We start from the raw sequence: 72,089 nt of genomic DNA, 5'->3' as shown, positions 1-72,089 counted from the left end.
GGCCGCAAATGAAGCTGATTGAATTGGCAGTAATATGGGTGGCGAATAAAGGTAAAATTTGCGTTTCGCGCACCGCTTTTAGTTGGCCAACACTTGTAGCTAACTCAGGGTCTGGCGACGATGTACAATATTTTAGAGGAGTCAGTCACAACACAGTGGGCGAAGTATAACAAACTTGAGAGAAAATATAATAATAAAAAATCCAGCAATCGTTGGCTGGAGTAGATTTTCTAACTTATTTTTTTGTTGATCGGACAAATGGTCTGTACGGGGGCTAATATGATTAAGTGAGTCACATTTAATACGCACATCTCGAATATTAAACAGGTGTGCCATTTTATAGTGTGTAATTTTAACGTTACCTCCAACTGTAACGGCTTGAAATGGTTTCTCGGTTGGAGCGGGGTTGCTAACTAAACTAGGTTTAATATAGTTTCTATTAGATCCTGTATCAATAAGTATTCTCAGAACTTTTGCTCTTACTTTCACCTCAAAATAAGGTAAGGAGGAGCTATTTACTCTAAAAAATGGAGGTCGGCGTATGGTTCTTGTCCTACATCGGTCCCGTAACAGTACTCGTATTGTTCTTGGTATTCGTCTAACGTTTGTCCGTATTCTTTTGAGTCTGCTTGGCTGTACGCTAATTGTTCATATTTTTTTGTTCATTATCTGCGTTCTGGTCATTGCTACTAGGTGTAGTAGTGTCGTCATTCTGTTCGTTACTTTCTATATTGAAAGTACGTTGTCGTTTGTCACCCTGTGGAAAAGGGGGAATGGGGTTTCCTGGTCGTTTACCCATTTCCATGTTCGATGGTCTGTTCATATAGTTCAATTGTCTTGTGCGGGTGCTTGGATCCACGTCCATAGGCATACCTCAGGACGAGGTAGCGGCTTTGGTGCCGTGGGGCGATTCGGTATGAAAGTTGGGTTTGGTGTGAACGGCTGTCTTGCGTATAATTGTTGTGCGTATAGTTGTTGTACGTACGGTTGTTGTATTGCTGCTTGGTTGTTAAAGAATGTCATGTTGTGCATTGGTCTGCATGTTCTGAGTTGCTCGAGGAATTGAATTATTCAAGTATTGGGTTCTGGGCATTGGTATCGGTTTTTGTCTAATTAAGTTATTAGAATTTGCCATTAACGGTCACGGAAAATTGGAAAATTTAAAATGTATTAATTTAAAATTTAAAATGTATTAATTGTATGTATTGTATACAGGTTAGTACAAATAGATATCGTAAATGTTTGTTTGTTTTTAAATACACTTTTTCTTCGTGAAAGTGATTCAACAAAATTCCGAAATATTTTAGTTAAAAACAAATTTTTTATGTGTAAAAACCTGGTTTCTTCCTTCTACTTTGGAGGGTCCTCGTGGGAATCGCAAAGTTGGAAATTGTTATACTACAGTATTTTGTAGTCAGTTGGTTGTTTATAATTTTACGGTGTGTTATATATTCACTTTGGTTGATCACTTCACTTTCATTTTCTTATAACTGTATTTTGTGTAATTTGTGTTCTTAATTTTACTTGGAATTTTTGGTTAATTTGTATTGTTAATATTTTCTTTTTAAATTTTCGTTTTTCCTAAGACTATCTTACGAATAAGTTATTGTTGCCATCCTTCCCGATCGTCTGGATTTTGTCCTGTTTGCTCTCTCTACTAAGGATCCAGGTGCGATAATTCTTTCGGAAGGTTCCGTGGGGGCCTTGCGGGCCTTGCACGGCGTTGGTCCTTGTAGGCGATGAGTTGCCAATCTCATCCAGAAGCTGATGAATGAAGGCAATCAGCAGGGCATAACTTTGCCCGTCATAAAGTTTCCCACACTGAATGGCATAATGGTGATGGATGTGGATGACGATAAGGAATGGGACACGGAGGAAGAGAATCAAACTATAAACCAATATAGTTTTGAAACCAGAACACCGCCGAAAAGAAGGCATACACTCAAGTAAACCACTTGTGAAGTGGCTGCTTCGGAAAATTATATTTTCACACAGAAGAACTGAAGACGACGACAACGCAATGCACACACGTTTGGAATACTAGGAGGAGCAAGTTACACGGAGGTGGGTTCACCAGAATTATAGGTTTTTTCCCCCAAAAGCAAGAAAACTTTCATACACACACACACACAAGTCACCAAAAAGAGCAGTGCGGCCAAAAAGACGATAAAGAGGCTACCTACCAGAGAGAGAGAAAGAGAGACACAGATCAGGATCACAGGATGAGCAGGATAAGCAGCATGAGCAGGATAAGCAGGAGCTGGATGCCAGGAGGTGGAGAATGGCCAAACATCAAGAAAAATTCTAAATTTAGAGTCACCAAATTAATAGAAAATATTTTTTTTTGTAAATAGCAAAATAAACGGTCCATAGGACCAATAAAAATAAGTCACGCAATAAGCTTTATAGATTGCCAAAAATGAATTCTACTATACTATATGGTACTTAAGCGCGGTTATCAGCTATTTGGAAAATCAGCATTATACTCGACTCTAAGCCCACACACATACACAGACACACGCACACGCACACACATGGAACTCTTTGCATTGGTGTTGGGGTTCGGCGATAAGAAAATCGAGCCATTAAGTCGCGAGCCATTTTAGTGCTGCTGCTGTTCATCTCCTGGTGTCAGCTGGGCGTCGCCGGGGGTGGCACGCTGATACTCCCTCGCTGCTGTCTATTTCTGGGCTGCTGATGATGTTGATGGCTGCTCACAAGTCCCCAGGCAGTGAGGACTCCAGACTCCTTCACAGTCCGGGGGGCAGGACTTTTTAGCCTTCGTTAGTGCTGGTGCTGGTGCTGGACATGCCTTTGGTTTTGGAACTTCATTAATTATTGTTATATTTTTAGTATTTTCTGAGTAAGTTTTCTCGAGTTTTTGGGTCTTCAATTCTTCCTGATATTGAAGCAAGTGGTCTAGCTCTGCATGTAGCCTTAGAGCTTTCGACCAAACCGGTGGCGTTTGCTGACCGTATATTAGCCACCTTACGTGGGCTATACGTTTGTTCAGCTTGGTATTTAGACCGCCACGGTGTTTTCCCATAACTCAATACAACTCTACTCACTCAGATATTTCCTTAGTTTTGGCAATTGTAAGTTCCATGTAATGATTCCTCGGTCTTCTTCCTCAGCCTTCCAGTCCAGTTTTCCTCCAATATGTGTTTTTTATTTCGTTAATTTGTCCATCGTTGGACGACTGTCACGGTCGCCATGTAATGGGTCGTTCATTGATAACACAAGTCTTTTGGTTTTGATTGCAGCCGTCAGGCTGAATTAGGTTTTTATTTGATTTTTATTAAATTTTTGTTTGGCGGAAATGGTTCTGCCAGTTCAACGTCTTTACAGTGTCTGCGTTGTGAGTTTTGAATATATTTCGTCTTAGGCTAAGCCGCGTAGCTGCGCTGCCGGATACGCCAGCGGCGGAGCGGCTTTCTTATGTATTTATATCTTATATATCTAGGCTTATCGAGAGAGCGATCTATGTACTTATGTATTATGCATTTGGTCGGCGTGGGAATGCTGACCATGCACTTATACTTTGTAGCCTTCAAGTGTACGATCATGTTACATCCGCCTTGGGCCTTATTGGTTGCATAAACATAAACATAAACATAGAAACAAAGTGCTGCTATATGTTAGTATGCCAATGGCACCGGAGTTGTTCACTTAATACTTGAAACGTATCAGCGGAATTTAATTTTTTTAGGAAAGCGCTAACTAATTATAAGGTATTTGCGGTATTTATTTTTAATCTTCGAAGAGCGTAAACTGGATGTAAATGTGGTTTCACTCAACCTTGACAATTGATGTATGCGTGTTGAGGTGTGTACTCATCTTAAAATCTGAGAAAAGATAAAGATTTTTTAGAAAATTCGAATAATAATTGTGGACAATATTTTTTTTATATTAGTTTATGTTTAATGCTCGTTTATGTTTCATTTGTGACGAGTGAATTTAGTGAACAGTTGAACTGGGCGCGGTGGTCCGTATTCTTCCTTTTTGGCCTTGGCCTACTAATGGTACGGTTGCCACACAATCCTCTGGGCTGCTTTCTCGGGTGCCTCCACACCACTCAGCCTATCCAGCAGATTACCACACACTTTAATCAGAGGTTACTTGGTTAATATTTCATTTACTTTCATTTCATTTATTATACTCTGTACTGCGATATCGGTAACTCCTCCCCCCCTGGAATGAAGTGACGGCCACATCGAAGGAATGGCCGAAACGTAATTTAACGGAATTTCCACAGGGGTGATAATGGTGCTTCTTCTTTCAACATCAGGGTCAATATTGTGCATATGGTATTCTCGTTTGACCGCGCGTTCACACTTCCGAGATCCTTCTGTTAACACTCCGACACTCGGCCTCTTTCCGCACGCGATCTCTCAGATGATTTTTGGATACTTGGTACGCCGTTTAAACAAATCATAAAATCGGGAGAAACCAAATTTTTGTGGTATCAAATATCGCATAAATCACACTGGTTGCAAAATGAAAGGAATATAGTGATCGAAGTCACCGTGTAAGGTGACTTCACCCATCCAGTGAACTTGTACATCAAGCAGCCCGAGACTTTGCAATCGTATTCTGAAACTTCAGTTTCAGATGAGCTCATAACGTTCATAACATTCATAACGTTAGCGTACATATGTTGTGTTGAATCGGCTCCGAAAATGGTAAGTCGAATCGCCCATAACGACTTCATTATAGTCTCCCGTCAATTGCTGATCAATCGAGCCGACACGGATAAGGACAAACGGAGTGCCAAGGTGCTCATTATCTACTGCACTGGAAAGCAGCACATCGTCACCTTCAAGCTGCCCATCCATGCGTTTACAGTGCAAAAGCTGTTTCTCAAGATGAACCTTCATATGGAGGATAACATCACGATTGATTGCATGGAGAATGCCGGTGGTATTATCCATTTGGTGGTCTCTGTGGGATTCGCAATCGGTGATACCATTGCCGATAAGATTGCCAAGGCGGAGGAGTTCTACAAGAAAGTGCATCAGTCCAGGGCGTCCGCTGATGCCGCTCCTCGCAACGCGGTGCCCGTTGAAGAGCCACCATCTCTTCCGGTTGTCAAGCCATCGGGGGTCTCGGTGGGCTTCGCCATCGGTGATACCATTGCCGATACGATTTCCCATGCGGAGGAGTTCAACAAGAAGGTGCATCAGTCAAAGGCGTCCGCTGGTGCCGCTCTTCCCAACGCGGTGCCCGTTGAAGTGCCACCATCTCGTGCGGTTGTCAAGCCATCGGAGACTTCGGTGGCCAACAATGGTTGCCAGCCATCTGCAACCAAAGGCAAGAAGCACAAGAAAAGACATCGCGCTCCGGGAGACACCAATGCTGACAAAGCGATATCGTCGGCGAATCAAGACGCCAATACTCCCAAGACCAAGAAACAGAAGAAGTGTCATTCTGCAGAGGACAGCAATGGTTATCAAGTTGCTGGTGCTCAAGACAACCCAGGTTCATCTGGCAATAAACAGGGAAATCAAACCCCTACGGGTAACACCTCATATTCTCCAAAGAAGAGTAGTACTGCCCAAGTGATATCGTCGGTGGATCAAGACGACAAAACTCCCAAGACCAAGAAACAGAAGAAGTGTCATTCTGCAGAGGACAGCAATGGTTATCAAGTTGCTGGTGCTCAAGACAACCCAGGTTCATCTGGCAATAAACAGGGAAATCAAACCCCCACGGGTAACACCTCAAATTCTCCAAAGAAGAGCAATGGTCTTCAGGGCGTGCAACCAGCTGGAGACGCTCTCGCAAGCTCCCAGTCAATCCAGTTGAAGGACCAAGTCGCACATGCCACTGTTAGCAAGAAATCGGAAGAGACAGCTGGTGGATCTCAATCGCGGGTGCAACCGAATGTTGCATCCATACCGGCGCCAGCCGAGAAAGCAACTAGTGACACTATACCCACACCTGCAGAACGCGCAGAGAAGAGTCGCCTGCGCCGGAACAGCAACTGGATAATAAGCAGGGACTTTGACGATGAAGTCATTGTGCTGTTGAGCAGCGAGGATGAGGAGACCACCGCCGCCGCCAATGGCCAAACAGAGGGAAGACTCTCCGTCGACGAGAATCCAACGCTTTTCACATATCCGCCCACCGGAACCGGTGGCCTGAGCATCACCATTAAGGACTATATGTGTCTCAAGGAAGGCTCATTTCTGAACGACATAATCATTGATTTTTATCTGCGCTGGCTAAAGAATAACATCGTACCAGAGGGTCAGCGCGATAGGACGCACATCTTTAGCACATTTTTCCACATGAGATTGACCACAGAGACGAGTCCCAACAACACGAAGGAGCCGGTGGCCAAGAGGCGTCACGAAAGGGTAAAGAAGTGGACACGAACCGTGAATATATTCGAGAAGGATTTCATCATAATACCATTCAACGAGAAGTCCCATTGGATACTGGCCATCATATGTTTTCCAAACCTGAAGACCTCCGTGGTTAACCATGATGTACAGACACCCGGCGAAGACATTCCAATCAAACAGCCATTGATTCTCATCTTCGATTCGTTGGAGGGCAACTCACGCGATCGAGATATTGCCATATTGCATGATTACCTCAACTTCGAGTACAAGGCAAAGTATCCGAAAGAGCGGGCGCGCATCTTCAACGGGGATAATATGCCAGGTCTCATTGTGGAGGTGCCGCAGCAGGAGAATCTCACCGATTGCGGTCTCTATCTGCTGCAGTATGCGGAGCAATTCTTCACAAAACCCATCGTTAACTATAAGCTGTCCATTAGGGAGCTGATCGATTGGTTTGACCTGCTCACAGTAACCAAGAAGCGCGAGGATATCGCCAATCTCATCCAGAAGCTGATGAATGAAGGCAATCAGCAGGGCATAACTTTGCCCGTCATAAAGTTTCCCACACTGAATGGCATAATGGTGATGGATGTGGATGACGATAAGGAATGGGACACGGAGGAAGAGAATCAAACTATAAACCAATATAGTTTTGAAACCAGAACACCGCCGAAAAGAAGGCATACACTCCAGTAAACCACTTGTGAAGTGGCTGCTTCGGAAAATTATATTTTCACACAGAAGAACTGAAGACGACGACAACGCAATGCACACACGTTTGGAATACTAGGAGGAGCAAGTTACACGGAGGTGGGTTCACCAGAATTATAGGTTTTTTCCCCCAAAAGCAAGAAAACTTTCATACACACACACACACACACAAGTCACCAAAAAGAGCAGTGCGGCCAAAAAGACGATAAAGAGGCTACCTACCAGAGAGAGAGAAAGAGAGACACAGATCAGGATCACAGGATGAGCAGGATAAGCAGCATGAGCAGGATAAGCAGCATGAGCAGGATAAGCAGGAGCTGGATGCCAGGAGGTGGAGAATGGCCAAACATCAAGAAAAATTCTAAATTTAGAGTCACCAAATTAATAGAAAATATTTTTTTTTGTAAATAGCAAAATAAACGGTCCATAGGACCAATAAAAATAAGTCACGCAATAATCATAGCTTTATAGATTGCCAAAAATGAGTTCTACTATACTATATGGTACTTAAGCGCGGTTATCAGCTATTTGAAAAACTGTAGGGTATTACCAAATCAGCATTATCCTCGACTCTAAGCCCACACACATACACAGACACACGCACACACATGGATCTCATGGATTCTATAGACGCTCAGTTGCTTTGGAGCGATTCTTTGATGCAGACGAACGTCGGAGTTTGCGGATTGTAATAAAAGAGCAAGCACAGAGAGAGAGAGAGACAGTTAATGAGACAGAGAGATCGCGTGCGGAAGGAGGCCGAGCGTCGGAGTGTTAACAGAAGGATCTCGGAATTGTGAACGCGCGGTCAAACGAGAAGAAAAGGAGCAGTGCAAGCATCGGGCGGCAAGAAGCCCGAAGGACTCAGAAGGACGAATCACCACAAGCAAGTGGAGATCCTGGGAGTGGAGGAGAAGGATCTGACGTGTCGTAAGGATCATTGGAGTCAGTGGCCAGCGAAGGTGGTCCCAGGCCGAGCGTTGCCTCGCCCAAGGACGATACACCCTGCACCATAACATCCTAAGTCCGTTCCGGCCGGCAGAAGGACCTTCAGAAGGAAAGGCAAGAACCCGACGTGTCCATAAGGGTCAGTGGAGTCAGTGGTCGGTATAGGTGGTCCCAGGACGAGCGTTGCCTCGCCCCAGGACGCTACACCCTACCCCATAACATCCTAAACCCAGACCGACCGGCGGGTGGTCTTCCAGAGGAGACGACTGCGACGAAGCGGGTTCCAGAAGGACAGTGGAGTCAGTGGTCGGTACAGGTGGTCCCAGGACGAGCGTTGCCTCGCCCCAGGACGATACACCGTGCCCCATAATATCCTAGTCCCGGCCGGGCCGACTCGTCGTCCACGTCAAGGAGCCAGCAGTACCACGGAGGCAAGGCGTTGCAAGAGAAGCGCCGAAGAAGATCTCCGAAAAAAGTCAATCTCAGTTTTTGGCGTCCAGAATGGAACTGATTGTGCTTCTACTTTCCAGACTTAAGCTAAGCTAAATGTTTACAAAAGAATTCTAGTGTTCGTTGGCAACATGTATATATCGAAGTGCTGGTGCGGCGGTTCTTGTTTCTTAATCGAGAATTGTCGCAATCACATCCTGTCAAAGTGCTGTGTCTGCATTTGCAACATAGTAGCAGTTTCGAATCAGCTCATAAGGGCAATGACTGTTTTGGCGGCTTGGCGGGTGGTACCGAATCGTGTATACTCTGTACTGCGATATCGGTAACTCCTCCCCCCCTGGAATGAAGTGACGACCACATCGAAGGAATGGCCGAAACGTAATTTAACGGAATTTCCACAGGGGTGATAATGGTGCTTCTTCTTTTCAACATTAGGGTCAATATTGTGCATATGGTCAGGAATACGAATAATATATAAATTGTGAAGAGGTGACTTGTAGCCGAAGTCTTCATGGTGATGATGTCATCTTGGCTTGATAAGGCTTGTATATAGAGTTTGTGCAGGTTTATGTCTTCGAAAGTGTTTTTTATATTCATCTGCTCGAATGATCTTGTTTTATTATGAATTCGTTGATAGATTTTATCTCGTTTTCTGACAATATTAATTTGGGTATAAGATTTAACTTAGTTATTAAGATGCTTTCGGCTATGTTACTTATGTGGTTGTTTAAGACATCTATATTGAAATTAATTCTAGTGATATATTGGAGACAAATATATATATGCAGGTGGGAGCTTTGTATTACACATACACTAGGGCTAAGCCCTAAGGGCTTGACTGTATATGTACACATTGTAACGAAGTGCTACAATGTGCTTTTAAGTTATGATTATACAGTACAGTAATTAACCGATATGTGTGCATACTACAATACTACTTGTATTGTGCTTCACGGGACATATTGGGTTAACAGGGCATAATAGTTTATGCTCCATTTTACAATGTGTCTTAAAATTTTTCTTATATATATATATATTTATATTTATTGTTAATTAGTAAATATTTTAGTGCTGCTGATGTTCATCTCCTGGTGTCAGCTGGGCGTCGCCGGGGGTGGCACGCTGATACTCCCTCGCTGCTGTCTATTTCTGGGCTGCTGATGATGTTGATGGCTGCTCACAAGTCCCCAGGCAGTGAGGACTCCAGACTCCTTCGCAGTCCGGGGGGCAGGACTTTTTAGCCTTCGTTAGTGCTGGTGCTGGTGCTGGACATGCCTTTGGTTTTGGAACTTCATTAATTATTGTTACATTTTTAGTATTTTCTGAGTAAGTTTTCTCGAGTTTTTGGGTCTTCAATTCTTCCTGATATTGAAGCAAGTGGTCTAGCTCTGCATGTAGCCTTAGAGCTTTCGACCAAACCGGTGGCGTTTGCTGACCGTTTATTAGCCACCTTACGTGGGCTATACGTTTGTTCAGCTTGGTATTTAGACCGCCACGGTGTTTTCCCATAACTCAATACAACTCTACTCACTCAGATATTTCCTTAGTTTTGGCAATTGTAAGTTCCATGTAATGATTCCTCGGTCTTCTTCCTCAGCCTTCCAGTCCAGTTTTCCTCCAATATGTGTTTTTTATTTCGTTAATTTGTCCATCGTTGGACGACTGTCACGGTCGCCATGTAATGGGTCGTTCATTGATAACACAAGTCTTTTGGTTTTGATTGCAGCCGTCAGGCTGAATTAGGTTTTTATTTGATTTTTATTAAATTTTTGTTTGGCGGAAATGGTTCTGCCAGTTCAACGTCTTTACAGTGTCTGCGTTGTGAGTTTTGAATATATTTCGTCTTAGGCTAAGCCGCGTAGCTGCGCTGCCAGATACGCCAGCGGCGGAGCGGCTTTCTTATGTATATCTTATATATCTAGGCTTATCGAGAGAGCGATCTATGTACTTATGTATTATGCATTTGGTCGGCGTGGGAATGCTGACCATGCACTTATACTTTGTAGCCTTCAAGTGTACGATCATGTTACATCCGCCTTGGGCCTTATTGGTTGCATAAACATAAACATAAACATAGAAACAAAGTGCTGCTATATGTTAGTATGCCAATGGCACCGGAGTTGTTCACTTAATACTTGAAACGTATCAGCGGAATTTAATTTTTTTAGGAAAGCGCTAACTAATTATAAGGTATTTGCGGTATTTATTTTTAATCTTCGAAGAGCGTAAACTGGATGTAAATGTGGTTTCACTCAACCTTGACAATTGATGTATGCGTGTTGAGGTGTGTACTCATCTTAAAATCTGAGAAAAGATAAAGATTTTTTAGAAAATTCGAATAATAATTGTGGACAAAATTTTTTTTTATATTAGTTTATGTTTAATGCTCGTTTATGTTTCATTTGTGACGAGTGAATTTAGTGAACAGTTGAACTGGGCGCGGTGGTCCGTATTCTTCCTTTTTGGCCTTGGCCTACTAATGGTACGGTTGCCACACAATCCTCTGGGCTGCTTTCTCGGGTGCCTCCACACCACTCAGCCTATCCAGCAGATTACCACACACTTTAATCAGAGGTTACTTGGTTAATATTTCATTTACTTTCATTTCATTTATTATACTCTGTACTGCGATATCGGTAACTCCTCCCCCCCTGGAATGAAGTGACGGCCACATCGAAGGAATGGCCGAAACGTAATTTAACGGAATTTCCACAGGGGTGATAATGGTGCTTCTTCTTTCAAAATCAGGGTCAATATTGTGCATATGGTATTCTCGTTTGACCGCGCGTTCACACTTCCGAGATCCTTCTGTTAACACTCCGACACTCGGCCTCCTTCCGCACGCGATCTCTCAGATGATTTTTGGATACTTGGTACGCCGTTTAAACAAATCATAAAATCGGGAGAAACCAAATTTTTGTGGTATCAAATATCGCATAAATCACACTGGTTGCAAAATGAAAGGAATATAGTGATCGAAGTCACCGTGTAAGGTGACTTCACCCATCCAGTGAACTTGTACATCAAGCAGCCCGAGACTTTGCAATCGTATTCTGAAACTTCAGTTTCAGATGAGCCCATAACGTTCATAACATTCATAACGTTAGCGTACATATGTTGTGTTGAATCGGCTCCGAAAATGGTAAGTCGAATCGCCCATAACGACTTCATTATAGTCTCCCGTCAATTGCTGGTCAATCGAGCCGACACGGATAAGGACAAACGGAGTGCCAAGGTGCTCATTATCTACAGCACTGGAAAGCAGCACATCGTCACCTTCAAGCTGCCCATCCATGCGTTTACAGTGCAAAAGCTGTTTCTCAAGATGAACCTTCATATGGAGGATAACATCACGATTGAATGCATGGAGAATGCCGGTGGTATTATCCATTTTGTGGTCTCTGTGGGATTCGCCATCGGTGATACCATTGCCGATAAGATTGCCAAGGCGGAGGAGTTCTACAAGAAGGTGCATAAGTCCAGGGCGTCCGCTGATGCCGCTCCTCGCAACGCGGTGCCCGTTGAAGAGCCACCATCTCTTCCGGTTGTCAAGCCATCGGTGGTCTCGGTGGGCTTCGCCATCGGTGATACCATTGCCGATACGATTGCCCATGCGGAGAAGTTCAACAAGAAGGTGCATCAGTCAAAGGCGTCCGCTGGTGCCGCTCTTCCCAACGCGGTGCCCGTTGAAGTGCCACCATCTCGTGCGGTTGTCAAGCCATCGGAGACTTCGGTGGCCAACAATGGTTGCCAGCCATCTGCAACCAAAGGCAAGAAGCACAAGAAAAGACATCGCGCTCCGGGAGACACCAATGCTGACAAAGCGATATCGTCGGCGAATCAAGACGCCAATACTCCCAAGACCAAGAAACAGAAGAAGTGTCATTCTGCAGAGGACAGCAATGGTTATCAAGTTGCTGGTGCTCAAGACAACCCAGGTTCATCTGGCAATAAACAGGGAAATCAAACCCCCACGGGTAACACCTCAAATTCTCCAAAGAAGAGCAATGGTCTTCAGGGCGTGCAACCAGCTGGAGACGCTGTCGCAAGCTCCCAGTCAATCCAGTCGAAGGACCAAGTCGCACATGCCACTGTTAGCAAGAAATCGGAAGAGACAGCTGGTGGATCTCAATCGCGGGTGCAACCGAATGTTGCATCCATACCGGCGCCAGCCGAGAAAGCAACTAGTGACACTATACCCACACCTGCAGAACGCGCAGAGAAGAGTCGCCTGCGCCGGAACATTACCTGGATAATAAGCAGGGACTTTGACGATGAAGTCATTGTGCTGTTGAGCAGCGAGGATGAGGAGACCACCGCCGCCGCCAATGGCCAAACAGAGGGAAGACTCTCCGTCGACGAGAATCCAACGCTTTTCACATATCCGCCCACCGGAACCGGTGGCCTGAGCATCACCATTAAGAACTATATGTGTCTCAAGGAAGGCTCATTTCTGAACGACATAATCATTGATTTTTATCTGCGCTGGCTAAAAAATAACATCATACCAGAGGGTCAGCGCGATAGGACGCACATCTTTAGCACATTTTTCCACATGAGATTGACCACAGAGACGAGTCCCAACAACACGAAGGAGCCGGTGGCCAAGAGGCGTCACGAAAGGGTAAAGAAGTGGACACGAACCGTGAATATATTCGAGAAGGATTTCATCATAATACCATTCAACGAGAAGTCCCATTGGATACTGGCCATCATATGTTTTCCAAACCTGAAGACCTCCGTGGTTAACCATGATGTACAGACACCCGGCGAAGACATTCCAATCAAGCAGCCATTGATTCTCATCTTCGATTCGTTGGAGGGCAACTCACGTGATCGAGATATTGCCATATTGCATGATTACCTCAACTTCGAGTACAAGGCAAAGTATCCGAAAGAGCGGGCGCGCATCTTCAACGGGGATAATATGCCAGGTCTCATTGTGGAGGTGCCGCAGCAGGAGAATCTCACCGATTGCGGCCTCTATCTGCTGCAGTATGCGGAGCAATTCTTCACAAAACCCATCGTTAACTATAAGCTGCCCATTAGGGAGCTAATCGATTGGTTTGACCTGCTCACAGTAACCAAGAAGCGCGAGGATATCGCCAATCTCATCCAGAAGCTGATGAATGAAGGCAATCAGCAGGGCATAACTTTGCCCGTCATAAAGTTTCCCACACTGAATGGCATAATGGTGATGGATGTGGATGACGATAAGGAATGGGACACGGAGGAAGAGAATCAAACTATAAACCAATATAGTTTTGAAACCAGAACACCGCCGAAAAGAAGGCATACACTCAAGTAAACCACTTGTGAAGTGGCTGCTTCGGAAAATTATATTTTCACACAGAAGAACTGAAGACGACGACAACGCAATGCACACACGTTTGGAATACTAGGAGGAGCAAGTTACACGGAGGTGGGTTCACCAGAATTATAGGTTTTTTCCCCCAAAAGCAAGAAAACTTTCATACACACACACACACACAAGTCACCAAAAAGAGCAGTGCGGCCAAAAAGACGATAAAGAGGCAACCTACCAGAGAGAGAGAAAGAGAGACACAGATCAGGATCACAGGATGAGCAGGATAAGCAGCATGAGCAGGATAAGCAGGAGCTGGATGCCAGGAGGTGGAGAATGGCCAAACATCAAGAAAAATTCTAAATTTAGAGTCACCAAATTAATAGAAAATATTTTTTTTTTGTAAATAGCAAAATAAACGGTCCATAGGACCAATAAAAATAAGTCACGCAATAAGCATAGCTTTATAGATTGCCAAAAATGAATTCTACTATACTATATGGTACTTAAGCGCGGTTATCAGCTATTTGGAAAATCAGCATTATACTCGACTCTAAGCCCACACACATACACAGACACACGCACACGCACACACATGGATCTCTTTGCATTGGTGTTGGGGTTCGGCGATAAGAAAATCGAGCCATTAAGTCGCGAGCCATTTTAGTGCTGCTGCTGTTCATCTCCTGGTGTCAGCTGGGCGTCGCCGGGGGTGGCACGCTGATACTCCCTCGCTGCTGTCTATTTCTGGGCTGCTGATGATGTTGATGGCTGCTCACAAGTCCCCAGGCAGTGAGGACTCCAGACTCCTTCACAGTCCGGGGGGCAGGACTTTTTAGCCTTCGTTAGTGCTGGTGCTGGTGCTGGACATGCCTTTGGTTTTGGAACTTCATTAATTATTGTTATATTTTTAGTATTTTCTGAGTAAGTTTTCTCGAGTTTTTGGGTCTTCAATTCTTCCTGATATTGAAGCAAGTGGTCTAGCTCTGCATGTAGCCTTAGAGCTTTCGACCAAACCGGTGGCGTTTGCTGACCGTATATTAGCCACCTTACGTGGGCTATACGTTTGTTCAGCTTGGTATTTAGACCGCCACGGTGTTTTCCCATAACTCAATACAACTCTACTCACTCAGATATTTCCTTAGTTTTGGCAATTGTAAGTTCCATGTAATGATTCCTCGGTCTTCTTCCTTAGCCTTCCAGTCCAGTTTTCCTCCAATATGTGTTTTTTATTTCGTTAATTTGTCCATCGTTGGACGACTGTCACGGTCGCCATGTAATGGGTCGTTCATTGATAACACAAGTCTTTTGGTTTTGATTGCAGCCGTCAGGCTGAATTAGGTTTTTATTTGATTTTTATTAAATTTTTGTTTGGCGGAAATGGTTCTGCCAGTTCAACGTCTTTACAGTGTCTGCGTTGTGAGTTTTGAATATATTTCGTCTTAGGCTAAGCCGCGTAGCTGCGCTGCCGGATACGACATGTTGTATATCTTATATATCTAGGCTTATCGAGAGAGCGATCTATGTACTTATGTATTATGCATTTGGTCGGCGTGGGAATGCTGACCATGCACTTATACTTTGTAGCCTTCAAGTGTACGATCATGTTACATCCGCCTTGGGCCTTATTGGTTGCATAAACATAAACATAAACATAGAAACAAAGTGCTGCTATATGTTAGTATGCTATTATACTTAAATGTTCTTAATATTACATAGGCGAATACTACACCAATGGCACCGGAGTTGTTCACTTAATACTTGAAACGTATCAGCGGAATTTAATTTTTTTAGGAAAGCTCAAACTAATTATAAGGTATTTGCGGTATTTATTTTTAATCTTCGAAGAGCGTAAACTGGATGTAAATGTGGTTTCACTCAACCTTGACAATTGATGTATGCGTGTTGAGGTGTGTACTCATCTTAAAATCTGAGAAAAGATAAAGATTTTTTAGAAAATTCGAATAATAATTGTGGACAAAATTTTTTTTTTATATTAGTTTATGTTTAATGCTCGTTTATGTTTCATTTGTGACGAGTGAATTTAGTGAACAGTTGAACTGGGCGCGGTGGTCCGTATTCTTCCTTTTTGGCCTTGGCCTACTAATGGTACGGTTGCCACACAATCCTCTGGGCTGCTTTCTCGGGTGCCTCCACACCACTCAGCCTATCCAGCAGATTACCACACACTTTAATCAGAGGTTACTTGGTTAATATTTCATTTACTTTCATTTCATTTATTATACTCTGTACTGCGATATCGGTAACTCCTCCCCCCTGGAATGAAGTGACGGCCACATCGAAGGAATGGCCGAAACGTAATTTAACGGAATTTCCACAGGGGTGATAATGGTGCTTCTTCTTTCAACATCAGGGTCAATATTGTGCATATGGTATTCTCGTTTGACCGCGCGTTCACACTTCCGAGATCCTTCTGTTAACACTCCGACACTCGGCCTCCTTCCGCACGCGATCTCTCAGATGATTTTTGGATACTTGGTACGCCGTTTAAACAAATCATAAAATCGGGAGAAACCAAATTTTTGTGGTATCAAATATCGCATAAATCACACTGGTTGCAAAATGAAAGGAATATAGTGATCGAAGTCACCGTGTAAGGTGACTTCACCCATCCAGTGAACTTGTACATCAAGCAGCCCGAGACTTTGCAATCGTATTCTAAAACTTCAGTTTCAGATGAGCCCATAACGTTCATAACATTCATAACGTTAGCGTACATATGTTGTGTTGAATCGGCTCCGAAAATGGTAAGTCGAATCGCCCATAACGACTTCATTATAGTCTCCCGTCAATTGCTGATCAATCGAGCCGACACGGATAAGGACAAACGGAGTGCCAAGGTGCTCATTATCTACAGCACTGGAAAGCAGCACATCGTCACCTTCAAGCTGCCCATCCATGCGTTTACAGTGCAAAAGCTGTTTCTCAAGATGAACCTTCATATGGAGGATAACATCACGATTGAATGCATGGAGAATGCCGGTGGTATTATCCATTTGGTGGTCTCTGTGGGATTCGCCATCGGTGATACCATTGCCAATAAGATTGGCAAGGCGGAGAAGTTCTACAAGAAGGTGCATCAGTCCAGGGCGTCCGCTGATGCCGCTCCTCGCAACGCGGTGCCCGTTGAAGAGCCACCATCTCTTCCGGTTGTCAAGCCATCGGTGGTCTCGGTGGGCTTCGCCATCGGTGATACCATTGCCGATACGATTGCCCATGCGGAGAAGTTCAACAAGAAGGTGCATCAGTCAAAGGCGTCCGCTGGTGCCGCTCTTCCCAACGCGGTGCCCGTTGAAGTGCCACCATCTCGTGCGGTTGTCAAGCCATCGGAGACTTCGGTGGCCAACAATGGTTGCCAGCCATCTGCAATCAAAGGCAAGAAGCACAAGAAAAGACATCGCGCTCCGGGAGACACCAATGCTGACAAAGCGATATCGTCGGCGAATCAAGACGCCAATACTCCCAAGACCAAGAAACAGAAGAAGTGTCATTCTGCAGAGGACAGCAATGGTTATCAAGTTGCTGGTGCTCAAGACAACCCAGGTTCATCTGGCAATAAACAGGGAAATCAAACCCCCACGGGTAACACCTCAAATTCTCCAAAGAAGAGCAATGGTCTTCAGGGCGTGCAACCAGCTGGAGACGCTGTCGCAAGCTCCCAGTCAATCCAGTCGAAGGACCAAGTCGCACATGCCACTGTTAGCAAGAAATCGGAAGAGACAGCTGGTGGATCTCAATCGCGGGTGCAACCGAATGTTGCATCCATACCGGCGCCAGCCGAGAAAGCAACTAGTGACACTATACCCACACCTGCAGAACGCGCAGAGAAGAGTCGCCTGCGCCGGAACATTAACTGGATAATAAGCAGGGACTTTGACGATGAAGTCATTGTGCTGTTGAGCAGCGAGGATGAGGAGACCACCGCCGCCGCCAATGGCCAAACAGAGGGAAGACTCTCCGTCGACGAGAATCCAACGCTTTTCACATATCCGCCCACCGGAACCGGTGGCCTGAGCATCACCATTAAGGACTATATGTGTCTCAAGGAAGGCTCATTTCTGAACGACATAATCATTGATTTTTATCTGCGCTGGCTAAAGAATAACATCATACCAGAGGGTCAGCGCGATAGGACGCACATCTTTAGCACATTTTTCCACATGAGATTGACCACAGAGACGAGTCCCAACAACACGAAGGAGCCGGTGGCCAAGAGGCGTCACGAAAGGGTAAAGAAGTGGACACGAACCGTGAATATATTCGAGAAGGATTTCATCATAATACCATTCAACGAGAAGTCCCATTGGATACTGGCCATCATATGTTTTCCAAACCTGAAGACCTCCGTGGTTAACCATGATGTACAGACACCCGGCGAAGACATTCCAATCAAACAGCCATTGATTCTCATCTTCTATTCGTTGGAGGGCAACTCACGCGATCGAGATATTGCCATATTGCATGATTACCTCAACTTCGAGTACAAGGCAAAGTATCCGAAAGAGCGGGCGCGCATCTTCAACGGGGATAATATGCCAGGTCTCATTGTGGAGGTGCCGCAGCAGGAGAATCTCACCGATTGCGGCCTCTATCTGCTGCAGTATGCGGAGCAATTCTTCACAAAACCCATCGTTAACTATAAGCTGCCCATTAGGGAGCTGATCGATTGGTTTGACCTGCTCACAGTAACCAAGAAGCGCGAGGATATCGCCAATCTCATCCAGAAGCTGATGAATGAAGGCAATCAGCAGGGCATAACTTTGCCCGTCATAAAGTTTCCCACACTGAATGGCATAATGGTGATGGATGTGGATGACGATAAGGAATGGGACACGGAGGAAGAGAATCAAACTATAAACCAATATAGTTTTGAAACCAGAACACCGCCGAAAAGAAGGCATACACTCAAGTAAACCACTTGTGAAGTGGCTGCTTCGGAAAATTATATTTTCACACAGAAGAACTGAAGACGACGACAACGCAATGCACACACGTTTGGAATACTAGGAGGAGCAAGTTACACGGAGGTGGGTTCACCAGAATTATAGGTTTTTTCCCCCAAAAGCAAGAAAACTTTCATACACACACACACACACAAGTCACCAAAAAGAGCAGTGCGGCCAAAAAGACGATAAAGAGGCTACCTACCAGAGAGAGAGAAAGAGAGACACAGATCAGGATCACAGGATGAGCAGGATAAGCAGCATGAGCAGGATAAGCAGCATGAGCAGGATAAGCAGGAGCTGGATGCCAGGAGGTGGAGAATGGCCAAACATCAAGAAAAATTCTAAATTTAGAGTCACCAAATTAATAGAAAATATTTTTTTTTGTAAATAGCAAAATAAACGGTCCATAGGACCAATAAAAATAAGTCACGCAATAAGCATAGCTTTATAGATTGCCAAAAATGAATTCTACTATACTATATGGTACTTAAGCGCGGTTATCAGCTATTTGGAAAATCAGCATTATACTCGACTCTAAGCCCACACACATACACAGACACACGCACACGCACACACATGGAACTCTTTGCATTGGTGTTGGGGTTCGGCGATAAGAAAATCGAGCCATTAAGTCGCGCCGGCGATTCTATAGACGCTCAGTTGCTTTGGAGCGATTCTTTGATGCATACGAACGTCGGAGTTTGCGGATTGTAATAAAAGAGCAAGCACAGAGAGAGAGAGAGAGACAGTTAATGAGACAGAGAGGTCGCGTGCGGAAGGAGGCCGAGCGTCGGAGTGTTAACAGAAGGATCTCGGAATTGTGAACGCGCGGTCAAACGAGAAGAAAAGGAGCAGTGCAAGCATCGGGCGGCAAGAAGCCCGAAGGACTCAGAAGGACGAATCACCACAAGCAAGTGGAGATCCTGGGAGTGGAGGAGAAGGATCTGACGTGTCGTAAGGATCATTGGAGTCAGTGGCCAGCGAAGGTGGTCCCAGGACGAGCGTTGCCTCGCCCAAGGACGATACACCCTGCACCATAACATCCTAAACCCAGACCGACCGGCGGGTGGTCTTCCAGAGGAGACGACTGCGACGAAGCGGGTTCCAGAAGGACAGTGGAGTCAGTGGTCGGTACAGGTGGTCCCAGGACGAGCGTTGCCTCGCCCCAGGACGATACACCGTGCCCCATAATATCCTAGTCCCGGCCGGGCCGACTCGTCGTCCACGTCAAGGAGCCAGCAGTACCACGGAGGCAAGGCGTTGCAAGAGAAGCGCCGAAGAAGATCTCCGAAAAAAGTCAATCTCAGTTTTTGGCGTCCAGAATGGAACTGATTGTGCTTCTACTTTCCAGACTTAAGCTAAGCTAAATGTTTACAAAAGAATTCTAGTGTTCGTTGGCAACATGTATATATCGAAGTGCTGGTGCGGCGGTTCTTGTTTCTTAATCGAGAATTGTCGCAATCACATCCTGTCAAAGTGCTGTGTCTGCATTTGCAACATAGTAGCAGTTTCGAATCAGCTCATAAGGGCAATGACTGTTTTGGCAGCTTGGCGGGTGGTACCGAATCGTGTATACTCTGTACTGCGATATCGGTAACTCCTCCCCCCCTGGAATGAAGTGACGACCACATCGAAGGAATGGCCGAAACGTAATTTAACGGAATTTCCACAGGGGTGATAATGGTGCTTCTTCTTTTCAACATTAGGGTCAATATTGTGCATATGGTCAGGAATACGAATAATATATAAATTGTGAAGAGGTGACTTGTAGCCGAAGTCTTCATGGTGATGATGTCATCTTGGCCTGATAAGGCTTGTATATAGAGTTTGTGCAGGTTTATGTCTTCGAAAGTGTTTTTTATATTCATCTGCTCGAATGATCTTGTTTTATTATGAATTCGTTGATAGATTTTATCTCGTTTTCTGACAATTTTAATTTGGGTATAAGATTTAACTTAGTTATTAAGATGCTTTCGGCTATGTTACTTATGTGGTTGTTTAAGACATCTATATTGAAATTAATTCTAGTGATATATTGGAGACAAATATATATATGCAGGTGGGAGCTTTGTATTACACATACACTAGGGCTTGACTGTATATGTACACATTGTAACGAAGTGCTACAATGTGCTTTTAAGTTATGATTATACAGTACAGTAATTAACCGATATGTGTGCATACTACAATACTACTTGTATTGTGCTTCACGGGACATATTGGGTTAACAGGGCATAGTAGTTTATGCTCCATTTTACAATGTGTCTTAAAATTTTTCTTATATATATATATATTTATATTTATTGTTAATTAGTAAATATTTTAGTGCTGCTGATGTTCATCTCCTGGTGTCAGCTGGGCGTCGCCGGGGGTGGCACGCTGATACTCCCTCGCTGCTGTCTATTTCTGGGCTGCTGATGATGTTGATGGCTGCTCACAAGTCCCCAGGCAGTGAGGACTCCAGACTCCTTCACAGTCCGGGGGGCAGGACTTTTTAGCCTTCGTTAGTGCTGGTGCTGGTGCTGGACATGCCTTTGGTTTTGGAACTTCATTAATTATTGTTATATTTTTAGTATTTTCTGAGTAAGTTTTCTCGAGTTTTTGGGTCTTCAATTCTTCCTGATATTGAAGCAAGTGGTCTAGCTCTGCATGTAGCCTTAGAGCTTTCGACCAAACCGGTGGCGTTTGCTGACCGTATATTAGCCACCTTACGTGGGCTATACGTTTGTTCAGCTTGGTATTTAGACCGCCACGGTGTTTTCCCATAACTCAATACAACTCTACTCACTCAGATATTTCCTTAGTTTTGGCAATTGTAAGTTCCATGTAATGATTCCTCGGTCTTCTTCCTCAGCCTTCCATTCCAGTTTTCCTCCAATATGTGTTTTTTATTTCGTTAATTTGTCCATCGTTGGACGACTGTCACGGTCGCCATGTAATGGGTCGTTCATTGATAACACAAGTCTTTTGGTTTTGATTGCAGCCGTCAGGCTGAATTAGGTTTTTATTTGATTTTTATTAAATTTTTGTTTGGCGGAAATGGCGTTGGCGTTGTGAGTTTTGAATATATTTCGTCTTAGGCTAAGCCGCGTAGCTGCGCTGCCGGATACGCCAGCGGCGGAGCGGCTTTCTTATGTATGTATATCTTATATATCTAGGCTTATCGAGAGAGCGATCTATGTACTTATGTATTATGCATTTGGTCGGCGTGGGAATGCTGACCATGCACTTATACTTTGTAGCCTTCAAGTGTACGATCATGTTACATCCGCCTTGGGCCTTATTGGTTGCATAAACATAAACATAAACATAGAAAAAAAGTGCTGCTATATGTTAGTATGCCAATGGCACCGGAGTTGTTCACTTAATACTTGAAACGTATCAGCGGAATTTAATTTTTTTAGGAAAGCGCTAACTAATTATAAGGTATTTGCGGTATTTATTTTTAATCTTCGAAGAGCGTAAACTGGATGTAAATGTGGTTTCACTCAACCTTGACAATTGATGTATGCGTGTTGAGGTGTGTACTCATCTGAAAATCTGAGAAAAGATAAAGATTTTTTAGAAAATTCGAATAATAATTGTGGACAATATTTTTTTTATATTAGTTTATGTTTAATGCTCGTTTATGTTTCATTTGTGACGAGTGAATTTAGTGAACAGTTGAACTGGGCGCGGTGGTCCGTATTCTTCCTTTTTGGCCTTGGCCTACTAATGGTACGGTTGCCACACAATCCTCTGGGCTGCTTTCTCGGGTGCCTCCACACCACTCAGCCTATCCAGCAGATTACCACACACTTTAATCAGAGGTTACTTGGTTAATATTTCATTTACTTTCATTTCATTTATTATACTCTGTACTGCGATATCGGTAACTCCTCCCCCCTGGAATGAAGTGACGGCCACATCGAAGGAATGGCCGAAACGTAATTTAACGGAATTTCCACAGGGGTGATAATGGTGCTTCTTCTTTCAACATCAGGGTCAATATTGTGCATATGGTATTCTCGTTTGACCGCGCGTTCACACTTCCGAGATCCTTCTGTTAACACTCCGACACTCGGCCTCCTTCCGCACGCGATCTCTCAGATGATTTTTGGATACTTGGTACGCCGTTTAAACAAATCATAAAATCGGGAGAAACCAAATTTTTGTGGTATCAAATATCGCAGAAAAATATTTCCCGCAGTTTGGTTAAAGCTGAATGTCTGCCGGATCTGTCATCTGATCACTCGCCTGTACTAATTCACCTCCGCCTGTACGCAGAAAACGTGAAACCACCATTCAGATTGACTTCTCACAAAACCAACTGGCTCAGGTATAAAAAATATATAAGTTCACATATTGAGCTAAGCCCAAAACTCAATACTGAATCTGATATAGAGAGCTGCACGTGTGCATTGCAATCCATCCTTACTGCAGCAGCTCTTACTGCAACACCCAAAGTAACAAATAATACAATTAATTCAAAAAAGACCAACGTACAAATCGAGCAACTCGTCCACGTAAAACGACGCTTACGCAGAGAATGGCAATCTTCCAGATCCCCGACTGCAAAACAAAAGCTAAAAGTAGCCACACGGAAACTGGCCAACGCTCTGAAACAAGAAGAGGGCGACGATCAGCGCCGATACATAGAGCAACTCACACCGACAGGCACAAAACAAAAGTCACTGTGGCGAGCCCACTCAACTCTTCGCCCACCGACTGAAACCGTTTTGCCGATAAGGAATTCCTCAGGTGGCTGGGCCCGTAGTGATGAAGACAGAGCCACCACATTTGCCGCTCACCTACAAAATATGTTCACGCCAAACCAGGCTACTAGTACATTCGCGCTGCCGTCCTATCCCGTAAACCGCCACCAGCAACACACCCCAATTGTGTTTCGTCCTAAAGAAGTAACTAAAATAATCAAAGACAATCTCAGCCCGAAAAAATCCCCCGGCTGCGACCTTATAACACCGGAAATGATCATCCAGCTGCCACATTCTGCAGTTCGCTACATAACCAAGCTCTTTAATGCCATCACCAAACTTGGTTACTTTCCACAACGATGGAAGAGGTCGATTATCATAATGATTCCAAAGCCTGGTAAGAACCACACAGTCGCTTCATCTTACAGACCAATAAGTCTACTCTCATGTATTTCGAAACTATTCGAAAAATGCCTGCTGATCCGTCTTAATCAACATCTGATATACCACAATATAATCCCAGCCCACCAATTTGGATTTCGCGAAAGCCATGGAACCATTGAACAGGTGAATCGTATTACAACGGAAATAAGAACTGCATTTGAATATCGCGAATACTGTACAGCAGTATTTTTAGACGTATCCCAAGCATTCGACAGAGTCTGGCTCGACGGCCTAATGTTTAAAATCAAAACATCCCTACCCGAAAGCACACACAAACTTCTAAAGTCTTACCTCTATGACAGAAAGTTTGCAGTACGGTGCAACACTGCCACTTCCACTGATCATACAATTGAGGCTGGAGTCCCCCAAGGCAGCGTTCTTGGACCAACCTTATACCTCATCTATACAGCCGACATCCCTACAAATAGTCGCTTAACGGTATCCACATTTGCCGACGATACAGCTATCCTTAACCGTTCAAGGTCCCCTATCCAAGCTACAGCACAAATGGCACTGTACCTCATCGACATTGAGAAGTGGCTCTCTGACTGGCGAATAAAAGTAAACGAGCAAAAATGCAAGCACGTGACGTTTACTCTAAACAGACAAGACTGTCCTCCGCTCTTGTTGAACAACATACCACTCCCGAAAGCAGATGAGGTAGCGTACCTAGGAGTATTATTATTTTTATTTTTAGTTCTTATACAAAAAGATTCAATAAATAAAAAAAAAATTCATAAAAAAAAAAAAAAAAAATCGCATAAATCACACTGGTTGCAAAATGAAAGGAATATAGTGATCGAAGTCACCGTGTAAGGTGACTTCACCCATCCAGTGAACTTGCACATCAAGCAGCCCGAGACTTTGCAATCGTATTCTGAAACTTCAGTTTCAGATGAGCCCATAACGTTCATAACATTCATAACGTTAGCGTACATATGTTGTGTTGAATCGGCTCCGAAAATGGTAAGTCGAATCGCCCATAACGACTTCATTATAGTCTCCCGTCAATTGCTGATCAATCGAGCCGACACGGATAAGGACAAACGGAGTGCCAAGGTGCTCATTATCTACAGCACTGGAAAGCAGCACATCGTCACCTTCAAGCTGCCCATCCATGCGTTTACAGTGCAAAAGCTGTTTCTCAAGATGAACCTTCATATGGAGGATAACATCACGATTGATTGCATGGAGAATGCCGGTGGTATTATCCATTTGGTGGTCTCTGTGGGATTCGCCATCGGTGATACAATTGCCGATAAGATTGCCAAGGCGGAGGAGTTCTACAAGAAGGTGCATCAGTCCAGGGCGTCCGCTGATGCCGCTCCTCGCAACGCGGTGCCCGTTGAAGAGCCACCATCTCTTCCGGTTGTCAAGCCATCGGGGGTCTCGGTGGGCTTCGCCATCGGTGATACCATTGCCGATACGATTGCCCATGCGGAGGAGTTCAACAAGAAGGTGCATCAGTCAAAGGCGTCCGCTGGTGCCGCTCTTCCCAACGCGGTGCCCGTTGAAGTGCCACCATCTCGTGCGGTTGTCAAGCCATCGGAGACTTCGGTGGCCAACAATGGTTGCCAGCCATCTGCAACCAAAGGCAAGAAGCACAAGAAAAGACATCGCGCTCCGGGAGACACCAATGCTGACAAAGCGATATCGTCGGCGAATCAAGACGCCAATACTCCCAAGACCAAGAAACAGAAGAAGTGTCATTCTGCAGAGGACAGCAATGGTTATCAAGTTGCTGGTGCTCAAGACAACCCAGGTTCATCTGGCAATAAACAGGGAAGTCAAACCCCTACGGGTAACACCTCAAATTCTCCAAAGAAGAGTAGTACTGCCCAAGTGATATCGTCGGTGGATCAAGACGACAATACTCCCAAGACCAAGAAACAGAAGAAGTGTCATTCTGCAGAGGACAGCAATGGTTATCAAGTTGCTGGTGCTCAAGACAACCCAGGTTCATCTGGCAATAAACAGGGAAATCAAACCCCCACGGGTAACACCTCAAATTCTCCAAAGAAGAGCAATGGTCTCCAGGGCGTGCAACCAGCTGGAGACGCTGTCGCAAGCTCCCAGTCAATCCAGTCGAAGGACCAAGTCGCACATGCCACTGTTAGCAAGAAATCGGAAGAGACAGCTGGTGGATCTCAATCGCGGGTGCAACCGAATGTTGCATCCATACCGGCGCCAGCCGAGAAAGCAACTAGTGACACTATACCCACACCTGCAGAACGCGCAGAGAAGAGTCGCCTGCGCCGGAACATCAACTGGATAATAAGCAGGGACTTTGACGATGAAGTCATTGTGCTGTTGAGCAGCGAGGATGAGGAGACCACCGCCGCCGCCAATGGCCAAACAGAGGGAAGACTCTCCGTCGACGAGAATCCAACGCTTTTCACATATCCGCCCACCGGAACCGGTGGCCTGAGCATCACCATTAAGGACTATATGTGTCTCAAGGAAGGCTCATTTCTGAACGACATAATCATTGATTTTTATCTGCGCTGGCTAAAGAATAACATCATACCAGAGGGTCAGCGCGATAGGACTCTTTAGCACATTTTTCCACATGAGATTGACCACAGAGACGAGTCCCAACAACACGAAGGAGCCGGTGGCCAAGAGGCGTCACGAAAGGGTAAAGAAGTGGACACGAACCGTGAATATATTCGAGAAGGATTTCATCATAATACCATTCAACGAGAAGTCCCATTGGATACTGGCCATTATATGTTTTCCAAACCTGAAGACCTCCGTGGTTAACCATGATGTACAGACACCCGGCGAAGACATTCCAATCAAACAGCCATTGATTCTCATCTTCGATTCGTTGGAGGGCAACTCACGCGATCGAGATATTGCCATATTGCATGATTACCTCAACTTCGAGTACAAGGCAAAGTATCCGAAAGAGCGGGCGCGCATCTTCAACGGGGATAATATGCCAGGTCTCATTGTGGAGGTGCCGCAGCAGGAGAATCTCACCGATTGCGGCCTCTATCTGCTGCAGTATGCGGAGCAATTCTTCACAAAACCCATCGTTAACTATAAGCTGCCCATTAGGGAGCTGATCGATTGGTTTGACCTGCTCACAGTAACCAAGAAGCGCGAGGATATCGCCAATCTCATCCAGAAGCTGATGAATGAAGGCAATCAGCAGGGCATAACTTTGCCCGTCATAAAGTTTCCCACACTGAATGGCATAATGGTGATGGATGTGGATGACGATAAGGAATGGGACACGGAGGAAGAGAATCAAACTATAAACCAATATAGTTTTGAAACCAGAACACCGCCGAAAAGAAGGCATACACTCCAGTAAACCACTTGTGAAGTGGCTGCTTCGGAAAATTATATTTTCACACAGAAGAACTGAAGACGACGACAACGCAATGCACACACGTTTGGAATACTAGGAGGAGCAAGTTACACGGAGGTGTGTTCACCAGAATTATAGGTTTTTTCCACCAAAAGCAAGAAAACTTTCATACACACACACACACACAAGTCACCAAAAAGAGCAGTGCGGCCAAAAAGACGATAAAGAGGCTACCTACCAGAGAGAGAGAAAGAGAGACACAGATCAGGATCACAGGATGAGCAGGATAAGCAGCATGAGCAGGATAAGCAGCATGAGAAGGATAAGCAGGAGCTGGATGCCAGGAGGTGGAGAATGGCCAAACATCAAGAAAAATTCTAAATTTAGAGTCACCAAATTAATAAAAAATATTTTTTTTTGTAAATAGCAAAATAAACGGTCCATAGGACCAATAAAATTAAGTCACGCAATAAGCATAGCTTTATAGATTGCCAAAAATGAATTCTACTATACTATATGGTACTTAAGCGCGGTTATCAGCTATTTGGAAAATCAGCATTATACTCGACTCTAAGCCCACACACATACACAGACACACGCACACGCACACACATGGATCTCTTTGCATTGGTGTTGGGGTTCGGCGATAAGAAAATCGAGCCATTAAGTCGCGCCGGCGATTCTATAGACGCTCAGTTGCTTTGGAGCGATTCTTTGATGCAGACGAACGTCGGTCGGAGATTGCGGATTGTAATAAAAGAGCAAGCACAGAGAGAGAGAGAGAGAGACAGTTAATGAGACAGAGAGATATATATGCAGGTGGGAGCTTTGTATTACACATACACTAGGGCTTGACTGTATAAGTACACATTGTAACGGAGTGCTACAATGTGCTTTTAAGTTATGATTATACAGTACAGTAATTAACCGATATGTGTGCAAATTAGAATAAGACTGTTATTTATTAATTGTATTTATTTGTTTTTATTCATTGTACGTGACAATTGGAGAACAAAATTAAAACTGGAACTTAGGGCAAGCTCCGCCGGACCACGAAGCCGCCGCTGCCGCTGGAAAGTCGGCTGAATGTTGCGTCAGCGTCTGCAACGGGCGGTCAGGCAGCTTGCGTGTGCGGGTTTCTGGTTTCGGCTGCAACTCCGTCGCGACCGCATCCGGCGTAGCAGCGTTGTCAGCAAACTTAAGCTTGCGCGTGTTAACTCCTCCCCTACTAGTTTGAAACGCGTCCTCGGGTTTCTTCCTTCCCCTTCTGCACTGGTACAATTTCCAGGTGCCCAGGAGGAGTAGGAATAGGGCGATCAGTGCTAAGCCGCCATACGATCGTGAAGATAATCCTGTTCTAAGATCCCCGATATGTCGGAGATTCTTCATGGTTAGGTCATGTAGAAATGGGAGGCTCAGATGTTCTCTGAAAAGGGTGACATTGACCACGGCTGACGTGGATACGGCAGGTTTCTTCTTCAGGATGCCTCGGTGGTTCACGTAACGGGTGCCATTTAGTGAGACGTAATCGTCGTAAGTCGCAAGGAATGTTCCCGCGATTATCTGTTTGTGTCCAGTGCTGTCCACTACATTCATAGTCGCGTTGTTTATTACTGCAATACCCTCTCCGATTACTATCACGGGCGCCAGGTGACCGGGGCGTGTGGCACAGTGAGCGACAGTTCCAGATACCAGTTGTTGAGCGCATGAAGTATCTTTTAGTCTTCTGCAGAAAGTGGTGCTCACAGTAGCAGCGCAGTCACGTACAGCGAAGGTCTTTGTTCCGCAGTCGGCCACCGTATTACCCTCTTCTAGATCTAATATTATGTTATTATGTTGGACAGGAAGGATATCTATTTTTTTACAGCTTAACAGAGGTTTGGGATATTTGATCAGAAAGTACAATAATTCAGAATTTTGAAAAGCTTTTATATGGGAGACCTCTAAAAGGTCGGTTATACTAGTATTGGTGAGTTGTTCATTTAATAATTCTTTAATGTCGATGCTGTCTAGTATAAGGGGGCTGATTAAATTTATTTTTGCAAGTGTAACAGTGAGGATTAAGTCCTCAAGGTTTGTAATTATCATTCTATTCTTTGCCAAAATAGTTGCATAAAAATGTTCGACCTCTGCATCTGGTTTCAAAATTGCATTGAGGGCCCTGGAAACGTCATTGAGTCTTGCTTGGAATTTAGTGTTGATCTCTATCTGCTTGCTTTCGGATTCTATTAACTGATTTTGTTTGAATTTTATTTGTTCCCAGTCATCAAAATCTGGGGTTCCTGCAATTGCCTTAAGGGCACTACCTATCATGTTAATGCTACGTGCTTGTCGGTGATGAACGGTCAGGGTAGCTATTAAGGTGGCTATGTGCTGTACGTCCGTTTTCAGTACCTGTCTCATATGGTCTTTGGGTAGTTTGTCTATTAATTTCCATGTCTCGTCGATGTAAATTTCGAACGATGTCAAGTTCGTCGTGTGTCCTAAATAAGTGTACGAGTCCCAGATTGTTACATCTCCGTCAACTATAGGTATGTAGTCCGCGTGGGAGTAGTCGTTGAGTCTCAATGTCGCTTCGGTCAAGGTCATGGTTGCTATTATTAAACTGAAAAGATATAACCTTAATAAAAATGTAATTAGTTAGAAATAGTTGTTATGATTTTTCAAATGTCAAGAGCCTATTTAAGATTGTCCTTATGGACCACCCTCCCTTTAATAAGAACCGTCGTACCTAGATCTGCTTCCACTATACCCTCTGTGAATAGGGGTGATAGTTTATTTCCTAGTCTCTTATTGTTTTTTATCCAAACCTGATCGCCTACCAAATACGACTTATAGACCCTTTTTTTATTCATTTGGTCAAGTGTCTTTTGCTGTGCTGATGCAATTTTTTCTTTGATCTGCTCTGTACTACCTTTGGAGGCTGCGTGAATTACGTCTATGGGTCTCTCGTTTGTCACCGAATGAATTGACCTGTTGTACTTTATAGTTGCAAAGAGAATGTTTTCGACAGTGTCCTCTACTTGTGTTTCCAACTTATAAGAGCGTGCTATATCCCCAAGAGTGCCATGGAACCGCTCGACTTGTCCATTAGAGAGACTATGCAAGGGTGGGGCGTTTGAAATCACGATGCCAAAGTTATTGCTGAGCATTGATTTAATAGTTTCTGAGTTCAAGGATTTCTCGTTGTCGCAGTAAATTGCCTTTGTTTCGGGGAACATGTTCAAAAGTTGCAAAAGTGGAGCTTTTATATCCACAATTGCGCGAGACCGTATAGGCTGTACTACCGCAAACTTGGAAAACTTATCGATGCAGGTTAGAAAATATTTACCAGCAGTGGAGTAAACATCTATATGCAACATTTCCCCGGCAAACGACGGTATCGGGGTTTTTCCTAATTCCTGCTTTCTTGGGTGCCGATCATGTTTGCTCATAGTACAAATTCTACAGTTTGCAGCTATTTCTGAAGTTAAGTGACCCATTTTTGGAAAAAAGTAGTCCCTAAGTATTTGTTTCGCATTTTCTTGGGCTGCTCTGTGCGCGCGATTATGTTCGGCCGTCGCAATTTCCCTCTGTTCCATTGGGTTTACAATGTCTGTTACCAAGTTCTTGCAATATCTAAAGGTGGTGGAAGGGAATGCCATAACCAGTCCGTGCTGGATAAAAGCCAGTATGGGTAGCTCGCAATGAATTGCGTTGACTACGTCAGCATTTACTGCATCTTTAATGCTTTGCAATAATGTGCTGCGATCAGAAAAATTTAGTATGTGACGAGTTTTTGCCTTAAACAAAATAAGCGTCTTCTGTTGGGGAATAGTTCCTTCTCTCAAAATAATTTGGTTCCGGAAACAATTCACCGGTTTGTCTGTGGCTTCAATGGTATACGTGAGGGATTCTTCGCTGTGGATGGTGGCGACATCCGAGTCTACTGAGTCCTCTAGTGCGTTGACATTTTGGCGAGACAGAGCGTCTGCTACCAAGTTCTCTTTTCCGGGTTTATAAATTATGTTTGCGTTGTGCTCATCAATGAAGGCTTTCCAACGCTTTATTTTGGCATTCGGGTTTTTGTCCGATACCGAAAAGGTTAATGGCTGGTGGTCTGTATGAATGTTAAGATTCTTGACACCATACAGGTAATTTCTGAGGTTCTTAAGTGCCCATACAATGGCGAGAAGCTCGCGCTCATTTGTGGCAAAATTTACCTCGTTACCTCGCAGTGTTCGCGAGATCATTGTTATCGGGCGGCCGTCTTGAGACAGTACCGCTCCCAGTCCGCAGCCAGACGCGTCTGTTGTGAGGTCAAAAGGCTTCTTGTAATTGGGTAGGACAACATTACATCTTCGGAGGCCAGTATATTTTTTAGCCTATCGAAGGCTTCATTCTGCTCTGGTGACAACTCGATTATCACCTTTCTTGAGTAGTTGGCACTTACTTTGCCATTTTCGCCTTTCAAGATATCTGTTAGGGGCTTTGCGATGTTGGCGAAGCCCGTTATGAAGCAGCTATAATAGCGTGCTAAACCTAAAAATGACCTTAGAGCGAATAGGGTTTTTGGTGGGGGAAAGTCCTTAATAGCCTTAATTTTATCGGGCGAAGACTGAATCCCGCCTCTGCACACTGTAAATCCCAAGTATTCCACGTTTTTTTTAAAAAACTTGGATTTTTCTTGAGACACCCGCATGCCTGCGTCTCTTAGATTTTCCAAGACCCACTCAATGTCTCTGACGTGGTCTTCTTTGGACTTGGAGAAAATTATTACGTCGTCGACGTAAACATAACATATCCTACCAATTTGTTCGCGGAGCACATCATCGATGGCTCGTTGAAAAATACTTGGGGCATTTTTCAGCCCGAAGGGGAGTCTACAATACTCGTACTTCCCGTTGTTGACAGAGAACGCTGTCTTTTTCCTGTCTCTTTCAGCCAATTCGATTTGGTGAAACCCTGACTTGAGGTCCAGCGTAGTGAAATACTGGGCCTCGCCCAAATTTGACAATATAGTCGAAATGGATGGGATAGGGTATTTGTCGTCGGTTGTCTTATGATTTAGTTTCCTAAAATCAATAACCAGACGCTTTTGTTTGTGACCCGCTTCGTCGATGCCTTTTTTGTCGACGACCCATATCGGGTTATTGTAAGGGGACTTTGACGGTCGTATTATGCCATTCGCTAGAAGTTGTTTAACCTCTGCATTGACAAAGTCAGACACGCCCTTTGGATACGGATACAGTTTTGAGTAAACTGGTTCGTCATCCGTTGGTATGGTGGCAACCGTATTTATGTTGTACGGTAGGGACTCGTTAACGTCCGCAAATGCCTTTACCATTTTTTTGATCATACTATCAAAAGTGGGTCTGATAGCAGGAGGGACATCTGCGTCATTAATTTGAATATGGTTCACCTGTTGACATTTAGTGAACTCGATTTTATTCATCCCATGGTCATGTTTAATGACGTTGTTTGTCAGATCTATTTGGGCATTGATCTGCTTTAACAGGTCAAGGCCAATTATGCCATCAAAGTCATTAAGTGACTCTAGCATGAAAAAATAGGACTTTACACCGAAAAGGTGGATGGGGCATTTCTGCTCGATCTTAGTGTGCCCATGAATTGATTTGACTTGGAAAGGGCTGTCAACTGACACCCAATGTGCCAGTTCGGGAAGGGGTTTTATATAATTTTTTGAGGCCCCTGTGTCTATCAGAAGTCTGATAATTCGCCCTGCAACCGTTCGTCTTATAAACGGAAGCAGGGAGCTTCCGCTAAAAAATTACAGCTTTCGACTTCGGACAAATCGTCCTCAACCTGTGTCGTTTCATGCTGTGACCGTGACTCGTAGTCACCGCTACTCTCTTCTTGGGGTAGATGATTTAGGTTTTGTTGGGTCCTCATGGACTGGTCGCCGTACCTTTGATTGTTCCAGTAACCCTGTGTGGGTTGCCTGGAGCGCGAGGAGGGATCCACCTCCATTGGCTCGGGACCCCGCCCTTGGGACTTTTGGTTGTTAAAGCGCTGTTTTGCGCTATTTGGGTTTTGCTGGTCATTCCTGTCTTTTTGGTTCTTTTGGAAGTAGGGATTCCTGTTTTGAGGATTTTCTTCCTTTGCCTGTTGGGCGTTCTGACGCCAGTTCTGAGACTTTTGCGAATTTTGTTTCTGGGGTTTTTCCTCAAGATGTCTTGCAAAATTTGCTGCGAAATAGCCTCTCTCATTGCTTGATTCAGCCTCTTGGGCCAGAGCTAAGGCTGAGGGGAGATCTATTGGTTGCGCCGGGAAGACTGCCCACTTCAGAGATTTTTTTAATCCTGAGACGAAAACGTGAAGCGCGTCGCTTCTAAATTTTTCGTTTAATATAGCCGCTGCGACGGAGTCGTGCGTCATTAGTGTTTTATTTGTCAATAGTGTGAGTTTTTTTTCGACTTCGTCGAAATATTGTAGTAGTGGCAAGTTGCCCTGCTGAAGAGTGCTTAGTTGCTGTTGGATAACGTGAACCGGTGTTTTGTCCGCATATGTAAAATCTAACCTAGCAATAATGGCTTTAAAATTCAACACTGTGTTGAATGAGGCCAGCACAGCATCTGCTGGTCCCCTTACTTTGTTTCTGATTATAGCTACTGCCTGGTAGTGTCTTGAGGTGCCGCTGTATGGTTCGAAGACTTTATAAGCTGCGGAAGCGGCTTGCCTCCACGAAACATAGTTTTCTATCTTTCCGTCGAACTCGGGGATGGACTTTGCTACATCTAAGGGCTCATCGCAGCGGGTCCCTGGCACTATTTCAGCTTCCTGGAAAATTTCTATCTGTGGTGCAGAAACTCTAGCTTTACCAAGTTGGTTTGTCAGGGAGGCTATCTTTTCGTCAAATAAGCGGGCTTGTTGCTCAAGGGCTGCCTGCACTTTTGCCTCCATTCGGGCAACCTGTTCAGCATTCATTTTTTTTGATTGTTCTAAAGTCCGCTCTAAGTATGAGGCTATTAGTTCGTCGCCACTACTGTCGTCCGCTCTGTTTTGGTATTGCCCTGGACGCAGCATAAAAAGACTCAAATCGTTTCGGAATTAATTTTTTGTTTAAGCTTATAGATGCTGTTCAACGCTTTATTGCAACAGGCAGAAATTTATTTAAGTTTGTTTCTCACACTGACAGCTCTAAGTATTTTATTTACCTTATTCGAAAAATAAAAAATGAACATCTCACTTACATCTTTTTATATATGAAATTCGAACTTCGATCAAGTGGTGTGGTGGCCGCTGCGATATGCTGTTTCCCGTCGGCCGCTCGTACTTGTTGATTTGATTTTTTTAACTCGCTCAGCTTTTTGGCTGGGGTTCTTAATTTTTTTGTATTTGTTGTGTGCGTATTTTGCACTATTTTTGTTTTTGTTTTTTTTCACAAAATTTGTTCTTTTTGGTGAATTCTTGCACTGTTTTTTGTGGTTTTTTTTTTCCACTAAATTGGTTTTGTTGTTTTTTGTTTACTTTATTAAATCATACCGCAACTCTTTGCTTTAGCTCGAAGAGTTATTCCGGTTAGATAATAGAGTAACTGTTCACTTGTTGATTTTGTTATTCACTTCATTGAACCGTACCGCGACTCTTTGCGTTAGCTCGAAGAGTTAGAGTAACTGGGTTACTTTCCGTGTGGGCGCCAATTAGAATAAGACTGTTATTTATTAATTGTATTTATTTGTTTTTATTCATTGTACGTGACAATTGGAGAACAAAATTAAAACTGGAACTTAGGGCAAGCTCCGCCGGACCACGAAGCCGCCGCTGCCGCTGGAAAGTCGGCTGAATGTTGCGTCAGCGTCTGCAACGGGCGGTCAGGCAGCTTGCGTGTGCGGGTTTCTGGTTTCGGCTGCAACTCCGTCGCGACCGCATCCGGCGTAGCAGCGTTGTCAGCAAACTTAAGCTTGCGCGTGTTAACTTGCATACTACAATACTACTTTTACAGTTTGGTAGAAAATCTTCTTTATTTTTATATATGTTTTTAGTTTTCTTATTCCATTTGTCTCTATATACATTTATATTGGGAATTATTTCTTTCTTTCTTTCTTTTTCTATTTTGTCAATGTTAGTCAAAAAAAAAAATTTTCTTTTACATTATTGTCTGCCTGAATCTAGCTATGGCTTCACGGGACATATTGGGTTAACAGGGCATAGTAGTTTATGCTCCATTTTACAATGTGTCTTAAAATTTTTCTTATATATATATATATATTTATATTTATTGTTAATTAGTTAATATTTTAGTGCTGCTGATGTTCATCTCCTGGTGTCAGCTGGGCGTCGCCGGGGGTGGCACGCTGATACTCCCTCGCTGCTGTCTATTTCTGGGCTGCTGATGATGTTGATGGCTGCTCACAAGTCCCCAGGCAGTGAGGACTCCAGACTCCTTCACAGTCCGGGGGGCAGGACTTTTTAGCCTTCGTTAGTGCTGGTGCTGGTGCTGGACATGCCTTTGGTTTTGGAACTTCATTAATTATTGTTATATTTTTAGTATTTTCTGAGTAAGTTTTCTCGAGTTTTTGGGTCTTCAATTCTTCCTGATATTGAAGCAAGTGGTCTAGCTCTGCATGTAGCCTTAGAGCTTTCGACCAAACCGGTGGCGTTTGCTGACCGTATATTAGCCACCTTACGTGGGCTATTCGTTTGTTCAGCTTGGTATTTAGACCGCCACGGTGTTTTCCCATAACTCAATACAACTCTACTCACTCAGATATTTCCTTAGTTTTGGCAATTGTAAGTTCCATGTAATGATTCCTCGGTCTTCTTCCTCAGCCTTCCAGTCCAGTTTTCCTCCAATATGTGTTTTTTATTTCGTTAATTTGTCCATCGTTGGACGACTGTCACGGTCGCCATGTAATGGGTCGTTCATTGATAACACAAGTCTTTTGGTTTTGATTGCAGCCGTCAGGCTGAATTAGGTTTTTATTTGATTTTTATTAAATTTTTGTTTGGCGGAAATGGTTCTGCCAGTTCAACGTCTTTACAGTGTCTGCGTTGTGAGTTTTGAATATATTTCGTCTTAGGCTAAGCCGCGTAGCTGCGCTGCCAGATACGCCAGCGGCGGAGCGGCTTTCTTATGTATATCTTATATATCTAGGCTTATCGAGAGAGCGATCTATGTACTTATGTATTATGCATTTGGTCGGCGTGGGAATGCTGACCATGCACTTATACTTTGTAGCCTTCAAGTGTACGATCATGTTACATCCGCCTTGGGCCTTATTGGTTGCATAAACATAAACATAAACATAGAAAAAAAGTGCTGCTATATGTTAGTATGCCAATGGCACCGGAGTTGTTCACTTAATACTTGAAACGTATCAGCGGAATTTAATTTTTTTAGGAAAGCGCTAACTAATTATAAGGTATTTGCGGTATTTATTTTTAATCTTCGAAGAGCGTAAACTGGATGTAAATGTGGTTTCACTCAACCTTGACAATTGATGTATGCGTGTTGAGGTGTGTACTCATCTTAAAATCTGAGAAAAGATAAAGATTTTTTAGAAAATTCGAATAATAATTGTGGACAATATTTTTTTTATATTAGTTTATGTTTAATGCTCGTTTATGTTTCATTTGTGACGAGTGAATTTAGTGAACAGTTGAACTGGGCGCGGTGGTCCGTATTCTTCCTTTTTGGCCTTGGCCTACTAATGGTACGGTTGCCACACAATCCTCTGGGCTGCTTTCTCGGGTGCCTCCACACCACTCAGCCTATCCAGCAGATTACCACACACTTTAATCAGAGGTTACTTGGTTAATATTTCATTTACTTTCATTTCATTTATTATACTCTGTACTGCGATATCGGTAACTCCTCCCCCCCTGGAATGAAGTGACGGCCACATCGAAGGAATGGCCGAAACGTAATTTAACGGAATTTCCACAGGGGTGATAATGGTGCTTCTTCTTTCAACATCAGGGTCAATATTGTGCATATGGTATTCTCGTTTGACCGCGCGTTCACACTTCCGAGATCCTTCTGTTAACACTCCGACACTCGGCCTCCTTCCGCACGCGATCTCTCAGATGATTTTTGGATACTTGGTACGCCGTTTAAACAAATCATAAAATCGGGAGAAACCAAATTTTTGTGGTATCAAATATCGCATAAATCACACTGGTTGCAAAATGAAAGGAATATAGTGATCGAAGTCACCGTGTAAGGTGACTTCACCCATCCAGTGAACTTGTACATCAAGCAGCCCGAGACTTTGCAATCGTATTCTGAAACTTCAGTTTCAGATGAGCCCATAACGTTCATAACATTCATAACGTTAGCGTACATATGTTGTGTTGAATCGGCTCCGAAAATGGTAAGTCGAATCGCCCATAACGACTTCATTATAGTCTCCCGTCAATTGCTGGTCAATCGAGCCGACACGGATAAGGACAAACGGAGTGCCAAGGTGCTCATTATCTACAGCACTGGAAAGCAGCACATCGTCACCTTCAAGCTGCCCATCCATGCGTTTACAGTGCAAAAGCTGTTTCTCAAGATGAACCTTCATATGGAGGATAACATCACGATTGATTGCATGGAGAATGCCGGTGGTATTATCCATTTTGTGGTCTCTGTGGGATTCGCCATCGGTGATACCATTGCCGATAAGATTGCCAAGGCGGAGGAGTTCTACAAGAAGGTGCATAAGTCCAGGGCGTCCGCTGATGCCGCTCCTCGCAACGCGGTGCCCGTTGAAGAGCCACCATCTCTTCCGGTTGTCAAGCCATCGGTGGTCTCGGTGGGCTTCGCCATCGGTGATACCATTGCCGATACGATTGCCCATGCGGAGAAGTTCAACAAGAAGGTGCATCAGTCAAAGGCGTCCGCTGGTGCCGCTCTTCCCAACGCGGTGCCCGTTGAAGTGCCACCATCTCGTGCGGTTGTCAAGCCATCGGAGACTTCGGTGGCCAACAATGGTTGCCAGCCATCTGCAACCAAAGGCAAGAAGCACAAGAAAAGACATCGCGCTCCGGGAGACACCAATGCTGACAAAGCGATATCGTCGGCGAATCAAGACGCCAATACTCCCAAGACCAAGAAACAGAAGAAGTGTCATTCTGCAGAGGACAGCAATGGTTATCAAGTTGCTGGTGCTCAAGACAACCCAGGTTCATCTGGCAATAAACAGGGAAATCAAACCCCCACGGGTAACACCTCAAATTCTCCAAAGAAGAGCAATGGTCTTCAGGGCGTGCAACCAGCTGGAGACGCTGTCGCAAGCTCCCAGTCAATCCAGTCGAAGGACCAAGTCGCACATGCCACTGTTAGCAAGAAATCGGAAGAGACAGCTGGTGGATCTCAATCGCGGGTGCAACCGAATGTTGCATCCATACCGGCGCCAGCCGAGAAAGCAACTAGTGACACTATACCCACACCTGCAGAACGCGCAGAGAAGAGTCGCCTGCGCCGGAACATTACCTGGATAATAAGCAGGGACTTTGACGATGAAGTCATTGTGCTGTTGAGCAGCGAGGATGAGGAGACCACCGCCGCCGCCAATGGCCAAACAGAGGGAAGACTCTCCGTCGACGAGAATCCAACGCTTTTCACATATCCGCCCACCGGAACCGGTGGCCTGAGCATCACCATTAAGGACTATATGTGTCTCAAGGAAGGCTCATTTCTGAACGACATAATCATTGATTTTTATCTGCGCTGGCTAAAGAATAACATCATACCAGAGGGTCAGCGCGATAGGACGCACATCTTTAGCACATTTTTCCACATGAGATTGACCACAGAGACGAGTCCCAACAACACGAAGGAGCCGGTGGCCAAGAGGCGTCACGAAAGGGTAAAGAAGTGGACACGAACCGTGAATATATTCGAGAAGGATTTCATCATAATACCATTCAACGAGAAGTCCCATTGGATACTGGCCATCATATGTTTTCCAAACCTGAAGACCTCCGTGGTTAACCATGATGTACAGACACCCGGCGAAGACATTCCAATCAAGCAGCCATTGATTCTCATCTTCGATTCGTTGGAGGGCAACTCACGTGATCGAGATATTGCCATATTGCATGATTACCTCAACTTCGAGTACAAGGCAAAGTATCCGAAAGAGCGGGCGCGCATCTTCAACGGGGATAATATGCCAGGTCTCATTGTGGAGGTGCCGCAGCAGGAGAATCTCACCGATTGCGGCCTCTATCTGCTGCAGTATGCGGAGCAATTCTTCACAAAACCCATCGTTAACTATAAGCTGCCCATTAGGGAGCTAATCGATTGGTTTGACCTGCTCACAGTAACCAAGAAGCGCGAGGATATCGCCAATCTCATCCAGAAGCTGATGAATGAAGGCAATCAGCAGGGCATAACTTTGCCCGTCATAAAGTTTCCCACACTGAATGGCATAATGGTGATGGATGTGGATGACGATAAGGAATGGGACACGGAGGAAGAGAATCAAACTATAAACCAATATAGTTTTGAAACCAGAACACCGCCGAAAAGAAGGCATACACTCAAGTAAACCACTTGTGAAGTGGCTGCTTCGGAAAATTATATTTTCACACAGAAGAACTGAAGACGACGACAACGCAATGCACACACGTTTGGAATACTAGGAGGAGCAAGTTACACGGAGGTGGGTTCACCAGAATTATAGGTTTTTTCCCCCAAAAGCAAGAAAACTTTCATACACACACACACACACAAGTCACCAAAAAGAGCAGTGCGGCCAAAAAGACGATAAAGAGGCAACCTACCAGAGAGAGAGAAAGAGAGACACAGATCAGGATCACAGGATGAGCAGGATAAGCAGCATGAGCAGGATAAGCAGGAGCTGGATGCCAGGAGGTGGAGAATGGCCAAACATCAAGAAAAATTCTAAATTTAGAGTCACCAAATTAATAAAAAATATTTTTTTTTGTAAATAGCAAAATAAACGGTCCATAGGACCAATAAAATTAAGTCACGCAATAAGCATAGCTTTATAGATTGCCAAAAATGAATTCTACTATACTATATGGTACTTAAGCGCGGTTATCAGCTATTTGGAAAATCAGCATTATACTCGACTCTAAGCCCACACACATACACAGACACACGCACACGCACACACATGGATCTCTTTGCATTGGTGTTGGGGTTCGGCGATAAGAAAATCGAGCCATTAAGTCGCGAGCCATTTTAGTGCTGCTGCTGTTCATCTCCTGGTGTCAGCTGGGCGTCGCCGGGGGTGGCACGCTGATACTCCCTCGCTGCTGTCTATTTCTGGGCTGCTGATGATGTTGATGGCTGCTCACAAGTCCCCAGGCAGTGAGGACTCCAGACTCCTTCACAGTCCGGGGGGCAGGACTTTTTAGCCTTCGTTAGTGCTGGTGCTGGTGCTGGACATGCCTTTGGTTTTGGAACTTCATTAATTATTGTTATATTTTTAGTATTTTCTGAGTAAGTTTTCTCGAGTTTTTGGGTCTTCAATTCTTCCTGATATTGAAGCAAGTGGTCTAGCTCTGCATGTAGCCTTAGAGCTTTCGACCAAACCGGTGGCGTTTGCTGACCGTATATTAGCCACCTTACGTGGGCTATACGTTTGTTCAGCTTGGTATTTAGACCGCCACGGTGTTTTCCCATAACTCAATACAACTCTACTCACTCAGATATTTCCTTAGTTTTGGCAATTGTAAGTTCCATGTAATGATTCCTCGGTCTTCTTCCTTAGCCTTCCAGTCCAGTTTTCCTCCAATATGTGTTTTTTATTTCGTTAATTTGTCCATCGTTGGACGACTGTCACGGTCGCCATGTAATGGGTCGTTCATTGATAACACAAGTCTTTTGGTTTTGATTGCAGCCGTCAGGCTGAATTAGGTTTTTATTTGATTTTTATTAAATTTTTGTTTGGCGGAAATGGTTCTGCCAGTTCAACGTCTTTACAGTGTCTGCGTTGTGAGTTTTGAATATATTTCGTCTTAGGCTAAGCCGCGTAGCTGCGCTGCCGGATACGACAGCGGCGGAGCGGCTTTCTTATGTATGTTGTATATCTTATATATCTAGGCTTATCGAGAGAGCGATCTATGTACTTATGTATTATGCATTTGGTCGGCGTGGGAATGCTGACCATGCACTTATACTTTGTAGCCTTCAAGTGTACGATCATGTTACATCCGCCTTGGGCCTTATTGGTTGCATAAACATAAACATAAACATAGAAACAAAGTGCTGCTATATGTTAGTATGCTATTATACTTAAATGTTCTTAATATTACATAGGCGAATACTACACCAATGGCACCGGAGTTGTTCACTTAATACTTGAAACGTATCAGCGGAATTTAATTTTTTTAGGAAAGCTCAAACTAATTATAAGGTATTTGCGGTATTTATTTTTAATCTTCGAAGAGCGTAAACTGGATGTAAATGTGGTTTCACTCAACCTTGACAATTGATGTATGCGTGTTGAGGTGTGTACTCATCTTAAAATCTGAGAAAAGATAAAGATTTTTTAGAAAATTCGAATAATAATTGTGGACAAAATTTTTTTTTATATTAGTTTATGTTTAATGCTCGTTTATGTTTCATTTGTGACGAGTGAATTTAGTGAACAGTTGAACTGGGCGCGGTGGTCCGTATTCTTCCTTTTTGGCCTTGGCCTACTAATGGTACGGTTGCCACACAATCCTCTGGGCTGCTTTCTCGGGTGCCTCCACACCACTCAGCCTATCCAGCAGATTACCACACACTTTAATCAGAGGTTACTTGGTTAATATTTCATTTACTTTCATTTCATTTATTATACTCTGTACTGCGATATCGGTAACTCCTCCCCCCCTGGAATGAAGTGACGGCCACATCGAAGGAATGGCCGAAACGTAATTTAACGGAATTTCCACAGGGGTGATAATGGTGCTTCTTCTTTCAACATCAGGGTCAATATTGTGCATATGGTATTCTCGTTTGACCGCGCGTTCACACTTCCGAGATCCTTCTGTTAACACTCCGACACTCGGCCTCCTTCCGCACGCGATCTCTCAGATGATTTTTGGATACTTGGTACGCCGTTTAAACAAATCATAAAATCGGGAGAAACCAAATTTTTGTGGTATCAAATATCGCATAAATCACACTGGTTGCAAAATGAAAGGAATATAGTGATCGAAGTCACCGTGTAAGGTGACTTCACCCATCCAGTGAACTTGTACATCAAGCAGCCCGAGACTTTGCAATCGTATTCTAAAACTTCAGTTTCAGATGAGCCCATAACGTTCATAACATTCATAACGTTAGCGTACATATGTTGTGTTGAATCGGCTCCGAAAATGGTAAGTCGAATCGCCCATAACGACTTCATTATAGTCTCCCGTCAATTGCTGATCAATCGAGCCGACACGGATAAGGACAAACGGAGTGCCAAGGTGCTCATTATCTACAGCACTGGAAAGCAGCACATCGTCACCTTCAAGCTGCCCATCCATGCGTTTACAGTGCAAAAGCTGTTTCTCAAGATGAACCTTCATATGGAGGATAACATCACGATTGATTGCATGGAGAATGCCGGTGGTATTATCCATTTGGTGGTCTCTGTGGGATTCGCCATCGGTGATACCATTGCCAATAAGATTGCCAAGGCGGAGAAGTTCTACAAGAAGGTGCATCAGTCCAGGGCGTCCGCTGATGCCGCTCCTCGCAACGCGGTGCCCGTTGAAGAGCCACCATCTCTTCCGGTTGTCAAGCCATCGGTGGTCTCGGTGGGCTTCGCCATCGGTGATACCATTGCCGATACGATTGCCCATGCGGAGAAGTTCAACAAGAAGGTGCATCAGTCAAAGGCGTCCGCTGGTGCCGCTCTTCCCAACGCGGTGCCCGTTGAAGTGCCACCATCTCGTGCGGTTGTCAAGCCATCGGAGACTTCGGTGGCCAACAATGGTTGCCAGCCATCTGCAACCAAAGGCAAGAAGCACAAGAAAAGACATCGCGCTCCGGGAGACACCAATGCTGACAAAGCGATATCGTCGGCGAATCAAGACGCCAATACTCCCAAGACCAAGAAACAGAAGAAGTGTCATTCTGCAGAGGACAGCAATGGTTATCAAGTTGCTGGTGCTCAAGACAACCCAGGTTCATCTGGCAATAAACAGGGAAATCAAACCCCCACGGGTAACACCTCAAATTCTCCAAAGAAGAGCAATGGTCTTCAGGGCGTGCAACCAGCTGGAGACGCTGTCGCAAGCTCCCAGTCAATCCAGTCGAAGGACCAAGTCGCACATGCCACTGTTAGCAAGAAATCGGAAGAGACAGCTGGTGGATCTCAATCGCGGGTGCAACCGAATGTTGCATCCATACCGGCGCCAGCCGAGAAAGCAAATAGTGACACTATACCCACACCTGCAGAACGCGCAGAGAAGAGTCGCCTGCGCCGGAACATTAACTGGATAATAAGCAGGGACTTTGACGATGAAGTCATTGTGCTGTTGAGCAGCGAGGATGAGGAGACCACCGCCGCCGCCAATGGCCAAACAGAGGGAAGACTCTCCGTCGACGAGAATCCAACGCTTTTCACATATCCGCCCACCGGAACCGGTGGCCTGAGCATCACCATTAAGGACTATATGTGTCTCAAGGAAGGCTCATTTCTGAACGACATAATCATTGATTTTTATCTGCGCTGGCTAAAGAATAACATCATACCAGAGGGTCAGCGCGATAGGACGCACATCTTTAGCACATTTTTCCACATGAGATTGACCACAGAGACGAGTCCCAACAACACGAAGGAGCCGGTGGCCAAGAGGCGTCACGAAAGGGTAAAGAAGTGGACACGAACCGTGAATATATTCGAGAAGGATTTCATCATAATACCATTCAACGAGAAGTCCCATTGGATACTGGCCATCATATGTTTTCCAAACCTGAAGACCTCCGTGGTTAACCATGATGTACAGACACCCGGCGAAGACATTCCAATCAAACAGCCATTGATTCTCATCTTCTATTCGTTGGAGGGCAACTCACGCGATCGAGATATTGCCATATTGCATGATTACCTCAACTTCGAGTACAAGGCAAAGTATCCGAAAGAGCGGGCGCGCATCTTCAACGGGGATAATATGCCAGGTCTCATTGTGGAGGTGCCGCAGCAGGAGAATCTCACCGATTGCGGCCTCTATCTGCTGCAGTATGCGGAGCAATTCTTCACAAAACCCATCGTTAACTATAAGCTGCCCATTAGGGAGCTGATCGATTGGTTTGACCTGCTCACAGTAACCAAGAAGCGCGAGGATATCGCCAATCTCATCCAGAAGCTGATGAATGAAGGCAATCAGCAGGGCATAACTTTGCCCGTCATAAAGTTTCCCACACTGAATGGCATAATGGTGATGGATGTGGATGACGATAAGGAATGGGACACGGAGGAAGAGAATCAAACTATAAACCAATATAGTTTTGAAACCAGAACACCGCCGAAAAGAAGGCATACACTCAAGTAAACCACTTGTGAAGTGGCTGCTTCGGAAAATTATATTTTCACACAGAAGAACTGAAGACGACGACAACGCAATGCACACACGTTTGGAATACTAGGAGGAGCAAGTTACACGGAGGTGGGTTCACCAGAATTATAGGTTTTTTCCCCCAAAAGCAAGAAAACTTTCATACACACACACACACACAAGTCACCAAAAAGAGCAGTGCGGCCAAAAAGACGATAAAGAGGCTACCTACCAGAGAGAGAGAAAGAGAGACACAGATCAGGATCACAGGATGAGCAGGATAAGCAGCATGAGCAGGATAAGCAGCATGAGCAGGATAAGCAGGAGCTGGATGCCAGGAGGTGGAGAATGGCCAAACATCAAGAAAAATTCTAAATTTAGAGTCACCAAATTAATAGAAAATATTTTTTTTTGTAAATAGCAAAATAAACGGTCCATAGGACCAATAAAAATAAGTCACGCAATAAGCATAGCTTTATAGATTGCCAAAAATGAATTCTACTATACTATATGGTACTTAAGCGCGGTTATCAGCTATTTGGAAAATCAGCATTATACTCGACTCTAAGCCCACACACATACACAGACACACGCACACGCACACACATGGAACTCTTTGCATTGGTGTTGGGGTTCGGCGATAAGAAAATCGAGCCATTAAGTCGCGCCGGCGATTCTATAGACGCTCAGTTGCTTTGGAGCGATTCTTTGATGCATACGAACGTCGGAGTTTGCGGATTGTAATAAAAGAGCAAGCACAGAGAGAGAGAGAGAGACAGTTAATGAGACAGAGAGTCAGTGGGAAGGAGCGAGCGTCGGAGTGTTAACAGAAGATTCGGAATGTGAACGCGCGGTCAAACGAGAAGAAAAGGAGCAGTGCAAGCATCGGGCGCAAGAAGCCGAAGGACTAGAAGGACGAATCACACAAGCAAGTGGAGATCTGGGAGTGGAGGAGAAGGATCTGACGTGTCGTAAGGATCATTGGAGTCAGTGGCCAGCGAAGGTGGTCCCAGGACGAGCGTTGCCTCGCCCAAGGACGATACACCCTGCACCATAACATCCTAAACCCAGACCGACCGGCGGGTGGTCTTCCAGAGGAGACGACTGCGACGAAGCGGGTTCCAGAAGGACAGTGGAGTCAGTGGTCGGTACAGGTGGTCCCAGGACGAGCGTTGCCTCGCCCCAGGACGATACACCGTGCCCCATAATATCCTAGTCCCGGCCGGGCCGACTCGTCGTCCACGTCAAGGAGCCAGCAGTACCACGGAGGCAAGGCGTTGCAAGAGAAGCGCCGAAGAAGATCTCCGAAAAAAGTCAATCTCAGTTTTTGGCGTCCAGAATGGAACTGATTGTGCTTCTACTTTCCAGACTTAAGCTAAGCTAAATGTTTACAAAAGAATTCTAGTGTTCGTTGGCAACATGTATATATCGAAGTGCTGGTGCGGCGGTTCTTGTTTCTTAATCGAGAATTGTCGCAATCACATCCTGTCAAAGTGCTGTGTCTGCATTTGCAACATATTAGCAGTTTCGAATCAGCTCATAAGGGCAATGACTGTTTTGGCAGCTTGGCGGGTGGTACCGAATCGTGTATACTCTGTACTGCGATATCGGTAACTCCTCCCCCCTGGAATGAAGTGACGACCACATCGAAGGAATGGCCGAAACGTAATTTAACGGAATTTCCACAGGGGTGATAATGGTGCTTCTTCTTTTCAACATTAGGGTCAATATTGTGCATATGGTCAGGAATACGAATAATATATAAATTGTGAAGAGGTGACTTGTAGCCGAAGTCTTCATGGTGATGATGTCATCTTGGCCTGATAAGGCTTGTATATAGAGTTTGTGCAGGTTTATGTCTTCGAAAGTGTTTTTTATATTCATCTGCTCGAATGATCTTGTTTTATTATGAATTCGTTGATAGATTTTATCTCGTTTTCTGACAATTTTAATTTGGGTATAAGATTTAACTTAGTTATTAAGATGCTTTCGGCTATGTTACTTATGTGGTTGTTTAAGACATCTATATTGAAATTAATTCTAGTGATATATTGGAGACAAATATATATATGCAGGTGGGAGCTTTGTATTACACATACACTAGGGCTTGACTGTATATGTACACATTGTAACGAAGTGCTACAATGTGCTTTTAAGTTATGATTATACAGTACAGTAATTAACCGATATGTGTGCATACTACAATACTACTTGTATTGTGCTTCACGGGACATATTGGGTGAACAGGGCATAGAAGTTTATGCTCCATTTTACAATGTGTCTTAAAATTTTTCTTATATATATATATATTTATATTTATTGTTAATTAGTAAATATTTTAGTGCTGCTGATGTTCATCTCCTGGTGTCAGCTGGGCGTCGCCGGGGGTGGCACGCTGATACTCCCTCGCTGCTGTCTATTTCTGGGCTGCTGATGATGTTGATGGCTGCTCACAAGTCCCCAGGCAGTGAGGACTCCAGACTCCTTCACAGTCCGGGGGGCAGGACTTTTTAGCCTTCGTTAGTGCTGGTGCTGGTGCTGGACATGCCTTTGGTTTTGGAACTTCATTAATTATTGTTATATTTTTAGTATTTTCTGAGTAAGTTTTCTCGAGTTTTTGGGTCTTCAATTCTTCCTGATATTGAAGCAAGTGGTCTAGCTCTGCATGTAGCCTTAGAGCTTTCGACCAAACCGGTGGCGTTTGCTGACCGTATATTAGCCACCTTACGTGGGCTATACGTTTGTTCAGCTTGGTATTTAGACCGCCACGGTGTTTTCCCATAACTCAATACAACTCTACTCACTCAGATATTTCCTTAGTTTTGGCAATTGTAAGTTCCATGTAATGATTCCTCGGTCTTCTTCCTCAGCCTTCCATTCCAGTTTTCCTCCAATATGTGTTTTTTATTTCGTTAATTTGTCCATCGTTGACGACTGTCACGGTCGCCATGTAATGGGTCGTTCATTGATAACACAAGTCTTTTGGTTTTGATTGCAGCCGTCAGGCTGAATTAGGTTTTTATTTGATTTTTATTAAATTTTTGTTTGGCGGAAATGGTTCTGCCAGTTCAACGTCTTTACAGTGTCTGCGTTGTGAGTTTTGAATATATTTCGTCTTAGGCTAAGCCGCGTAGCTGCGCTGCCGGATACGCCAGCGGCGGAGCGGCTTTCTTATGTATATCTTATATATCTAGGCTTATCGAGAGAGCGATCTATGTACTTATGTATTATGCATTTGGTCGGCGTGGGAATGCTGACCATGCACTTATACTTTGTAGCCTTCAAGTGTACGATCATGTTACATCCGCCTTGGGCCTTATTGGTTGCATAAACATAAACATAAACATAGAAACAAAGTGCTGCTATATGTTAGTATGCTATTATACTTAAATGTTCTTAATATTACATAGGCGCATACTACACCATGGCCGGAGTTTTCACTTAATACTTGAACGTATCAGCGCTAACTAATTATAAGGTATTTGCGGTATTTATTTTTAATCTTCGAAGAGCGTAAACTGGATGTAAATGTGGTTTCACTCAACCTTGACAATTGATGTATGCGTGTTGAGGTGTGTACTCATCTTAAAATCTGAGAAAAGATAAAGATTTTTTAGAAAATTCGAATAATAATTGTGGACAATATTTTTTTTATATTAGTTTATGTTTAATGCTCGTTTATGTTTCATTTGTGACGAGTGAATTTAGTGAACAGTTGAACTGGGCGCGGTAGTCCGTATTCTTCCTTTTTGGCCTTGGCCTACTAATGGTACGGTTGCCACACAATCCTCTGGGCTGCTTTCTCGGGTGCCTCCACACCACTCAGCCTATCCAGCAGATTACCACACACTTTAATCAGAGGTTACTTGGTTAATATTTCATTTACTTTCATTTCATTTATTATACTCTGTACTGCTATATCGGTAACTCCTCCCCCCTGGAATGAAGTGACGGCCACATCGAAGGAATGGCCGAAACGTAATTTAACGGAATTTCCACAGGGGTGATAATGGTGCTTCTTCTTTCAACATCAGGGTCAATATTGTGCATATGGTATTCTCGTTTGACCGCGCGTTCACACTTCCGAGATCCTTCTGTTAACACTCCGACACTCGGCCTCCTTCCGCACGCGATCTCTCAGATGATTTTTGGATACTTGGTACGCCGTTTAAACAAATCATAAATCGGGAGAAACCAAATTTTGTGGTATCAAATATCGCATTGCCGCTCACCTACAATATGTTCACGCCAACCAGGTACTAGTACATTCGCGCTGCCGTCCTATCCCGTAAACGCCACCGCAACACACCCCATTGTGTTTCGTCTAAAGAAGTAACTAAATAATCAAAGACATTCAGCCCGAAAAAATCCCCGGCTGCGACCTATAACACCGGAAATGATCATCCAGCTGCCACATCTCAGTTCGCTACATAACCAAGCTTTTAATGCCATCACCAAACTGGTTACTTTCCACAACGATGGAAGAGGTCGATTATATAATGATTCCAAAGCTGTAAGAACCACACAGTCGCTTCTCTTAAGACCAATAAGTCTACTCTCATGTATTTCGAAACTATCGAAAATGCCTGCTGATCCGTCTTAATAATCTATATACATATAATCCCAGCCCACCAATTTGGATTTCGCGAAAGCCATGGAACCATGAACAGGTGAATCGTATTACAACGGAAAAACTGTGGTATCAAATATCGCATAAATCACACTGGTTGCAAAATGAAAGGAATATAGTGATCGAAGTCACCGTGTAAGGTGACTTCACCCATCCAGTGAACTTGTACATCAAGCAGCCCGAGACTTTGCAATCGTATTCTGAAACTTCAGTTTCAGATGAGCCCATAACGTTCATAACATTCATAACGTTAGCGTACATATGTTGTGTTGAATCGGCTCAGAAAATGGTAAGTCGAATCGCCCATAACGACTTCATTATAGTCTCCCGTCAATTGCTGATCAATCGAGCCGACACGGATAAGGACAAACGGAGTGCCAAGGTGCTCATTATCTACAGCACTGGAAAGCAGCACATCGTCACCTTCAAGCTGCCCATCCATGCGTTTACAGTGCAAGAGCTGTTTCTCAAGATGAACATTCATATGGAGGATAACATCACGATTGATTGCATGGAGAATGCCGGTGGTATTATCCATTTGGTGGTCTCTGTGGGATTCGCCATCGGTGATACCATTGCCGATAAGATTGCCAAGGCGGAGGAGTTCTACAAGAAGGTGCATCAGTCCAGGGCGTCCGCTGATGCCACTCCTCGCAACGCGGTGCCCGTTGAAGAGCCACCATCTCTTCCGGTTGTCAAGCCATCGGTGGTCTCGGTGGGCTTCGCCATCGGTGATACCATTGCCGATACGATTGCCCATGCGGAGGAGTTCAACAAGAAGGTGCATCAGTCAAAGGCGTCCGCTGGTGCCGCTCTTCCCAACGCGGTGCCCGTTGAAGTGCCACCATCTCGTGCGGTTGTCAAGCCATCGGAGACTTCGGTGGCCAACAATGGTTGCCAGCCATCTGCAACCAAAGGCAAGAAGCACAAGAAAAGACATCGCGCTCCGGGAGACACCAATGCTGACAAAGCGATATCGTCGGCGAATCAAGACGCCAATACTCCCAAGACCAAGAAACAGAAGAAGTGTCATTCTGCAGAGGACAGCAATGGTTATCAAGTTGCTGGTGCTCAAGACAACCCAGGTTCATCTGGCAATAAACAGGGAAGTCAAACCCCTACGGGTAACACCTCAAATTCTCCAAAGAAGAGTAGTACTGCCCAAGTGATATCGTCGGTGGATCAAGACGACAATACTCCCAAGACCAAGAAACAGAAGAAGTGTCATTCTGCAGAGGACAGCAATGGTTATCAAGTTGCTGGTGCTCAAGACAACCCAGGTTCATCTGGCAATAAACAGGGAAATCAAACCCCCACGGGTAACACCTCAAATTCTCCAAAGAAGAGCAATGGTCTCCAGGGCGTGCAACCAGCTGGAGACGCTCTCGCAAGCTCCCCGTCAATCCAGTCGAAGGACCAAGTCGCACATGCCACTGTTAGCAAGAAATCGGAAGAGACAGCTGGTGGATCTCAATCGCGGGTGCAACCGAATGTTGCATCCATACCGGCGCCAGCCGAGAAAGCAACTAGTGACACTATACCCACACCTGCAGAACGCGCAGAGAAGAGTCGCCTGCGCCGGAACAGCAACTGGATAATAAGCAGGGACTTTGACGATGAAGTCATTGTGCTGTTGAGCAGCGAGGATGAGGAGACCACCGCCGCCGACAATGGCCAAACAGAGGGAAGACTCTCCGTCGACGAGAATCCAACGCTTTTCACATATCCGCCCACCGGAACCGGTGGCCTGAGCATCACCATTAAGGACTATATGTGTCTCAAGGAAGGCTCATTTCTGAACGACATAATCATTGATTTTTATCTGCGCTGGCTAAAGAATAACATCGTACCAGAGGGTCAGCGCGATAGGACGCACATCTTTAGCACATTTTTCCACATGAGATTGACCACAGAGACGAGTCCCAACAACACGAAGGAGCCGGTGGCCAAGAGGCGTCACGAAAGGGTAAAGAAGTGGACACGAACCGTGAATATATTCGAGAAGGATTTCATCATAATACCATTCAACGAGAAGTCCCATTGGATACTGGCCATCATATGTTTTCCAAACCTGAAGACCTCCGTGGTTTACCATGATGTACAGACACCCGGCGAAGACATTCCAATCAAACAGCCATTGATTCTCATCTTCGATTCGTTGGAGGGCAACTCACGCGATCGAGATATTGCCATATTGCATGATTACCTCAACTTCGAGTACAAGGCAAAGTATCCGAAAGAGCGGGCGCGCATCTTCAACGGGGATAATATGCCAGGTCTCATTGTGGAGGTGCCGCAGCAGGAGAATCTCACCGATTGCGGTCTCTATCTGCTGCAGTATGCGGAGCAATTCTTCACAAAACCCATCGTTAACTATAAGCTGCCCATTAGGGAGCTGATCGATTGGTTTGACCTGCTCACAGTAACCAAGAAGCGCGAGGATATCGCCAATCTCATCCAGAAGCTGATGAATGAAGGCAATCAGCAGGGCATAACTTTGCCCGTCATAAAGTTTCCCACACTGAATGGCATAATGGTGATGGATGTTGTTTGGGAACGAGACAGCCTGTCTACGCGAACAAGTCACCCTTTATCTTTGTTTACATTTGTCTGCAGCTTCAGCGGAGCTTATCAGCGGAATCAATGTAAGCATCGCACTGCTGTAATTGTCCGCGAGCTTGCCCAGTACTTTTCCAAACTTCTAACTCTCTTCTAACTGTAACTTGTTTACGTCTTATGCTAGTTTAATCGTATGGCGTGAGTACAGCCAAAGCTTAAGTTAGTCACATTTTTGATCGTCGAGAAAACGTACGCATCGGTGTCGAATTAATTACTCTTAAGTGTCTGAAGTAACCAATAAATCAAACTAAACAGTAACACTGGCGGTTTTATTTATGAACATAAAAATTGGTCCTTCGAGCCGGATTACCGGAACTGCGTTTCTTTCGGGCATTTGATTTTGATTATTGGCCTTTTGGCAAACGATAATCTATAGATTCCTACATCGTATAGAATCGTTCCCTTCTTTCGACCACCATGCGGAGTGTGATTCAACAACGGGGCTTCTGCAAAAGCCAAATTACTCGTGCGCATAATAATGCCTTAAAATTTGTTGATGACATTCATTCAGTGCAAACAATAGTTGTCCGCCTGGCGCAACTACAGGAAAATTATTTGCGGTTCGTACGGCTCTCGGAAGAGCTGTATGCATTTAAATCGGAAGCCGATTGGGAGAACCCTGACGAGGATTTTGACGCATATGAGGACAAACATTATGCTACACACGCTATTCTCAGCAATACTTTGGAGGAGTTGAGACGGGATGTCACCTCAAACAGTATTGATGCCACAGTTCAAGCCGCAGACACATCCCAGAGAAGTCATGTCGATTTTCAGTTCGAGCGAATTAAACTTCCGACTTTTTCTGGAAATTATGAGGACTGGAAACATTTTTCGGACATGTTTATTGGATCGATTGCTTCCAATTCGAGCCTGACGGATTGCCAACGATTTCATTATTTAAAATCGTACCTTGCCGGAGACGCGCTTGCATTAGTTAAACATATTCCAGTTACTAATGACAACTATCGGGAAGCATGGGATCGGCTGGAACAGCGATATAACAAACAATCGCTAATTATTCGATCGTTCTTAAACAGTTTCATGAGCCTTCCGAGTGCTATAAATTCAAATATCGGCACAGTGCGGAAAATTGCCGATGGTGCAGACGAAGTTATTCGTGGTCTACGAGCTCTTAATTGCGAAGAGAGGGATCCCTGGCTAATTTTCATTTTACTTTCAAAATTAGATAGCGATACCCGCCAAGCCTGGGCTCAGTGCGCAGAATCCGAGGAAAAAGGTGTGACCATCAACCGATTCTTGAAATTTCTCACATCACGCTGCGATACGTTGGAGGCTTTTGAATTAACTCGATCAACCCAAGCTCGACGCGCAGCTACCACGCACCACGCAGACACGCATCCAAGACGGGAAGAGCCGAAGTGCACATCGTGCCAGCAGAATCACCATCTGTTTAAGTGTCCTCAATTCATCGCACTCGACATTGCATCTCGCCGAGACTTCCTCAAATCAAGAAAGCTCTGTTTCAATTGCCTCAGCCCGGCTCATATGATGGGCAACTGTACATCGAGGCATACTTGTCGGATCTGCCGCCGCAAGCATCATACTTTGGTTCATGGCTCGTCGCAGCCAATTCAAAATGGCAACAACATTGACACCGCAAGTGTTGACAGCCGCGATCGACCAGCAGTCTCACATGCGGGATCTACAATTGGCCACAATCAACCGCTAGCTCGAGAAGGTCATCGCTTGGGAAGCGAGCCTCCCGCGGAAAACAACTTTACGCATCATACTCTGGAGAATATTCCGGCGGCTGGTTCTCAGACTCTGTTGCCAACCATCCTTGCTGACGTCATCGACGCCTGGGGAAACACTACAACCTGCAGGCTGCTCCTGGACACTGGATCTACAATAACCTTGGCATCGGAATCATTTGTTCAGCGAATAGGCGTGCGTCGAACGCACGCACGGATTTCTATTCTCGGTCTCGCCGCCAACAGCGCGGGCGTTACCCGAGGACGCGCACATATCAAGCTGCGCTCTCGACATTCGGGCCAAACTGTCGAATTGGTCTCGTTCATTCTCAACTCGCTGACGTCATCACTTCCTGCCCAAGTTATTGACACCTCATCCTCTACGTGGAGGCAAATCTGCGAGCTTCCTTTGGCAGACCCAACGTTCTGCACACCTGGAGCAATCGATGTCATTGTTGGATCGGATCAGCTTTGGTCTCTATACACAGGAGATCGGAAACACTTTGGTAACGACTTTCCTATCGCTCTCAATACTGTATTTGGTTGGATTCTTGCAGGCTCTTACTCTGCATTCGATGATCACCCTACTTCTGCGGTTACTCATCACGCGGACCTAGACACGATGGTTCGTTCATTCATGGAGATGGACAGCATTCAGCCTAACCAGGCTCTCCTGGACGCCAGCGATCCCACAGAGCGTCATTTTGCTGCCACACACAAGCGCTCGACGGACGGGGTGTACGTCGTCGAGTATCCCTTCAAGGAGAAGGCACCGCCTATTGATTCAACCTTGCCACAGGCCATCAATCGCTTCTTCTCGCTGGAACGCAAATTTCGTCGGTATCCAGAATTGAAGCAGCAGTACGAAGCTTTCCTGGACGACTACTTGCAACGTGGACATATGGAACAACTGACCTCGGCTCAGGTTGAGGAGTCCCCAGACACCTGCTTCTATTTGCCGCACCACGCTGTCATCAAACTGGACAGTCTGACTACCAAATGTCGTGTAGTTTTTGATGGATCAGGAAAGGACAGCTCTGGAGTATCGCTCAATGACAGACTACATATTGGTCCACCGATTCAACGCGATCTTCTTGGCGTTTGTCTACGCTTCCGGCAGCACCAATATGTTTTATGCGCAGATGTCGAAAAGATGTTTCGAGGCATTAAAATCTTTAAGCCACACGCCAATTTTCAGCGCATTGTTTGGCGCACGACTGAGAATGAACCTCTGCTTCATTTTCGCCTGCTGACGGTTACCTACGGATTGGCACCGTCACCATTTCTGGCTGTTCGAGTTCTAAAGCAACTTGCCGACGATCATGGCCATGAATACCCTGCAGCAGCTCACGCTCTTCTGCACGATGCCTATGTGGACGATATCCCTACAGGCGCCAACACATTCGAGGAGCTTATGATTCTCAAGGACGAGCTTATAGCCCTCTTGGATAAGGGAAAATTCAAGCTACGCAAATGGAGTTCTAATAGTTGGCGTCTTCTGAAATCATTACCAGATGAAGATAGATGTTTTGAACCTATCCAGCTCCTCAACAAATCAGCTGCGGATTCACCTGTCAAGGTTCTTGGTATCCAATGGAACCCTGGGAAGGACGTTCTGTATCTCAACCTAAAGGGATGCGATGCGACCATTTCTCCGACGAAAAGAGAACTCTTGTCTCAGCTATCAAGAATTTATGATCCGCTTGGACTGGTAGCGCCGGTCACAGTTCTACTCAAGATAATCTTCCAAGAAAGCTGGACAAGTGTCCTGCAGTGGGACGACCCCATTCCTGAAAGTCTACGTACGCGCTGGAGAGCCTTAGTAGAGGATTTGCCAGCACTTACGCAATGCCAAGTACCACGGTATATTGCGTCACCATTTCAAGATGTTCAACTACACGGATTCGCCGACGCATCCTCGCACGCCTACGGTGCGGTAGTTTACGCTCGAGTTGCAGTTGGATGCAGCTTTCAAGTAACTCTGGTTGCCGCCAAAACACGAGTGGCCCCGATCAAGCCCGTATCAATTCCACGTTTGGAGCTAAACGCTGCGTTACTTCTATCTCGATTGCTTTCTATTGTCAAAACATCATTAACAATTCCTCTTTTCAGCACGAGCTGCTGGACAGATTCAGAAATTGTGCTACATTGGCTTTCAGCTCCCCCTCGACGGTGGAACACCTACGTCTGCAACCGAACTTCTGAGATATTGAGCGACTTTCCCCGTAGCTGCTGGAACCATGTTCGCACGGAAGACAATCCTGCAGATTGTGCTTCCCGAGGACTTCATCCGTCAAAGCTTCTGGAGCATCGACTGTGGTGGAAAGGTCCGTCCTGGCTGGCCACACCCACCTCTGAGTGGCCACCTTCTACAAGCAAGTTCAGCGTATCGTCAAGTTTCGATGTCAACACTGAAGAACGAGCCATAAAGCCCACGACTCTACATAACTTTCCTGATGAAAGTATACACGAGTTACTCATCCACAAATTCTCAACCTGGACGCGTCTTATAAGGGTATCTAGCTACTGTCATCGCTTTATTCACACTCTTCGATCCCATCATAGGAATTCGGCACCATTCCTTACGTCTGAAGAGTTGCTGGACGCACAGCGCCGACTTCTTCGACATGTGCAACAAAAATCCTTTGCCAGAGAATATGCGCAGCTAGAGAATCGACGCCAGCTTAACGCTAAATCGCATCTTATCCGGTTTTCTCCGTTTCTGGATGATTATGGAGTAATGCGAGTCGGTGGGAGAATCGAGCAATCTACACTCAACTACAACGCCAAGCACCCGATTCTGATACCTAAAGATACACCACTAGCTGGACTGCTGGTTCGACATTTTCATGTCTCCTATCTGCACACTGGAGTTGATGCAACGTTCACCAATCTTCGTCAGCAGTACTGGATTCTGGGAGCCCGCAATCTCGTCAGAAAGGCAGTCTTCCAATGCAAATCCTGTTTTCTTCAACGAAAGGGCACAAGCAACCAGATCATGGGAGAGCTACCAATTCCTCGAGTTCAAGCTAGCCGCTGCTTTCAACACACAGGGCTGGACTACGCTGGACCGATCGCAATCAAGGAATCAAAGGGAAGAACTCCACGCATCGGAAAGGCATGGTTTTCTATTTTCGTGTGCCTCACTACAAAGGCACTTCACATCGAGGTTGTTAGTTATCTAACTACACAGGCTTTCATCGCAGCCTTTCAACGATTCATTGCCCGCCGAGCGAAGCCTACTGACCTGTATTCGGACAATGGAACTACATTTCATGGAGGCAAGCAAACTTTGGATGACATGAGACGTCTGGCCATTCAACAAGCCAAAGATGAGGAACTAGCAGGATTCTTTGCCAATGAAGGGATTTCTTGGCACTTTATACCCCCGTCTGCTCCCCATTTTGGAGGGATGTGGGAAGCTGGAATTCGCTCAATTAAACTCCATATGAAACGGATACTTGGATCAAAGGCTTTAACGTTTGAGGAGCTCTCTACTGTCCTGACCCAAATTGAAGCTATCCTGAATTCACGCCCGCTGTGCCCAACTGGGGATAATTCTTTGGATCCACTGACGCCTGCTCACTTTTTGACTGGATCTCCGTATACTGCATTGCCTGAACCCTGTCGTCTGGATATGCAAGTCAATCGATTGGAGAGGTGGAATCAGCTGCAAGCCATGGTTCAAGGCTTTTGGAAAAGGTGGCATATGGAATATCTGACCTCTCTTCATGAGCGGACAAAGTGGCATCTGGAAACCGAGAATCTGAAGATCGACACACTGGTAGTACTCAAGGAGCCCAATCTACCGCCCTCTAAATGGATTCTTGGCCGCATCACCGCAGTGCACGCAGGAATCGACAACAAGGTCCGAGTCGTTACAGTGAAGACTGCTCACGGATTATACAAACGCCCAATTGCCAAAATCGCTGTACTGCCTCTCTGCTGAACAACCGTTCAGGGGGGCCGGTATGTTTGGGAACGAGACAGCCTGTCTACGCGAACAAGTCACCCTTTATCTTTGTTTACATTTGTCTGCAGCTTCAGCGGAGCTTATCAGCGGAATCAATGTAAGCATCGCACTGCTGTAATTGTCCGCGAGCTTGCCCAGTACTTTTCCAAACTTCTAACTCTCTTCTAACTGTAACTTGTTTACGTCTTATGCTAGTTTAATCGTATGGCGTGAGTACAGCCAAAGCTTAAGTTAGTCACATTTTTGATCGTCGAGAAAACGTACGCATCGGTGTCGAATTAATTACTCTTAAGTGTCTGAAGTAACCAATAAATCAAACTAAACAGTAACACTGGCGGTTTTATTTATGAACAGATGTGGATGACGATAAGGAATGGGACACGGAGGAAGAGAATCAAACTATAAACCAATATAGTTTTGAAACCAGAACACCGCCGAAAAGAAGGCATACACTCCAGTAAACCACTTGTGAAGTGGCTGCTTCGGAAAATTATATTTTCACACAGAGGAACTGAAGACGACGACAACGCAATGCACACACGTTTGTAATACTAGGAGGAGCAAGTTACACGGAGGTGGGTTCACCAGAATTATAGGTTTTTTCCCCCAAAAGCAAGAAAACTTTCATACACACACACACACACAAGTCACCAAAAAGAGCAGTGCGGCCAAAAAGACGATAAAGAGGCTACCTACCAGAGAGAGAGAAAGAGAGACACAGATCAGGATCACAGGATGAGCAGGATAAGCAGCATGAGCAGGATAAGCAGCATGAGCAGGATAAGCAGGAGCTGGATGCCAGGAGGTGGAGAATGGCCAAACATCAAGAAAAATTCTAAATTTAGTCACCAAATTAATAGAAAATATTTTTTTTTGTAAATAGCAAAATAAACGGTCCATAGGACCAATAAAAATAAGTCACGCAATAAGCATAGCTTTATAGATTGCAAAAAATGAATTCTACTATACTATATGGTACTTAAGCGCGGTTATCAGCTATTTGGAAAATCAGCATTATACTCGACTCTAAGCCCACACACATACACAGACACACGCACACGCACACACATGGATCTCTTTGCATTGGTGTTGGGGTTCGGCGATAAGAAAATCGAGCCATTAAGTCGCGCCGGCGATTCTATAGACGCTCAGTTGCTTTGGAGCGATTCTTTGATGCAGACGAACGTCGGAGTTTGCGGATTGTAATAAAAGAGCAAGCACAGAGAGAGAGAGAGAGACAGTTAATGAGACAGAGAGATATATATGCAGGTAGGAGCTTTGTATTACGCATACACTAGGGCTTGACTGTATATGTACACATTGCAACGGAGTGCTACAATGTGCTTTTAAGTTATGATTATACAGAACAGTAATTAACCGATATGTGCGCATACTACAATACTACTTTTACAGTTTGGTAGAAAATCTTCTTTATTTTTATATATGTTTTTAGTTTTCTTATTCCATTTGTCTCTATATACATTTATATTGGGAATTATTTCTTTCTTTCTTTCTTTTTCTATTTTGTCAATGTTAGTCAAAAAAAAAAATTTTCTTTTACATTATTGTCTGCCTGAATCTAGCTATGGCTTCACGGGACATATTGGGTTAACAGGGCATAGTAGTTTATGCTCCATTTTACAATGTGTCTTAAAATTTTTCTTATATATATATATATTTATATTTATTGTTAATTAGTTAATATTTTAGTGCTGCTGATGTTCATCTCCTGGTGTCAGCTGGGCGTCGCCGGGGGTGGCACGCTGATACTCCCTTGCTGCTGTCTATTTCTGGGCTGCTGATGATGTTGATGGCTGCTCACAAGTCCCCAGGCAGTGAGGACACCAGACTCCTTCGCAGTCCGGGGGGCAGGACTTTTTAGCCTTCGTTAGTGCTGGTGCTGGTGCTGGACATGCCTTTGGTTTTGGAACTTCATTAATTATTGTTATATTTTTAGTATTTTCTGAGTAAGTTTTCTCGAGTTTTTGGGTCTTCAATTCTTCCTGATATTGAAGCAAGTGGTCTAGCTCTGCATGTAGCCTTAGAGCTTTCGACCAAACCGGTGGCGTTTGCTGACCGTATATTAGCCACCTTACGTGGGCTATACGTTTGTTCAGCTTGGTATTTAGACCGCCACGGTGTTTTCCCATAACTCAATACAACTCTACTCACTCAGATATTTCCTTAGTTTTGGCAATTGTAAGTTCCATGTAATGATTCCTCGGTCTTCTTCCTCAGCCTTCCAGTCCAGTTTTCCTCCAATATGTGTTTTTTATTTCGTTAATTTTTCCATCGTTGGACGACTGTCACGGTCGCCATGTAATGGGTCGTTCATTGATAACACAAGTCTTTTGGTTTTGATTGCAGCCGTCAGGCTGAATTAGGTTTTTATTTGATTTTTATTAAATTTTTGTTTGGCGGAAATGGTTCTGCCAGTTCAACGTCTTTACAGTGTCTGCGTTGTGAGTTTTGAATATATTTCGTCTTAGGCTAAGCCGCGTAGCTGCGCTGCCGGATACGCCAGCGGCGGAGCGGCTTTCTTATGTATATCTTATATATCTAGGCTTATCGAGAGAGCGATCTATGTACTTATGTATTATGCATTTGGTCGGCGTGGGAATGCTGACCATGCACTTATACTTTGTAGCCTTCAAGTGTACGATCATGTTACATCCGCCTTGGGCCTTATTGGTTGCATAAACATAAACATAAACATAGAAACAAAGTGCTGCTATATGTTAGTATGCTATTATACTTAAATGTTCTTAATATTACATAGGCGCATACTACACCAATGGCACCGGAGTTGTTCACTTAATACTTGAAACGTATCAGCGCTAACTAATTATAAGGTATTTGCGGTATTTATTTTTAATCTTCGAAGAGCGTAAACTGGATGTAAATGTGGTTTCACTCAACCTTGACAATTGATGTATGCGTGTTGAGGTGTGTACTCATCTTAAAATCTGAGAAAAGATAAAGATTTTTTAGAAAATTCGAATAATAATTGTGGACAATATTTTTTTTATATTAGTTTATGTTTAATGCTCGTTTATGTTTCATTTGTGACGAGTGAATTTAGTGAACAGTTGAACTGGGCGCGGTAGTCCGTATTCTTCCTTTTTGGCCTTGGCCTACTAATGGTACGGTTGCCACACAATCCTCTGGGCTGCTTTCTCGGGTGCCTCCACCACTCAGCCTATCCAGCAGATTACCACACACTTTAATCAGAGGTTACTTGGTTAATATTTCATTTACTTTCATTTCATTTATTATACTCTGTACTGCTATATCGGTAACTCCTCCCCCCCTGGAATGAAGTGACGGCCACATCGAAGGAATGGCCGAAACGTAATTTAAAGGAATTTCCACAGGGGTGATAATGGTGCTTCTTCTTTCAACATCAGGGTCAATATTGTGCATATGGTATTCTCGTTTGACCGCGCGTTCACACTTCCGAGATCCTTCTGTTAACACTCCGACACTCGGCCTCCTTCCGCACGCGATCTCTCAGATGATTTTTGGATACTTGGTACGCCGTTTAAACAAATCATAAAATCGGGAGAAACCAAATTTTTGTGGTATCAAATATCGCATAAATCACACTGGTTGCAAAATGAAAGGAATATAGTGATCGAAGTCACCGTGTAAGGTGACTTCACCCATCCAGTGAACTTGCACATCAAGCAGCCCGAGACTTTGCAATCGTATTCTGAAACTTCAGTTTCAGATGAGCCCATAACGTTCATAACATTCATAACGTTAGCGTACATATGTTGTGTTGAATCGGCTCCGAAAATGGTAAGTCGAATCGCCCATAACGACTTCATTATAGTCTCCCGTCAATTGCTGATCAATCGAGTCGACACGGATAAGGACAAACAGAGTGCCAAGGTGCTCATTATCTACAGCACTGGAAAGCAGCACATCGTCACCTTCAAGCTGCCCATCCATGCCTTTACAGTGCAAAAGCTGTTTCTCAAGATGAACCTTCATATGGAGGATAACATCACGATTGATTGCATGGAGAATGCCGGTGGTATTATCCATTTGGTGGTCTCTGTGGGATTCGCCATCGGTGATACCATTGCCGATAAGATTGCCAAGGCGGAGGAGTTCTACAAGAAGGTGCATCAGTCCAGGGCGTCCGCTGATGCCGCTCCTCGCAACGCGGTGCCCGTTGAAGAGCCACCATCTCTTCCGGTTGTCAAGCCATCGGTGGTCTCGGTGGGCTTCGCCATCGGTGATACCATTGCCGATACGATTGCCCATGCGGAGGAGTTCAACAAGAAGGTGCATCAGTCAAAGGCGTCCGCTGGTGCCGCTCTTCCCAACGCGGTGCCCGTTGAAGTGCCACCATCTCGTGCGGTTGTCAAGCCATCGGAGACTTCGGTGGCCAACAATGGTTGCCAGCCATCTGCAACCAAAGGCAAGAAGCACAAGAAAAGACATTGCGCTCCGGGAGACACCAATGCTGACAAAGCGATATCGTCGGCGAATCAAGACGCCAATACTCCCAAGACCAAGAAACAGAAGAAGTGTCATTCTGCAGAGGACAGCAATGGTTATCAAGTTGCTGGTGCTCAAGACAACCCAGGTTCATCTGGCAATAAACAGGGAAGTCAAACCCCTACGGGTAACACCTCAAATTCTCCAAAGAAGAGTAGTACTGCCCAAGTGATATCGTCGGTGGATCAAGACGACAATACTCCCAAGACCAAGAAACAGAAGAAGTGTCATTCTGCAGAGGACAGCAATGGTTATCAAGTTGCTGGTGCTCAAGACAACCCAGGTTCATCTGGCAATAAACAGGGAAATCAAACCCCCACGGGTAACACCTCAAATTCTCCAAAGAAGAGCAATGGTCTCCAGGGCGTGCAACCAGCTGGAGACGCTCTCGCAAGCTCCCAGTCAATCCAGTCGAAGGACCAAGTCGCACATGCCACTGTTAGCAAGAAATCGGAAGAGACAGCTGGTGGATCTCAATCGCGGGTGCAACCGAATGTTGCATCCATACCGGCGCCAGCCGAGAAAGCAACTAGTGACACTATACCCACACCTGCAGAACGCGTAGAGAAGAGTCGCCTGCGCCGGAACAGCAACTGGATAATAAGCAGGGACTTTGACGATGAAGTCATTGTGCTGTTGAGCAGCGAGGATGAGGAGACCACCGCCGCCGACAATGGCCAAACAGAGGGAAGACTCTCCGTCGAAGAGAATCCAACGCTTTTCACATATCCGCCCACCGGAACCGGTGGCCTGAGCATCACCATTAAGGACTATATGTGTCTCAAGGAAGGCTCATTTCTGAACGACATAATCATTGATTTTTATCTGCGCTGGCTAAAGAATAACATCGTACCAGAGGGTCAGCGCGATAGGACGCACATCTTTAGCACATTTTTCCACATGAGATTGACCACAGAGACGAGTCCCAACAACACGAAGGAGCCGGTGGCCAAGAGGCGTCACGAAAGGGTAAAGAAGTGGACACGAACCGTGAATATATTCGAGAAGGATTTCATCATAATACCATTCAACGAGAAGTCCCATTGGATACTGGCCATCATATGTTTTCCAAACCTGAAGACCTCCGTGGTTAACCATGATGTACAGACACCCGGCGAAGACATTCCAATCAAACAGCCATTGATTCTCATCTTCGATTCGTTGGAGGGCAACTCACGCGATCGAGATATTGCCATATTGCATGATTACCTCAACTTCGAGTACAAGGCAAAGTATCCGAAAGAGCGGGCGCGCATCTTCAACGGGGATAATATGCCAGGTCTCATTGTGGAGGTGCCGCAGCAGGAGAATCTCACCGATTGCGGTCTCTATCTGCTGCAGTATGCGGAGCAATTCTTCACAAAACCCATCGTTAACTATAAGCTGCCCATTAGGGAGCTGATCGATTGGTTTGACCTGCTCACAGTAACCAAGAAGCGCGAGGATATCGCCAATCTCATCCAGAAGCTGATGAATGAAGGCAATCAGCAGGGCATAACTTTGCCCGTCATAAAGTTTCCCACACTGAATGGCATAATGGTGATGGATGTGGATGACGATAAGGAATGGGACACGGAGGAAGAGAATCAAACTATAAACCAATATAGTTTTGAAACCAGAACACCGCCGAAAAGAAGGCATACACTCCAGTAAACCACTTGTGAAGTGGCTGCTTCGGAAAATTATATTTTCACACAGAAGAACTGAAGACGACGACAACGCAATGCACACACGTTTGGAATACTAGGAGGAGCAAGTTACACGGAGGTGGGTTCACCAGAATTATAGGTTTTTTCCCCCAAAAGCAAGAAAACTTTCATACACACACACACACACAAGTCACCAAAAAGAGCAGTGCGGCCAAAAAGACGATAAGGAGGCTACCTACCAGAGAGAGAGAAAGAGAGACACAGATCAGGATAAGCAGCATGAGCAGGATAAGCAGCATGAGCAGGATAAGCAGGAGCTGGATGCCAGGAGGTGGAGAATGGCCAAACATCAAGAAAAATTCTAAATTTAGTCACCAAATTAATAGAAAATATTTTTTTTTGTAAATAGCAAATTAAACGGTCCATAGCACCAATAAAATTAAGTCACGCAATAAGCATAGCTTTATAGATTGCCAAAAATGAATTCTACTATACTATATGGTACTTAAGCGCGGTTATCAGCTATTTGGAAAATCAGCATTATACTCGACTCTACGCCCACACACATACACAGACACACGTACACGCACACACATGGATCTCTTTGCATTGGTGTTGGGGTTCGGCGATAAGAAAATCGAGCCATTAAGTCGCGCCGGCGATTCTATAGACGCTCAGTTGCTTTGGAGCGATTCTTTGATGCAGACGAACGTCGGAGTTTGCGGATTGTAATAAAAGAGCAAGCACAGAGAGAGAGAGAGAGAGACAGTTAATGAGACAGAGAGATATATATGCAGGTAGGAGCTTTGTATTACGCATACACTAGGGCTTGACTGTATATGTACACATTGCAACGGAGTGCTACAATGTGCTTTTAAGTTATGATTATACAGTACAGTAATTAACCGATATGTGTGCATACTACAATACTACTTTTACAGTTTGGTAGAAAATCTTCTTTATTTTTATATATGTTTTTAGTTTTCTTATTCCATTTGTCTCTATATACATTTATATTGGGAATTATTTCTTTCTTTCTTTCTTTTTCTATTTTGTCAATGTTAGTCAAAAAAAAAAATTTTCTTTTACATTATTGTCTGCCTGAATCTAGCTATGGCTTCACGGGACATATTGGGTTAACAGGGCATAGTAGTTTATGCTCCATTTTACAATGTGTCTTAAAATTTTTCTTATATATATATATATTTATATTTATTGTTAATTAGTTAATATTTTAGTGCTGCTGATGTTCATCTCCTGGTGTCAGCTGGGCGTCGCCGGGGGTGGCACGCTGATACTCCCTTGCTGCTGTCTATTTCTGGGCTGCTAATGATGTTGATGGCTGCTCACAAGTCCCCAGGCAGTGACGACTCCAGACTCCTTCGCAGTCCGGGGGGCAGGACTTTTTAGCCTTCGTTAGTGCTGGTGCTGGACATGCCTTTGGTTTTGGAACTTCATTAATTATTGTTATATTTTTAGTATTTTCTGAGTAAGTTTTCTCGAGTTTTTGGGTCTTCAATTCTTCCTGATATTGAAGCAAGTGGTCTAGCTCTGCATGTAGCCTTAGAGCTTTCGACCAAACCGGTGGCGTTTGCTGACCGTATATTAGCCACCTTACGTGGGCTATACAAACGTATAGAACGTATAAACGTTCAGCTTGGTATTTAGACCGCCACGGTGTTTTCCCATAACTCAATACAACTCTACTCGCTCAGATATTTCCTTAGTTTTGGCAATTGTAAGTTCCATGTAATGATTCCTCGGTCTTCTTCCTCAGCCTTCCAGTCCAGTTTTCCTCCAATATGTGTTTTTTATTTCGTTAATTTGTCCATCGTTGGACGACTGTCACGGTCGCCATGTAATGGGTCGTTCATTGATAACACAAGTCTTTTGGTTTTGATTGCAGCCGTCAGGCTGAATTAGGTTTTTATTTGATTTTTATTAAATTTTTGTTTGGCGGAAATGGTTCTGCCAGTTCAACGTCTTTACAGTGTCTGCGTTGTGAGTTTTGAATATATTTCGTCTTAGGCTAAGCCGCGTAGCTGCGCTGCCGGATACGCCAGCGGCGGAGCGGCTTTCTTATGTATATCTTATATATCTAGGCTTATCGAGAGAGCGATCTATGTACTTATGTATTATGCATTTGGTCGGCGTGGGAATGCTGACCATGCACTTATACTTTGTAGCCTTCAAGTGTACGATCATGTTACATCCGCCTTGGGCCTTATTGGTTGCATAAACATAAACATAAACATAGAAACAAAGTGCTGCTATATGTCAGTATGCTATTATACTTAAATGTTCTTAATATTACATAGGCGCATACTACACCAATGGCACCGGAGTTGTTCACTTAATACTTGAAACGTATCAGCGCTAACTAATTATAAGGTATTTGCGGTATTTATTTTTAATCTTCGAAGAGCGTAAACTGGATGTAAATGTGGTTTCACTCAACCTTGACAATTGATGTATGCGTGTTGAGGTGTGTACTCATCTTAAAATCTGAGAAAAGATAAAGATTTTTTAGAAAATTCGAATAATAATTGTGGACAATATTTTTTTTATATTAGTTTATGTTTAATGCTCGTTTATGTTTCATTTGTGACGAGTGAATTTAGTGAACAGTTGAACTGGGCGCGGTAGTCCGTATTCTTCCTTTTTGGCCTTGGCCTACTAATGGTATGGTTGCCACACAATCCTCTGGGCTGCTTTCTCGGGTGCCTCCACACCACTCAGCCTATCCAGCAGATTACCACACACTTTAATCAGAGGTTACTTGGTTAATATTTCATTTACTTTCATTTCATTTATTATACTCTGTACTGTGATATCGGTAACTCCTCCCCCCTGGAATGAAGTGACGGCCACATCGAAGGAATGGCCGAAACGTAATTTAACGGAATTTCCACAGGGGTGATAATGGTGCTTCTTCTTTCAACATCAGGGTCAATATTGTGCATATGGTATTCTCGTTTGACCGCGCGTTCACACTTCCGAGATCCTTCTGTTAACACTCCGACACTCGGCCTCCTTCCGCACGCGATCTCTCAGATGATTTTTGGATACTTGGTACGCCGTTTAAACAAATCATAAAATCGGGAGAAACCAAATTTTTGTGGTATCAAATATCGCATAAATCACACTGGTTGCAAAATGAAAGGAATATAGTGATCGAAGTCACCGTGTAAGGTGACTTCACCCAACCAGTGAACTTGTACATCAAGCAGCCCGAGACTATGCAATCGTATTCTGAAACTTCAGTTTCAGATGAGCTCATAACGTTCATAACATTCATAACGTTAGCGTACATATGTTGTGTTGAATCGGCTCCGAAAATGGTAAGTCGAATCGCCCATAACGACTTCATTATAGTCTCCCGTCAATTGCTGATCAATCGAGCCGACACGGATAAGGACAAACGGAGTGCCAAGGTGCTCATTATCTACAGCACTGGAAAACAGCACATCGTCACCTTCAAGCTGCCCATCCATGCGTTTACAGTGCAAAAGCTGTTTCTCAAGATGAACCTTCATATGGAGGATAACATCACGATTGATTGCATGGAGAATGCCGGTGGTATTATCCATTTGGTGGTCTCTGTGGGATTCGCCATCGGTGATACCATTGCCGATAAGATTGCCAAGGCGGAGGAGTTCTACAAGAAGGTGCATCAGTCCAGGGCGTCCGCTGATGCCGCTCCTCGCAACGCGGTGCCCGTTGAAGAGCCACCATCTCTTCCGGTTGTCAAGCCATCGGTGGTCTCGGTGGGCTTCGCCATCGGTGATACCATTGCCGATACGATTGCCCATGCGGAGGAGTTCAACAAGAAGGTGCATCAGTCAAAGGCGTCCGCTGGTGCCGCTCTTCCAACGCGGTGCCCGTTGAAGTGCCACCATCTCGTGCGGTTGTCAAGCCATCGGAGACTTCGGTGGCCAACAATGGTTGCCAGCCATCTGCAACCAAAGGCAAGAAGCACAAGAAAAGACATCGCGCTCCGGGAGACACCAATGCTGACAAAGCGATATCGTCGGCGAATCAAGACGCCAATACTCCCAAGACCAAGAAACAGAAGAAGTGTCATTCTGCAGAGGACAGCAATGGTTATCAAGTTGCTGGTGCTCAAGACAACCCAGGTTCATCTGGCAATAAACAGGGAAGTCAAACCCCTACGGGTAACACCTCAAATTCTCCAAAGAAGAGCAATGGTCTCCAGGGCGTGCAACCAGCTGGAGACGCTCTCGCAAGCTCCCAGTCAATCCAGTCGAAGGACCAAGTCGCACATGCCACTGTTAGCAAGAAATCGGAAGAGACAGCTGGTGGATCTCAATCGCGGGTGCAACCGAATGTTGCATCCATACCGGCGCCAGCCGAGAAAGCAACTAGTGACACTATACCCACACCTGCAGAACGCGCAGAGAAGAGTCGCCTGCGCCGGAACATCAACTGGATAATAAGCAGGGACTTTGACGATGAAGTCATTGTGCTGTTGAGCAGCGAGGATGAGGAGACCACCGCCGCCGCCAATGGCCAAACAGAGGGAAGACTCTCCGTCGACGAGAATCCAACGCTTTTCACATATCCGCCCACCGGAACCGGTGGCCTGAGCATCACCATTAAGGACTATATGTGTCTCAAGGAAGGCACATTTCTGAACGACATAATCATTGATTTTTATCTGCGCTGGTTAAAGAATAACATCATACCAGAGGGTCAGCGCGATAGGACGCACATCTTTAGCACATTTTTCCACATGAGATTGACCACAGAGACGAGTCCCAACAACACGAAGGAGCCGGTGGCCAAGAGGCGTCACGAAAGGGTAAAGAAGTGGACACGAACCGTGAATATATTCGAGAAGGATTTCATCATAATACCATTCAACGAGAAGTCCCATTGGATACTGGCCATCATATGTTTTCCAAACCTGAAGACCTCCGTGGTTAACCATGATGTACAGACACCCGGCGAAGACATTCCAATCAAACAGCCATTGATTCTCATCTTCGATTCGTTGGAGGGCAACTCACGCGATCGAGATATTGTCATATTGCATGATTACCTCAACTTCGAGTACAAGGCAAAGTATCCGAAAGAGCGGGCGCGCATCTTCAACGGGGATAATATGCCAGGTCTCATTGTGGAGGTGCCGCAGCAGGAGAATCTCACCGATTGCGGTCTCTATCTGCTGCAGTATGCGGAGCAATTCTTCACAAAACCCATCGTTAACTATAAGCTGCCCATTAGGGAGCTGATCGATTGGTTTGACCTGCTCACAGTAACCAAGAAGCGCGAGGATATCGCCAATCTCATCCAGAAGCTGATGAATGAAGGCAATCAGCAGGGCATAACTTTGCCCGTCATAAAGTTTCCCACACTGAATGGCATAATGGTGATGGATGTGGATGACGATAAGGAATGGGACACGGAGGAAGAGAATCAAACTATAAACCAATATAGTTTTGAAACCAGAACACCGCCGAAAAGAAGGCATACACTCCAGTAAACCACTTGTGAAGTGGCTGCTTCGGAAAATTATATTTTCACACAGAAGAACTGAAGACGACGACAACGCAATGCACACACGTTTGGAATACTAGGAGGAGCAAGTTACACGGAGGTGGGTTCACCAGAATTATAGGTTTTTTCCCCCAAAAGCAAGAAAACTTTCATACACACACACACACACAAGTCACCAAAAAGAGCAGTGCGGCCAAAAAGACGATAAAGAGGCTACCTACCAGAGAGAGAGAAAGAGAGACACAGATCAGGATCACAGGATGAGCAGGATAAGCAGCATGAGCAGGATAAGCAGCATGAGCAGGATAAGCAGGAGCTGGATGCCAGGAGGTGGAGAATGGCCAAACATCAAGAAAAATTCTAAATTTAGAGTCACCAAATTAATAGAAAATATTTTTTTTGTAAATAGCAAAATAAACGGTCCATAGGACCAATAAAAATAAGTCACGCAATAATCATAGCTTTATAGATTGCCAAAAATGAATTCTACTATACTATATGGTACTTAAGCGCGGTTATCAGCTATTTGGAAAATCAGCATTATACTCGACTCTACGCCCACACACATACACAGACACACGCACACGCACACACATGGATCTCTTTGCATTGGTGTTGGGGTTCGGCGATAAGAAAATCGAGCCATTAAGTCGCGCCGGCGATTCTATAGACGCTCAGTTGCTTTGGAGCGATTCTTTGATGCAGACGAACGTCGGAGTTTGCGGATTGTAATAAAAGAGCAAGCACAGAGAGAGAGAGAGAGAGACAGTTAATGAGACAGAGAGATATATATGCAGGTAGGAGCTTTGTATTACGCATACACTAGGGCTTGACTGTATATGTACACATTGTAACGGAGTGCTACAATGTGCTTTTAAGTTATGATTATACAGTACAGTAATTAACCGATATGTGTGCATACTACAATACTACTTTTACAGTTTGGTAGAAAATCTTCTTTATTTTTATATATGTTTTTAGTTTTCTTATTCCATTTGTCTCTATATACATTTATATTGGGAATTATTTCTTTCTTTCTTTCTTTTTCTATTTTGTCAATGTTAGTCAAAAAAAAAAATTTTCTTTTACATTATTGTCTGCCTGAATCTAGCTATGGCTTCACGGGACATATTGGGTTAACAGGGCATAGTAGTTTATGCTCCATTTTACAATGTGTCTTAAAATTTTTCTTATATATATATATATTTATATTTATTGTTAATTAGTTAATATTTTAGTGCTGCTGATGTTCATCTCCTGGTGTCAGCTGGGCGTCGCCGGGGTGGCACGCTGATACTCCCTTGCTGCTGTCTATTTCTGGGCTGCTGATGATGTTGATGGCTGCTCACAAGTCCCCAGGCAGTGAGGACTCCAGACTCCTTCGCAGTCCGGGGGGCAGGACTTTTTAGCCTTCGTTAGTGCTGGTGCTGGTGCTGGACATGCCTTTGGTTTTGGAACTTCATTAATTATTGTTATATTTTTAGTATTTTCTGAGTAAGTTTTCTCGAGTTTTTGGGTCTTCAATTCTTCCTGATATTAAAGCAAGTGGTCTAGCTCTGCATGTAGCCTTAGAGCTTTCGACCAAACCGGTGGCGTTTGCTGACCGTATATTAGCCACTTTACGTGGGCTATACGTTTGTTCAGCTTGGTATTTAGACCGCCACGGTGTTTTCCCATAACTCAATACAACTCTACTCACTCAGATATTTCCTTAGTTTTGGCAATTGTAAGTTCCATGTAATGATTCCTCGGTCTTCTTCCTCAGCCTTCCAGTCCAGTTTTCCTCCAATATGTGTTTTTTATTTCGTTAATTTGTCCAACGTTGGACGACTGTCACGGTCGCCATGTAATGGGTCGTTCATTGATAACACAAGTCTTTTGGTTTTGATTGCAGCCGTCAGGCTGAATTAGGTTTTTATTTGATTTTTATTAAATTTTTGTTTGGCGGAAATGGTTCTGCCAGTTCAACGTCTTTACAGTGTCTGCGTTGTGAGTTTTGAATATATTTCGTCTTAGGCTAAGCCGCGTAGCTGCGCTGCCGGATACGCCAGCGGCGGAGCGGCTTTCTTATGTATATCTTATATATCTAGGCTTATCGAGAGAGCGATCTATGTACTTATGTATTATGCATTTGGTCGGCGTGGGAATGCTGACCATGCACTTATACTTTGTAGCCTTCAAGTGTACGATCATGTTACATCCGCCTTGGGCCTTATTGGTTGCATAAACATAAACATAAACATAGAAACAAAGTGCTGCTATATGTTAGTATGCTATTATACTTAAATGTTCTTAATATTACATAGGCGCATACTACACCAATGGCACCGGAGTTGTTCACTTAATACTTGAAACGTATCAGCGCTAACTAATTATAAGGTATTTGCGGTATTTATTTTTAATCTTCGAAGAGCGTAAACTGGATGTAAATGTGGTTTCACTCAACCTTGACAATTGATGTATGCGTGTTGAGGTGTGTACTCATCTTAAAATCTGAGAAAAGATAAAGATTTTTTAGAAAATTCGAATAATAATTGTGGACAATATTTTTTTTATATTAGTTTATGTTTAATGCTCGTTTATGTTTCATTTGTGACGAGTGAATTTAGTGAACAGTTGAACTGGGCGCGGTAGTCCGTATTCTTCCTTTTTGGCCTTGGCCTACTAATGGTATGGTTGCCACACAATCCTCTGGGCTGCTTTCTCGGGTGCCTCCACACCACTCAGCCTATCCAGCAGATTACCACACACTTTAATCAGAGGTTACTTGGTTAATATTTCATTTACTTTCATTTCATTTATTATACTCTGTACTGCTATATCGGTAACTCCTCCCCCCTGGAATGAAGT

The 72,089-nt window shown here is 44.5% G+C and overlaps 4 protein-coding genes and 2 pseudogenes across 4 annotated transcripts; all 6 read left to right on the top strand.

The window, feature by feature from the left end:
• Positions 1-12,197: 12,197 nt before the first annotated feature.
• LOC117149516 lies at positions 12,198-18,602 on the top strand (annotated as a pseudogene).
• A 6,242-nt stretch (positions 18,603-24,844) lies between these two features.
• LOC117149522 lies at positions 24,845-27,188 on the top strand (annotated as a pseudogene).
• Positions 27,189-37,513: 10,325 nt separating this feature from the next.
• On the top strand, positions 37,514-39,667 carry LOC117149524 (ubiquitin-like-specific protease 2; the record flags this gene model as incomplete). The annotated part of the gene is made up of 2 exons (XM_033316792.1): positions 37,514-37,828; positions 37,994-39,667. Coding segments are annotated over 2 exons (1,989 nt in total), but the record flags the coding sequence as incomplete, so codon positions are not given.
• A 2,800-nt stretch (positions 39,668-42,467) lies between these two features.
• LOC117149523 (ubiquitin-like-specific protease 2) lies at positions 42,468-44,621 on the top strand (the record flags this gene model as incomplete). Its single annotated transcript, XM_033316791.1, has 2 exons — positions 42,468-42,881; positions 43,032-44,621. Coding segments are annotated over 2 exons (2,004 nt in total), but the record flags the coding sequence as incomplete, so codon positions are not given.
• Positions 44,622-49,555: 4,934 nt separating this feature from the next.
• Positions 49,556-63,723, top strand: LOC117149521 (the record flags this gene model as incomplete). Its single annotated transcript, XM_033316790.1, has 6 exons — positions 49,556-49,870; positions 50,036-50,339; positions 50,535-51,799; positions 61,375-61,788; positions 61,939-62,158; positions 62,354-63,723. Coding segments are annotated over 6 exons (3,888 nt in total), but the record flags the coding sequence as incomplete, so codon positions are not given.
• A 3,349-nt stretch (positions 63,724-67,072) lies between these two features.
• LOC117149520 (ubiquitin-like-specific protease 2) lies at positions 67,073-69,225 on the top strand (the record flags this gene model as incomplete). The annotated part of the gene is made up of 2 exons (XM_033316788.1): positions 67,073-67,486; positions 67,636-69,225. Coding segments are annotated over 2 exons (2,004 nt in total), but the record flags the coding sequence as incomplete, so codon positions are not given.
• Positions 69,226-72,089: the final 2,864 nt, after the last annotated feature.

The sequence above is a fragment of the Drosophila mauritiana genome, unplaced genomic scaffold, assembly GCF_004382145.1.
Source record: "Drosophila mauritiana strain mau12 unplaced genomic scaffold, ASM438214v1 U_238, whole genome shotgun sequence".
Classification (NCBI taxonomy): Eukaryota; Metazoa; Arthropoda; class Insecta; order Diptera; family Drosophilidae; genus Drosophila; species Drosophila mauritiana.
This window is presented reverse-complemented; position numbering and strand designations above follow the sequence as displayed.